The sequence below is a fragment of the Peromyscus leucopus genome, chromosome 4 (assembly GCF_004664715.2).
Source record: "Peromyscus leucopus breed LL Stock chromosome 4, UCI_PerLeu_2.1, whole genome shotgun sequence".
NCBI lineage: Eukaryota > Metazoa > Chordata > Mammalia > Rodentia > Cricetidae > Peromyscus > Peromyscus leucopus.
Genome location: NC_051066.1, coordinates 46,371,310 through 46,441,762, shown reverse-complemented (window position 1 = coordinate 46,441,762; position 70,453 = coordinate 46,371,310). Strand labels below are relative to the sequence as shown.

Below are 70,453 nucleotides of genomic sequence, written 5' to 3'. Positions count from 1 at the left end.
TGTTGCGAACGTACTTTCTAAACTATACAACTGTGTTCTCATGTGACCATAACTGATCTTCATCAAGAAGAATGTAGCCGGGCGGTGGTGGCGCAGGCCTTTAATCCCAGCACTGGGAGGCAGACCCAGACTGATATCTGTGAGTCCAAGGCCAGCCTGGTCTACAGAGCGAGTTCCAGGAAAGGCGCAAAGCTACACAGAGAAACCCTGTCTGGGGAGGGGGAGGGATGTGAACTTTGTGCAGGATATTCTTGTGAATTTACAGCATATTCTACAATACCTGTGGGGGGTTCTCCATGTACGAGAGCCAAGACAGTAATAGAACTGGTTTAGGAAGTCTTCTGACTTTTCCACCTAGGAATTTGTGCTAGCCAAAGCCACTGCTAGCAGAGTGAGGCAAATGGAAGTCAAAGAAGAAAACTCACAGTAGGAGGGAGATGGAGGATTCTGAACCACAAGGACCAGCAAGGTGCTCTGTGATTGATGACGATGCCTGTCCCTAAGCCTGGCAACCTGAGTTGGGTCCTTGAGCCCTAACTACATGGTGGAAGAAGAGAACCAATTTCCACAGGTTGTCTCTACACAGCACACACACACACACACACACACACACACACACACACACAAATTTAAAAAGAGAAAGAACATCATGCTAGGCAGTTCATGCTTGTAATCCCTACACTGGGAAGGTCTGAGGCAAGAGGATTTCTGAGTTCTAGGCCAACCTGAGCTACATAGTGAGTTCCAGGCTATCCAGGACAGCAGAGGAAGACCTTGTCTCAAAAAACAAATAACACAGACAATATCACCTCTTCCCCCAAATTCTCTTCAGAGCCCCCAGTTCCACTTTGTTATCCCAAAGGATCTTGACTTCTTAGTTGCTTTTTTTCCATGTTTATTTATTTGTTCTTCATTTTGTAGGGGTCATGGGAAGGGCGGAGCAAGCACTGGTCACTGGTTGTTTGTGGAGGTCAGAACAACTTTCAGCAGTTGTGTGGGATCGAACTCAGTTCAGTCATTGAGACATCTTGCTGGCCTGCAAAAGGATTGTTACTCCTTGCCAAAAATTAGGGGTTTTATTGTTTGTTTGTTTTTATAGAAATAAAATCCTATAGTATATATCCTTGTACTAGTTTTTTGTATTTAGTTTTCTCAATGTGTTTTGAGGTGTCTTCCATAATATGTTTCAGTAGTCACTTTTTCCCAGACAGGGTTTCTCTGTGTAGCTTTGCGCCTTTCCTGGAACTCACTCTGTAACCCAGGCTGGCCTCGAACTCACAAAGATCCACCTACTTCTGCTTCCCGAGTGCTGAGATTAAAGGTGTGCACCACCACTGCCCAGCTGTTTTTTTTTTTAATTTTTTTAAACAGGGTTTCTTTATATAGGCTGTCCCGGAACTTACTTTGTAAACCAGGATAGCCTTGAACTCCTAGAAATGCGCCTGCCCTTGCCTCCTGAGTGCTGGTATTTAAGGCATTCGCCACCACCATCCAGCTTGATGGTTCCTTCTTTTTATTGCTCTGTGGTATGTTGTTCTGTGACTGTGGGATTTACCCATGGTACTGGAAATTTTGGCTATTATGTGTTGTGCTATGAACTTCCTTATGTTTAAAATAGATTTTTTGTTTTACTTTTTAAAATTATGTGTATATGTGTGTGTGTATTGGGGGGGGATATGTGTACATGTGTGCAGGTGCCTGCAGAGGTCAGACAAGGGTGTTGAATCCCCTGGAGCTGGTATGATACCTAGTTGTGAGCCTCCTGATAGGAGGTTAGGCAGCCCCCTTGGGTTCTCTGGAAGAGCAGTATATACTCTTAACCACTGAGCCATCTGTCTAGCCCCAACCCTGATGCTTTTAATAAGCAAAACAAACAATAGCAACAAATTAAAACCTAGTTAGTGGGGACGTAATTCAGTGGTTGTGCTTGCCAAAGTATGTCCAAACCCTGGGGTTTGATCTCCAGAACTAACAAAAAAGAAAAGAGAGGGAAAAGACAGCATTGAAATGTCTTACAGTGCATCTTTGTCTTGTCAGTCACTTGAAGAAACAGGATCATTTTTCCTATCTAGAGATTTTTACTTATTTGCTAATATGCAAATGAGTCAATATTCCATGTTACCTTAAAAAGTTAATAGTGAAACTCAAATCATTTTGAGTGAGTCTCTTTTAAATCTTTCTGATGTACTGGACTTTAAAAGTCTGATCATTTGATACTTTTATAATAATAGTCAACTCACCTTGGAAAATTTGATGTTTTTTATTTTTATTTTTTGTTGTTTGTTTTTTCAAGACAGGGTTTCTCTGTGTAGCCCTGGCTGTCCTGGAACTTGCTCTGTAGACCAGACTGGCCTAGAACTCAGAGGTCCTGTGAGTTCTGCCTCTGCCTCCCAAGTGCTGGGATTAAAGGTGTGTGCCTGGTTTGAAATTACATTTTTTTTTTTTTTTTTATGTTGAGGATCAAACCCAAACCCAGGGCCTGGCACATGCTGGGCACACAACCAATCACTGACTTATTCACAGCCCTTGAAAAACCTTCACCTTGTATTAGTAATATATTAGTTTTTTGTTGCTTATTATTTTATGACTGCATTGTGTGTTCTAAATGATACTAATAATCTCCCTCGAATTTCTTTTAATAGGTTTGATACTAATGTGCTGTCAGTATTTTCCAATTGCCTGGCTGATCAACATTTGTATTTTAGCCCATTAATGGGAAAAATAGCTGATATTGTAAATAGGAACTTGGAAACCATACAGGACTTAAGGTACATTTATTTGGGCATGGTGGGTGTGTGAGGGTGCTGGGCTTTGGGTGCAGACGGAGATCTGTCAGTCATCACTATAACTGCATCTCTTGTGAGTTCATCATCCTCGTCCAATACAACAGTGATGGCAAAAGCTACTGGTATTCTTGGGATCTCTGAAGGAGCTAAGATTTTTAACTTACTGAGTTTGCCTGCCATGTCCCCAGCCAATCATCACATTTTTGCATGTGGCAGCAGAAAACATGGGACTCCCTGGTCAGAGCCAGAGGACTGTTTCTCACGATGCTAGAAAAAAGTAAAAATAAACGAAACAATTTATGGCATAAAGCAATATGCTTGCCAGTTTCTTTCCATATCTAGTCATTTAATTTAGAATCGGTCATTTTTGTTAGGAATATAAAAGTCTGTGTATTTGTTTTCTCCTTCAGGGCCTTGTCTGTCTTGATGGTCAGCATTTCTTCTTTAATATCCCACTGCTTTCAAGAACGACTTGTGAACAAAACAGAACTTCTTTTTGACGATGTAGACGCTTCCAAGGTCAACTCGGCAAGGAGGATATTACTGTTCCTTCGCAATGTCAAGTGTAGTTATTACCCACTCTTAGAGAGATGTAATAGAGTGTTTATAAGCAATATGAGCCATCTTGACTTGGAGTCCATCAGTAGGATTTTCAGTCTGTATCAGTCTCTGCAGTTCCACAGTTTTGAATTTATTGACGTGGCTCGAAGGAGGTTAGCTGAGATGATCCCCGGGTCGGCTGGTAACCCTGTAAGCTTCGTCAGACTGTTTGCCACGTTGGGACCGGTGGCAGAACCTGAGATAAGGAAACAGTAAGTTTACTTTTCATGTCGGAGTCTTCATGTTTAGCTCTCCTCGGAACCCCGAAACTCATCAAAATGACCCCATTCAACTGTTATACTCTGTTATGGCATAAAGCAATATGCTTGCCAGTTTCTTTCCATATCATGTCACTTGAAGAAACGGGATCATCTGTTATACTCTGTTCTTTGGTTCTTCTGACTTCCAACTTTTAGACTACTGGTGTGTCCTACACAGTGGACCAGACAGAAAATGAGGGCCCCACCTAAGTATTAGTCCTTCCTGGGTTCACCCAGAGGCATGAGACTCCTTACCCAGCAGAAGAGTGTAGGATTTAGTAGTCTAAACAGTGGGTCATTTTACACCCATTATCTTTATCACGTTCACCATCAAAATCCCCAGGTTGCTTCTGGTCATGGTGTTTTAGCACCAAAGTAGAAACCCTAACTAAGACAATGCTAATGATGAATATGTGTTACAAATATTTATTCCAATTCCAGAACAAATAGTTCTGTTATTAAGAATGATTTAAAAAAAAAAAAACAAACATTGGCAGTAATTAAGAAAATAAATAAATAAATAAGAAAGCACACTCTTGGTTGGATATTGTGGTACCAGGCTGTGATCCCAGTCCTTGGGAGGAATAGTGTGAGTTTGAGGCTACTCTGGGTTGCACATGGAGTCCCAGGCTGGCCTCAGCTGCAAAGCAGAACCCCATCTCAACCCCTCCCCTAAAAACAAAACCGAAACACTTAGGTGCACAGTAACAGGTGCCCCTACAGCTCGAGTGAGTTTGGTCTGGTTCATCTCCTTTTTTTAAGAAGTTCTGTTTTCATAGGCTATTGGTATAGATATAGATATTTGGAATATTTAGTTGGATTTTTTTGTTGTTGTGTTGGGAGTTAAATCTAGGGTCTTTCACATATTAGGCAATCACTCTTATCTATTTACTTTTTATTTTGAGACAATCTTACAAAGTATTGCAATTTTGTTTCAGCCTCTCAAATAGCTGGATTATAGACCAGTGCCTGACACTTGATTGGCTATGATATACATAGGAATATTTATAATGTTTTGGTTAGATCTTACTACATTTAAAACATTTAGATATTGCTAGAAGATAAGTAAATATTAAATTAATTACAAATACCATTCGCTTCTCCCTTCCTAGATTGAGGCTAGAATTATGCAATGCATATGATTCCCCTACTCAGTATAAGTATATGGAATATTTAGAATTATAGTTGTCTTTTAAAAATATTATGTGTGTGTGTGTGAGAGAGAGAGAGAAGGAGAGAGAGAGAGAGAGAGAGAGAGAGAGAGAGAGAGAGAGAGAGGGAGGGAGGGAGGGAGGGAGGGAGAAAATGCAGATGCCCTTGGAGTCCTATAGAGTGTTGGAGTCCTTGGAGCTGGAGTTACAGAGGGTTGTGAACCACCTGAAATGGATGCTGGGAACCAAACTCAGGTCTTCTGCAAAAGTAGTACACACTCTTACCTGCAGAGCCATTGCTTCTGCCCAGGAATTTCAGCAGTCTGTAGATGTAGATGTACGATGAGCAGTTTCCCTTAAGCAGGGCTTTCAAGGCGTCCATAGGAAGTAGAGGGATCTGTAGTTTTCTATTTGTTACCCCAAAACTGTGAATTAAAACAATTTGGAAGCCAGTTTTCTAACATTAAAAAAACGTGTTTTTGTTTCTAGGCTTAAATCAGCTCTACTGTTGATGTCAGAGGAGCTGACCAGCCAGCAAGCGCTGACAGTGTTGGGAGCACTGGGAGACATGGAAAACAGAAACGCGCACTTGATTAAAAAGTAGTCTTTCCTGAGTTCATGGTGCTCGGTTTAGTTGTCACTCAGAAGTATCTACTTTTTTACTGACAGAAATACTTGTGTCTGGGGGTTGGGGATTTAGCTCATTGGTAGAGAAGACCCTGGGTTTGATCGATCCTCAGCTCTGGAAAAAAAAAAAAAAAGACAAAATAACAGAAATACTTGTGTCTGATTGTTTTGAAGTAATAAGGAATGACCTAGGAAGGCATTGTTTATGTTCCCGGATGTTTGTGATTTCACGACAGTGAGAGTTGTTTACAGCGGTTTTCCTTTCCTTTCCCGATGCGGTTAGACTGAAGCAGAGCACCATAGTGTGTGCAGAGCCAGTGCCCTGCTTGCAGAAGGATGCTGTCTCCAGAACACTTGGCTTCCTGAGCGCTTGTCTCACGGTTGCCTGCAATACCGCCCAGTAGCTCAGTGATGTGAGATTTAAGAAGGAAAAGAAACCCAAATTACGTATACTTAATTCTTTTTTTTTTTGTATTACATGTTCCTTTAGTTCAGTGTCCTCTGTATCATTTCTCATCACAGTTCCCTCCTCCTCTTCCTCCTCTTTCTATTGCTTTTAGCTTACCCCCCCATCCTCTCCCCCAGCTCCCAGGGCCAGAAAAAAATGAGATCGGTGTTGCTAATTGCTAGTAATTCATGGTAAAAATATTCTTGGCAGTAGATGTGGAATTTGATGTCTGTTCTGTGAGCTTTTCTTTCTGTTTTTCCTCTTTGTAATTTGGGAAGTGAAGCTATGCCCTTTTTAGAAAAATATTCTGTAAAAAATATGTTCATGAGTGTTTGGCCTGCAGGTGTGTGTGTATTTGAACCACGTGCATGCCTGGTGCCTGCAGAGTCCGGCGGAGGGTGCTGGCTCCCCCGGAACTGGAGTTAGAGAGCACTGTGAGCCACCCTGTGGGTGCTGGGGACTAGACCCAGGCCCCTGGGGGAGCAGCCAGTGCTCTTTACTGTTGAGTGACCTTCCCAGCCCCGGAAGCTGTGCTTTTCCCCCTCTTCAAACTCACACTTCACGATTGCTCTTACTTGACTTTAGTTATTTGTGTTCCTGTCAACATCTTGACAGTTCTGTAAGAACTGAAGAGGGGACATTTGTACTGAAATTTAGCATAGAGCAGAATGTGTGGCATGAAGTCTGACTAGTGACTGTTCAATAAATAAGTGAATGACCTGCTTATAATACATGTTGTTTTTAGAATTGCTTCAGTTCTGTATAAACATTTGGATAACTATAAATCGATAGAGCTACTGAAGATAATACAAGCATTGAGTTGTCTACATTTCCAAAATAAGGAGCTTTTTGTGAAACTTAGAGAATTAATTCTCAGGTAAGACTTAAGTATTTAAAGAATAAAATATTCAATTAGTGCTGCATTTAGATATCTATCCATGTTTGCTTTATAGTGTATAAAATAGCTGGAATTTTCTAGACAGAACTGAGTGGCTTGTTATTGACGTTCTAAGATCTGTGCTATACCTACTGTACCGTACTAGCATGTGCCCCTCATGTGATCCCAGGACCACTAAACAACTAAGCAAACATATGTACAGTTTTCCCTTTACATCCATAACTGAAAATGACCATATTTTCTCTGGATATGTAACATTGTCTTCTCACTTTTCCATTGATTTGGTTGAGCTAAAATGAAGTATTACTAATTTTACTTTAAGTTTACTAATAGCAAACGACCAATGCACCATGGCTAACATGGAATATCATGATTATTTTATTTTCTAAGCAATCAGTGGGGTTATGTGTGTGTTTGTTCTTTCTATATAGGAGCTCAGAACTCCAAAAAACAACAAATAATAAAATCACAATGACTCAGTTTTGTATTTAATGTGGATTGAATAATTTCTTCCACACTTCTAAACCTAAAGGTTCCTTAAAGAGGCCAGTCCTGAATTTGTTGTTTAAGAATTGCTGTTCTCATGGTGGGATAGTTACTGTGCAGATTTAGCAAAGGAGGAGTAGAGAGTGAGGTCAGGTGTCTGGCTGTTGTGTTTTGAGACTGTGTTTCTGGTACACGTAACTAAGAAGGGAATTGGTGTTGTTGAGGATCTCCCTGTGCCAGTCTATTCAGGGTCGCAGCGGCTCGGATGGCCGTGCAGACACTGAGCTCTGAGTCTTCCGCAGCAGCAGTTGCACTGGGCACTCTTCTGATGCTGACCTTTTCTTTCCCATTGATGGTGGTTTTGTTTTTGCATGAAGTGTGGAGCATGGTTATGTTACCTTAGTCTTTCCTTAGTTACTCCTAATGACCCTGTGAATTAATCTTCAATGAACTGGCTTTCTAAGATTACCTCACCTTTGATGACAATTGTATAACAGTATTTTAATTCACATAGTTTGTGTGTTTTTTATCATTGCTGGTGTGCTGATTATGTCCTTTTCGTTTTCGCCCTTTTTCCTTTCCTAGTCGGTTGGAAGCTAGCGTCACACCAAGTGAGACCTCTGTCCTGGTCTCTGCACTGTCCATGCTTCCCTCTCCTCACCTCAGCGAAACGGCCGTGTCCCGCATTGAAGCGGTCTTACCACAGTGTGACTTAAAGGAGCTGAGTGATTTCGTAGTGTCTCTCATGAGGTGGATTCAGAATGACCCCATATGCTCGGCCAGCACTAGCAGAAAGCAACTGAATCTCCTTCAAAAATTAGATCACTGGGGCCACCATCGACTCCAGCAGTGCAGCAGCTTGGCTCTGCTGTGGGAGGAGCTGAAGTCTTTGAGAGGAGAATGGCTTCACGAGTCCTTTGTTGAGGAGTCAGTTGCTGCTCTACAGCGCCATGTGGATGAAATCGATGGCACCAACGTTGCAAAGATCGCGTCTTTTCTTTCCAAAACTAACTACCTCAGCACTCCGCTGCTCGATAGGATAGCTTCGGTGGTGGTTCAGCAGATCGAAAAGGTGAAATTTCAGTGTTAGACGTTACTTTTACACTGCTGTCAGCTTCCTGAAGCGTGCGTGCGTGCGTGCGTGCGTGTATTTAAATACTTAGATACTTTTCGAACTTAGATGAGAGGGTGAAGTTTGAAAATTGTAGCTTCTGGCTCACCAGGTTGTTCTTCTCCGCTTTCAAGCTCCTTTGGAGAGGGTGTGATGGCACACTTATAATCTCAGCATTTAACAGGCCAAGGCAAGGGGATCGCCAAGAGTTTAAGGTCAGAGTGGACACACAGATAGACCTTGTCTCAGACAAAAGAAAACAGCCTCCTTGTTCCTTTAGCCATAGATCTGGAGAGATTAGTGGTCATCCTTTGAATCGGTCAGGCCTTAAGAAGTCAGAGGCTTTTTTGTTTAATTTTTTGAGAAAGGGTCTCACTGTGTGGCTCACCAGGCTGGTCTCAAACTCACAGAAATCTTCCTGCCTCTGCCCCCCAAGTGCTGGGATTAGAGCATGCACCACTACGCCCAGCTAAGATCAGAAGTCAGAATTTTTTAATTGGAAGGTAATATTTAGAATATTAGGCTTATTTGCATGGTAGGGAATAACCAATTTTTAATATTCTCTTTTTCCCTATAATCCTGGGTATCACAATTAAACAATTGTAGGCCTGGCAAGATGGCTTCGTAAGTAAATGGACTTGCCTCCCAGCAATGCAAGTCTGATGGACCTGAGTTTGCTGCTCAGAGTCCTTGTGATAAACATGGAAAGGAGAACCAACTACACAAAGCTGTCCTCTGACTTACACTTGAGGATGCGGCACACACACTTAGACGCGCATCTCACACACACACACACACACACACACACACACACACACACACACAATGTGAGATAAGCGTGAAGACTGAGACAATACTAAGGTATTCACTGACACCACCATTCCTAAGTTGTCAGTGCATATTTGTTTCTGGAATTACGGTGGCAAAGCTCCTTTATGGATCAAAGGAGAAGATACTTACAAAATCACTGTTATCTGTATATTAGGATGGGGTCTTTGTTCAGAAGCTAGTATTTTTCACAAATGAAGGTAAAAATGTCTTACTTGCTTAGCTCTGTGCCCGACAGATGCTTAGATGACTGAGTGAGCACAGAGATGAAAAACGAAGTGGACACAGCTCAGTGGTAGAGTGCTCGTCTAGATGCGTGGCCTTGGGGCCAGCCCCCAGTACTGCCAGGCATCATTGCTCACGTCCACAGTCTCAGCAATTGACCTTGAGTTTGAAGCCAGCTGGGGCTGTAGAGTGAGACCCTGACTCAAAAATACCAAAGGACAGAAATGTACGGGAGAACAGTGCCGGTGGCTGTGAACTGAGGGACTTCTTTGGCTGTAGAGTGCTGTTATTCTGAATGCATTGATGACATGGAGCTAACGGGGCTGCTTCCTGTTCATTTTCAGTGAGTGGTGGATCCTGGGACACGAGGGATTTTCCCCTACCGGAATTAAGTTTAGGCTGGCTGATTTATTTTTCTGTACTAACATTTTTATAGTTACTAATAGGCACAAATTTAAATCAGTCATTGCAGGATGCAAAAGTTAATGAGTGATATGTTTATAATCTCATTATAGGCATGTTAGAAAGACTTCATCTAAAATGGTAGATTAAAATTAATTTTGCGGAAGCTTATACTAAATTTTTGTTTTGTTAATACAGATCCATCCTTTTTCAATCCATGCTATTATTCTTCCATTCAGCATTTTGAACTATGATCCACCTCAAAGGGATGAGTTTTTTGGAGCGTGTGTCCAGTGCCTTAATTCTTATGTAGGTAGGTAAAATGTTTGGCAATATAATGAATGAGTAGATTCTTGTAACTGTGAGCTAAAGCTGTTACAGTGGCCTTCAATAATTGGGTATTCATAATAACTGGAAATTCTGTACTACAAATGTTTAAAACTGGGTGTGGTGGTATATTTTTGTAAAACCAGCACTTGGTAAGGCAGGAAGGTTGCTTGTTTGAGACTAGCTTGGGCTATAGAGGTGAGTTCGAGGCTGCCTGGGATGGATATCTATCTGTCTGTCTGTCAATCTGTCTATCCGTCCATCCATCCACCTCCCTCCCCACCTATTGTGTCTTGAGAGACCCTGTCTCAAGAGAAGTATCCATTTCTCTGAAACTTTTTTGTATGAAAATATGAGACTTACGTAAGAATTGAACAAGGAACACCAATATAGCCACCGTGTGGACTTGATAATGTTACTGTTCTGTCCTACTTGCTTTATCTCTTGCTTGCTCCCCCACCCACAGCTATTTCAAAGCATATTGTGCTGTATTACTGAAGCATACATCCGCCCAGAGTGCTCAGACTCTTGTATCAGCACACACTGTTGGCACACTAAGAAACTTCAATAGTCCCTGAACACCTAAGAGTCTGTGTTTAAAGTCTTCCTAATGGTACCCCAAGTAACCACTCCAATGTTTCTTGTTGCTGTTAGTGGTTATCTGTTTCATCTCTCATAGTCTGTATGGAGTACTACCCCCCCATACACTTTTAACTTAGTGTTGACTTCTGCGGAGAAGCTTTTGATTTTTTCGTTTTTGTTTTAAGGTTTTCAGACACCTATTAAAATGGAAGGGACAAACATCTGTGTAGTTTAATCCCAAGTCTAGCTTGACCTCTAGCATTTGCCTGCATACGATGAACCTTTGAGTTATCCTCTGTATGTGCTTCATGGAAAGGGGACATTCTTGTGACCACTATGCCAGCACCATAACCAGGATAGTGAACACTGCCATCTAGACCGTTATCAAATTTCCCAATTTGTTACCAACTTATTTATTTATTTTCCCATACAGGAAGGTTATGTGTGCATGTGTGCACACAGAGGGTGTGTTTGTGTTTGTGTGTGTGTGTGTGTGTGTGTGTGTGTGTGTGTGTGTTCTAGTGTGTGAGTGACGGAAGACAATCTCGGGGGATTTTCAGGTGCTTGACTTTCCTCCTTGTGTCTTGTGACTGTGCTTTCCTAGGTAGTTGACCCATGAGCTTCCCAGCATGCTCTTGTTCTGCCTCCCATTTCCTCAGCTTTACGTGGGTTCTGAGGATCCACACTCAGGTTCTAAACCTTGCCAGGTGAGCCCCCCCCCCCAGACATCTCCCTCATTTTTTGAGGCGTGGTCAGAACCGACCCTAGAGTTCTCTGATGGGCTAGGTTGGAGGGCTGGATGAGCTGCTGGGATCCTTCTGTCTCCCCCGCCAGCACGGGGCTGCAGATGCACGCAGCCACGCCAACTTTGTACATGGGTTCTGGAGGCTGGAGCTCAGACCTTCACGCTTCTGTAGTGAGCACTGTCCTGAGCCAGCTGCTGGCCTGGAAGTCTTGATCCTGGTGCTCAGCCTCCTCAGTTGTCTTCTTTTTTTTTTTTTTTAAATGAGCTTTGTTTAATTTTGTCACCTCCTTCCTGTTTCTTCCTGATTTTCAAAAATAACAGAGATTGGCTGTATTATTGACGATATACCACATTCCAGATCGTCTGGTTGCTCTGTTTCAGCTGGCTCTTCCATCTCCTCTATTTATGTGTGCTGGTGGTGACTGTGTTACACGGTGTCCCCAAAGGTGCCTTGGGGTACACCCACTGTGTGATGGTTTGGACCCAGTTTTTAAGTTTTATGTGTATGAGTGATTTGTTTAATTTATGTCTATGCACCATTTATATGTCTGGTGCCCGTGGAGGCCAGAGGAGGACATTAGATCCTCTGGAACTGTGTTAATGGATGGTTGTGAGCTGCTATGTGGGTGCTGGAATCAAACCGGGATCCTCTAGAACAGTGGTTTCCAACCTTCTTAATGCTTTGACCCTTTCATACAGGTCCTCATGTTGTGGTGACTTTGTACTAATGTTGTATGAATCATGATGTAAGTGTCTGTGTTTTCCAGTGGTCTTAGGTACCCCATGAAAGGATCATCTGGCCCCCCACAGGGGTCATGACCCACAGGATGAGAAACACTCATCTAGAGGAACAGTCAGTACTCGTAACCTTTAACCCATTGCTCCAGCCCCCATTTTGGACCATTTTAATAGTTAATTTTTAATTTATTTAAAATTTTTATTCTCTGTGCATGGGTGTTTTGCCTGCTTGTGTGTCTATGCACCATGCCTGTACCTGGTGTCCACAGAGGCCAGAAGACAGTGTCGGATTCCTTGGGATTGGAGTTAGAAGGTTGTGAACTATCACTGTGTGTGCTGGGAATTGAACTTGGGTCACCCAGGAGAGTAGCCAGTGCTCTTACCTGCTGAGCCATATCTCCAGCCCCTACTGGCTTTTTTAAAGTAAACCTTTTTGTTGGTTTTTTTTGTTTGTTTGTTCGTTTTTTTGTTTTTCAAGACAGGGTTTCTCGGTGTAGTACTGGCTGTCCTGGAACTCACTCTGTAGACCTGGCCTTGAACTCAGAGATCCACCTGCCTCTGCCTCCTGAGTGCTGGGATTAAAGGCGTTGGCCACCACTGCCCAGCTAAAGTAAACATTTCTTAAGAGCTTGGTAGATGTTTATGAATTGTCTGAAAGGTTACTGCTCGGCTGGAGACAACTGTGTCTCTTATTAAAAGTTTCCAATAATGTTTTAGTACTGGAAAAAATAGTAGGCCTTTGTACTATTGGAAGCAGATAGCAGAGTTTGGGAGTTTCTTTCTTTTTTCCTTCTCTTTGCTTTTGGGGTCCTAATTACTTTGGGTTGGATTGACCCATCCCACTTGTCCATATGACTTGGCAGTTTTAGAGCTGATCTGTCTGGCTCATAGCTCTGTCTTTGTCGTCAGCAGTAGACATGAACTTGCTGCTTGTCAGGTACTGTCCCAGGCACTGGGATGCAGGAGAGTGGAAATGTTAGATTCCTGTTGTGTGAGGGGAACGGAAGTGGTAGACTCCTGTGTTGTGTGAGGGGCACTGACGTATGGATGTACGAATCTGTAAGGTCAAGTACTCTTGAGCGAATTAGTGCAGGCGTGGAGGATGGAGCATAGTGGAGTGGGCTGTCCTGGGGTGGAGTGAGTGCTGATGGACTAGTCAGGAACTCTGCCTGCAGATGATTTTGAGGAAATGACATGGCCAGTGGATAGGGGAGAGAGCCCCAGCGAGAGAGAACGGAACAGGAGCTGTGGTAAGAACATGTGTGCTTGCTTCAGTAGTCACAGATTCTGTGTCAGGAGTGGGGACAGGGAGGTTGGGTAGTAGAGTTCAGGCAGGAAAGGCAGCCAGGAACTAGTCTTAGGGCTGTTGGCTGTGCCCGGTGCCAAGTCATCCGCCCAACAGCCGTGCTCAGGGGGAGCTTCACATCCTGTGTAGATGCTAGACGCCATATTGGGTGTGTTTATATAGACCTGGAGACTCTGTGCTAATGGGCTATCTGTATTTTATGGGATTTATCAGCCAGAGAGTGTCTAATGGTGTCTTATACTACTGTGTCCATTAACTACACGTAAAAGAGGGCTGTGGTGTGAATGCATGAGGCCATGAATGCATGCATGGCAAATGCTGTGTTCTTTTCTAGTAGTAAAGCTGTATGTGGGGAGATCAGACCTAAAGCTGAGGTTTGATGTGTTGGCTCATTTAGTTATAAGTCAGCAACCAGAGAGAAATGAAACTTCATCTTTTCCACATGGTCTCAAACAGAGACATAGAAATTGGATTTTTTTTTTGTTTATTTGTTTTCTTTTTGTTTTTTCGAGACAGAAGGTTTCTCTGTGTAGCCCTGGCTATCCTGGAACTCACTCTGTAGACCAGGCTGGCCTCAAACTTGGAGATGCCCGGGTGCTGGGATTATAGCTGTGTACTCCCACCTGTAAAGACTTTGAATTTGTTGTTTCTGGCCTTCCTGAGAATTGTCTTGCCAGTGGGTCATGGTAGTCTGTCCCTTCTCCTACATAAGAAGTGTCTCTTAGTGAGGCAAGTCAGGTGAAGAACTTTCAAGCATCGTCCCCTGCTGTGATCTAGGTAGCAGGTAAAGGAGGGCAGGTGAGGTCTGAGCACAGGTGTATGGTTAGCCTGCTCTGGAGCCCTGCAGGAAGCCATGGGTCCCGGCACTGCCCCTTCCCAGTTAAACCCCTCCCTGCAGTTAGTTGCTAACTCGGTGGCCTTGGGCAGTTTCTCCCCTCAGTGCCTCCCTTTCCGATGCTCAGTTGTCAGGCGGAGCTGGGACCTGGTCCTGCTGTAGAGAGAGGTGAGGTTGAATGAGTTCATGTATATGAGATGCTCAGCCCAGGACTTAATCCGTTCTGAGAAAGACTCTAGTATCCAGGGACTGAGATTACTCTCACAGATCATTGTCTGTGTGTGTTGAATTCCTTCTCTTTTGAAGCAGTTTTTACAACCTTTAAAGTGTAACAAAGGTAACATTCCTGGTATAAGAGTTGAATTACACAGAGTGAATTGCCAAGGGAAAAGTACTGAGACATCAAGAAACACAAGTATTACCACAGTACCCCCCACACTATTTTATTTTGCTTTATTTTATTTATTTATTTTTTATAGATAGGGTTTCTCTGTGTGTAGCCCCAGCTATCCTGGAACTCACTCTGTAAACCAGGCTGGCCTCGAACTCACAGAGATCTGCTTGCCTCAGCCTCAGCCTCCTGGGTGCTGAGATTAAAGGCGTGGGCCACCACTGCCTGGCTTGCTTTAATTTTTTGAGACGGGGTCTTACAGTGTAACCCTGGCTGGTCTGGAACTCAGTATATAACCAGGCTGGCCTCAAACAGAGATCCCCCTGCCTTTGCCTCCTGAATGCTGGGATCAGAGGTATATGCCACTATTCCTGGGTCGACAGGACTTCTCTCTTGTCCATCTTTCTTACTCTGTCCCTACCCCAGAATTAATGTTGACTTGTAATCATATAAATTTTGTGAGTGCTGTGTTCATATGATTTATTTTCTTTTTTTAATGATTAAAAAAACTTTAGCTTTAGCTGAACAGCTTATCTATATGTATATGTGAAACAGCTGTACATTATGCTTTTTAAACTTATTTTTTAGGTACATTGGATCCTGTTACATTAGTGTTTCTTGGTTTTTCTTTGGCCACACTTCAATGTTTTCCAGAAGATCTACTAAAGAAAATGTTTAACATTGAGTTCTTAGCCAGATTAGATTCTCAACTTGAAAGTATGTATCTGCATTTTATTTTTAGAATTTATTAAATATATTTTATATGCAAGTGTCATTTGTGTCCATACTGAAGCATTTAAAGGCTAATAACATTATTTCCTGGGTTTTTTTGTTGTTGTTTGTTTTTGTTTTTTCCAAACAGTGTTTCTCTATGTAGTTGTGGTGCCTGTCCTGGATCTCGCTCTGTAGGCCAGGCTGGCCTCGAACTCACAGAGATCCTCCTGGCTCTGCCTCTCGAGTGCTGGGATTAAAGGTATGTGCCACCACCACCTGGCACATTATTTCCTGTTAATAAAAGCAGTTTATGATTGACCAAGGGGTAGTTTAATGATAGAATGCTTGCTTAGCATTTGTTAAGCCCTGGGTTTCATCTCCAGGGTGGAGATGTGTGTATACATATATATGCAAATATACTTGTAAATATATATAATATACAAATATACAATACATATATAACACACTATATATATATATATATTATCCTTGGTTTCAGCGTTTGGGAGGCTGAGGCAAGAGGATGATTGAAAGTTTGAAGCCGACCAAGCCAGCCACGACTTTATTGAGATCCTGTCTTAAAAAATAAAAATTATGCCGGGCGGCGGTGGTGGCTCACGCCTTTAATCCCAGCACTCGGGAGGCAGAGGCAGGCGGATCTCTGTGAGTTCGAGGCCAACCTAGTCTCCAAAGTGAGTTCCAGGAAAGGCACAAAGCTACACAGAGAAACCCTGTCTCGAAAAACCAAATAAATAAATAAATAAATAAAATAAAATAAAATTATGACTATTATAGAAACTTCAGAAAACACAGAAAATGCTATCAAAGTTAGATACTGTCACTAATTCTACCACCAAATAAAACTCCCTTTAATGGGGCGATGCTTTCTTTTTCTTCCTTTAATTCTTTTGTTTGGAAAGAGCTAACCACACACTCTACCACTAGGCTGCACCCTGAGTGCTTGAAGTATTTCTTTTGTGTCTTACTTTTGGTCTCATATAAATACTTATGTATCAAAGTATGTTTTTAAATGGATGGGGATCTTAAATTTTTTTGTTTTGGTTTGGTTTTTCCAGACAGAGCTTCTCTGTGTAGCTTTGCACCTGTCCTGGAACTCACTCTGTAGACCAGGCTGGCCTCGAACTCACAGAGATCTGCCTGGCTCTGCCTCGTGAGTGCTGGGATTAAAGGTGTGTGCCACCACCACCTGGCCTTTAAATTGTTTTTTTATGTTGCTGTTTTCATTGAACTATATTCTGAACAACTTTCCATATTATAAAATATTTTGATGTCATATTTTTACTAGATTCATCATGGCATACCATTATATAGCTGTAATAAAACTTTCATTATCTGAAACCAGGAACTCCTTTTTTAAAAAAAAGCAGCACTGTGGATTGATTTTAGGGCCTTGTGCGTGAACTTCAGGCATGCCACTTTAGTTATATCTTGGGATTCTTAGTTCTTATTTTATAGTTTTCCAATTCATTACAAATAATTCATGTTACACATGAACCATGGATTGTTTCCTCATGATAAATTCCAAAATATGGAAGAAAGTCAATGAAAAATATTGGTAGCATTTATTTAAAATGTAGTTTTAAAATTCACAAAATATAGAAATCGCCTTTTTTTTTTTTTTTTTTTTTTTACTTTTTTTGGTATTTTGAGACAGCGTTTCTCTGTGTAGCAGCTTTAGCTGTCCTGGAACTCACTTTATAGACCAGACTGGCCTCGAACTCGCAGAGATCTGCCTAGGATTAAAGTGCTGGGATTAAAGGACTGTGCCATTATCTCCTGGCAGAAATCAGTCTTAATCATGTTATCAAATGTATCAATTTAAAGATGTGACACAGCCGGTTGGTGGATTTAATCCCACCTTTAATCCCAGCACTCATGAGGCAGAGGCAGGCGGATCTCTGAGTTCGAGGCCAACCTGGGCTACAGAGTGAGTTCCAGGAAAGGCGCAAAGCTACACAGAGAAACCCTGTCTCGAAAAACCAAATTAAAAAAAAAAAAGATGTGACACATTCATAAATGAAGTTACTTTCCCACGGTACTGAATGTATCAACTTAAAGATGTGAGCATTCACAAATGAAGTGACTCTCTCATGTAAGAGTTAAAGTATCAACCAGCAGTGGGGGTCATGATATGAAGAAATGAAGTTTCTATTAGGTCTGGGCTATCCAAATCCATTAGTAATTTGTTTTTCATTTCAGTTTTACCTTCAACTCTAAGTGCAAGGGTCCAGTTTCGCCTTATGGAGTTAAATAGAGCAGTCTGCTTGGAATGCCCCGAGTATCAGATCCCGTGGTTTCATGATCGCTTTTGTCAAGGACATTATAACAAAGGTTTGTTTTCTTTTGGTAAGAGAGTATAGCTAATTCCAGAACAGATTATTAGATAAGACATTGTTATCACCATTAAATCTCAACATGGCCAGAGTTTCCAGGACGGATTGTGGCTTGTTAAATACCCTTGTAAGTGGGATTCATTATACAGTAATTTCTTACCTAGAACACTGACCGCTTGCAAGCAGGTAGTTATCTCCTATTGAATTTAGAGTTTTTCCACACAGATTGCATTACGCTCTTAATGTATTTAATCTGTGTGCGCCTGTGGTTGCACACACAGGCATGTGTGGAGGTCAGTTCCCTCCTTCCAAACAGCATCTTAGGCTTGGGGGGCCTGGGGGACCTTAGGCTGGGGGGGCATGGGGGACCTTAGGCTCGTGGGGAGCCCTTTACAAAACTGCTGAGCCACCTGGTCAGCCCTGAGGCTCTGGTAAAAAAAAAAAAATATTTTCCAGTTTGTAGAGTTAGGATGGCTTTTAATTTTCATAATTTTTCTAAAGATATTGGTGTCATGAATGGAGCACAGCAGCAGATCTATAAAATGCTGGCAGAAGTCCTTGGAGGACTCAGATGCGTAAAGGCTTCTGCTCTTTCAGCGTATTACCACATAGTGGGTAAGTCACCAGGACATGACCAGCTCCTTTTGGACCAATCTCACTTGAATAGTCTCCTAATTAACTGGAACTTTAGAAAGGTTTACACTTGTTTGTAAAGATTATTTTTATTTTACGTGTATAAGCATTTTGCCCACATTTGTGTAAGTGCACTAAGGGTAGCCTTAATACTTACATCGACCGTAAGAGGGAACCCTATCCCGTGGAACTGGAATTACCCATGGTGGTGAGTCACTTGTGGGTGCTGGAAACCCAACCCAGGTCCTCTTCAGTGCCCTTCTGTGCTCTTTATCACTGAGCTATCTCTCAAACCCCAGGTTTATAATTTCTTTTCAAATTTTTATTATGAAAATTTTCAAACATACAAAAGTAGAGACAAAAAAATAAAATGAATTCTCAAGTTCACTCCCATGGCCCACCTTTGATAACCTTCAATATTGCTGTTTTCAGAAAAAAAAAATAAAGTTAATCTACATCAGTGCTAAGTAAAATCCAGACTCAGATTCACTAAACATTTCTGGATCCTGAAAAGATTCTGTTCTTGCTGGGCAGTGGTGGCGCACATCTTTAATCCCAGCCTGATCTACAGAGTGAGTTCTAGCACAGCCAGGGCTACACAGAGAAACCCTGTCTTGAAAAACCAAACCAACCAAACAAAAAAAACCAAAAACAAGATTCTGTCCTGCCTGGACATGGACAGAGTGAGTTCTAGCACAGCCAGGGCTACACAGAGAAACCCTGTCTTGAAAAACCAAACCAACCAAACAAAAAAACCAAAAACAAGATTCTGTCCTGCCTGGACATGGTGGCACATTCCTATAACCCCAGCTTCTCTGGAGGTTTAGCAAAGCCTCGGCACAGAGCAAGCCCCTATCTCAAAACCAACCAAACAAAACCAAGCACACAGCAAGACCTTAGGGGAAGTGTGGCCTCTGCCGCTCTTCTCCTGCTGCTTTCCTGTTCAGAGAGGCTGCTGCATCTTCTAAGGCAATGAGGACTCTGCCCACACGAATGAATCACCTAAAGGCTTTCCTCCTAATACCATCACATTGGTGGTTAAAGAGACCATCTGTCGCCGGGTGGTGGTTGCGCACACCTTTAATCCCAGCACTTGGGAGACAGGGCCAGGCGGATCTCTCTGTGCACAGAGAAACCCTGTCTTGAAAACAAACAAACAAACAAAAAAAAGAAAAAGAAAAAGAGACCAGAGGCCATCTGTCCTAGTTAACTTTTTCTTTTATTTTTTAATAATTTATTTTTATTTTATGTGCATTGGTGTGTTCTGCCTGCATGTGTGTCTGTGTGAGGCTGTCAGGTCCTCTGGAACTGGAGTTACAGAGAGTTGTGAGCTGCTCTGTGGGTGCTGGGAATTGAACCCAGGTCCTATGGAAGAGCAACCCAGTGCTCTTAACCACCGAGCCATCTCTCCAGCCCCCTAGTCTGCTTTCTCTAGCTTTAATAAACACGACCCAAAGCAACTTGGGGAGAAAAGGTTTATTTCATCTTACAGCTAGTAGTAGTCTGTCATCCAGGGAAGTCACGGCAGGAACTTGAGGCAGGAACCGAAGCAGAGTCCATGGAGGATGGTGGGAGGCTTTGAATCCTCAAAGCCTGCCCCCAATGATGCACTCCCTCCAGCAGGGCCACACCTCCTAAGCCTCCCCAATGAGTGCAACTGGGGACCATGTATTCAATGCTTGAGAATATAGGGAACATGTCATTCAAACCACCACACAGAATAAGGCTGGGAGCTGTGGCATATACTGGTAGTCTAGTTATGGAAGAAGCTGAGGCAGGAGGATGACTTGAGCCTTGGGATTCTTAACTAGCTAAGCAACAGCAAGAGCCCATCTCAGTAATGAAAAGGCAGAATAATTTACATTTAAATATTATATAGCCTTCATGGTTGTTTCATATATATATATTTGTTCAAATTGGGATCCAAGCATTTTATTTGATTAATTTGTCTTTTTTTCTTTAGTTCTGTTTTTCTCCCTTTTTCCCCTCTTACAGTTTATTGGAAAATGTTTCGTCATCGAGAATCTTCTGATTGAACCCTTTGGCATCGTTTGACACGGTCATGTTGCTCTTACCTTTCTGGTAAAGCAGCAGTTAGAGGTGGATGCTTAATTGGATTCTAGCTTTAATTTGTCTTTGGCCAGACTGTCTCACAGATGGCTATTTCTTAGTGCATCGTATCAAAAATGATCACTCATCCATGGGTTTGTAATGTTCTTCAGGCTGATTCATCTGTGAGACAAATCCCTCGTGAGGGTGACTTCAGTAACCATTGCCAATCTCTCCTTGCCTAAATCTAGCATCCATAAGGGAGGCCAGAATGGCGAGTTTCTGTGTGTACATTCCTCCTACATTGATTGCTTCATTTTGTCTCCAAAAACCAGTCCATGATAACTTAGTTCCTGTCCATGCAGTCTATGTAGGAAGGCTTGTCCTGGTTTCCGGATGTGCTGTCTTAGCGTCCTCAGATGTGACCAAGAAACTTAAAGATGCTAAAATAAAACTTGTTTTTGAAACTTAAAATGTACTAATAAAACTTTTTTTGAGGCAGTCTGGCTCAGCTGGATCCTAACTTGTCATCCCTCTGCCTCATCCTCCCAAGTGCTGAGATTACAGGCGTGCATCACTTTGCCTGGCTTAAAGCAAAACTCTTTGATATGATTTGACCTAGATCAGTGCTAAGTGTAGCCAGCCACGTGCTGTAGTTCATTACTCCTTGCTTGGTATTTATTGATTTTCAAAGAAAAGTACCATTGAACAATACCTTACAAAATGAGTTGGTTAATCAGGGAGCTATATTGTTCTTTTTGCTCTTTTAAATACATGTGTGCATATACAAATATATATAAATATGTTTAAAATATACTTAAACTTTTGACTGCTAGAATTTACCTAATTTATACTATTGATTCTTCTTTTTTTAAATAAGATTTTGAATGCATTTTGGATAAACGGAAAAAACCTCTTCCTTATGGAAGCCATAGCATCACCCCAGGGAAATCATCGAGAATATACTGGGAATCAAATGCTTGGAGGGCTGAGTCAAGCCTTCCACCAGAATCTGAGAGGTAATTCACATTTTTGCTTTCGGGTAGTTTTTGAATGGTTGTATTCAGCATTGTACTGTAGCCTCTTTCATTAGGGCTGGTAGCTTTGGCACCTGCGATCCAAACATCCCACACCATGCCTCTCTATAGGTTTGTCCTTCTTGTACCTCCGCCAGTCAGTTTCCTTCACACGGGCCAGTCTGCGTGACCAAGCAGTGACCTGGTTATCCTTAGCCAGGGGCACAGGTTCCCTTCTTTGTAGTCCATGCCTCTGTGCTTGGGAGAGCACTTGGTCACTACTGCATTGCTGCTGTGCTCACACATCTGGTCAGACCCTAGCTCTGTTGCTTTGACTTTATGCATAAATTCTTTACGGACTAGTCTATCTCGTAAGTGCATAGTGGACAAACAAACTCATGAGCGTTAGGAGATGTTTTGCTATATAGTTTCTTTAAGTGGAAAGGTTTGACTTTCGTTACTAATTTCTTAAGTAGAAAATAATTTGGAGCTGGGTGTGGCGTGTGCCTGTCTTCCCAGCACTTGGGTGGTAGGTCAAGGCTAGCCTGTATTAGTCACATTTCTATGGCTGTGATAAACACCATGTGCAAGGCTCCTTAGACAAGGAGGCTTACGGTTCCAGAGGGACGAGAGTCCGTCACCATCAAGGCAGGAAGCACGTCAGCAGGCAGTATGGCCTCTGGAGCAGAGCAGCTCGGAGCTCACATCTCGAACCACAGGCAGAGACCGGGGGAGCAAACTGGGAATGGCGTGTGGCTCTTGAAGCCTCAAAGCTCCCCTTAGCGACATACTTCCTCCAGCAATGCCACACCTCCCCAAGCCTCTCCAAGTAGAGCCACCAGATGGGGACCAAGGATTCAAATTCGAGAGACAGGGGAACAGCCATTCAGACCACCACACTGGGCTGCTTGGGACTGTCTCAGAGAATGAACAAAATAAAAAGCCCCCTTTTGTACTGATTTATAGTCATTTAGCCTTGGTTAGTTTATACGAAAACGTTCTTTTTCCTGAAAGGCTTGTGGTTACTGGTTTTGGAAGTAAATATTTTTATTTTTTGTAGGATTGCTTTAGACTTTTTGGATGTAAGAGCCTTTTGTTCAAACATTCCTCACTTAAAAGGAAAATCTGCTATGAAAAAGCGACATTTGGAAATTTTGGGCTATCGTGTTATTCAGGTATGAAACAGTCATGTAATTCAGCCTCTAAAAAGGCATGGTGGGGTGAGTAGGGCCAGGCACGTCTATGATCCCAGTGCTGTGTGGGCAGAGATAGGTGCATCGCTGGAGCTTGCTCTACCAGCCTAGCTGCTGTCCCCTGAGAGACCTTGTCTCAAGGGAATAAGGCATAGAGTGATAGAGCAGGACACTGTTTGCTCTCCTGGCACACATGGGCATGTGTATCTGCATGCATGTGCGTAACACACCACATATACACAGACACACACGTTCTCTAAGGCATGGTGTACAGGCCTGTAATCCCAGAACTTAGAAGTCTGAGGCAGAAGAATCTCAAGTTTGAGGCTAGCCTGTGCTACATAGCAAGTTCAAGGCTAGGCTCGATTACATAGTGAGAACTTGTCTCAAACAAATGAAGAGCTGGCAGTAGTGGCTCATGCTTTCAATTCTAACACACACACATACATACACACATACATACACACACATACACACACACACATACACACACACACATACACACACACACATACACACACACATACACACACACACACACACACACACACACACACACACACACACAGCAGAGGCAGGTGGGTGAGGAGTCTGGTCTATATATTGCATTATAGGCCAGCCAGGGATACACAATGAGACATTGTCCCCCCAAAAAAAAGGTAATTTTACTGATTTGCATATTTATTTTTTGCATGCTAGACATATGGACAGGGTTTTAAAAGGAAAAGGCTAGTGAGCCACAGCTAGACTATGTAGGGGAAACGCCTGTTGTTGATGTGGGAATGGGAATGGAGGGAGCTGTGAGACAGAACATGTTTTCTAGACAGCGGCAGGAGGAAAGCTCCACGAGGCTCCACGAGGTCAGAGGCTGCGCTTCAGGCAGTATGTGATCTTAACTGCTGAGTCATCTCTCCAGCCCATGTATATATTATTGAACAGTATGTCAAATCTCATTTGATTTCAAATAAACATGCAATATAAAAATAAACCTTTTTGTTTGTTTTTTTCGAGACAAGGTTTCTCTGTGTAGTTTTGGAGCCTGTCCTGGATCTCACTCTGTAGACCAGGCTGGCCTGGAACTCACAAAGATCCGCCTGGCTCAGCCTCCTGAGTGCTGGGATTAAAGGTGTGAGCCACCACTGCCGGGCAAAAAAATATGTTTTTAAGCTAATTTTTTTTTTTTTTTTTTACATTATTGTGCCATTTAAATCCTTGACCACCTTATATGATTTCTTCAAAATCTGTTAGCAAGGGTATATAGAAAAGTTTTGGGTTTTTGTGTTTGTTTGATGCAGGGTTTCTCTTTTTAATTGTCCTGGCTGTCTTGGAACTAGCTTTGTAAACCAGCTGGACTTACAATCACAGAAGAAAAGCATTAATTAATTAATTAATTAATTAATTAATTTATGTTTGTTTATTTGGTTTTTCGAGACAGGGTTTCTCTGTAGTTTTGGTGCCTGTCCTGACTCTTGCTCTGTAGACCAGGCTGGCCTCGAACTCACAGAGATCCACCGGGCTCTGCCTCCCGAGCGCTAGGATTAAAGGCGTGCGCCACCACTGCCCAGCAAAGAAAAGCTCCCCCACCCCCCGCCCCTGGAGCTGAGGACCGCCTTTTTTTTTTTTAAGTGGGAGAAACAGTGGGGTTGAGACTTGGTCACATGCTGGTCTAGAAGTCACTATGGTTTTTGCCCAGTCTGGCCTTGAACGTGGCCTCGTACACTCCCTCTGGCTCAGCCTCTGGTGGGCTGGTATCACAGCCGTGAGCCGCCACACCTGGTTTCTTTCTTATTGGAGGGGTAGGGAGTCGGGGAGCTAATCAAATAACAGGCTTTTATTTATAACATTTCTGGAGGCTGAGAAGTCCCAGATCTAGGGCCTGTCAGAGGTGGTGTCTACGGAGAGCCTGTTTCTGTATCTAGATGGTGCCCACCTTAATTTTTTAGCACGTACACACACACACACACACACACACACACACACACACACACACACACACGCACACATCAGCAACCACAAATACTGGGTGACAAGTCAGTCATATACACACTCTTAGCTCATAACCTTAGAGACCAGTAGAATAATTTCTACATTTTATAACATTTTATAAATCTCTGAAGCTATTGTTAGAAAGCTTATATATCCCCTCATTAAAAAGAGTTGGCCCCGCACCTCATGGGAGAGCTGCCTCCCCCCAGTACTAGGGAGGGCTGGCCCCAATGGCACGGGTGTAGGAGAGCTGGCTCCACCCCTCGCCTTAGGGGGCCAGCCCTGGTGCTGCTGACTGACCAGCTCAGCTCTCACCCGGGCCCATATCCTGGGCCTTGCCTTGGCCCATCCTAACTTCCACCGCATCTATGACCTGGAGTGTATGAAGGGACTGGTCCTGCCAAGCGATAGCTATAGGACCTCCATGACTGGGCAACATCAGGATATCTGAGAGGAGTTTTGGTGAGGATGCAGTGATGATGGTGTGCCAGAGGCCCGAGGCCTTGAACCAGCCCAAGGACTCATTGCAGTGACCATTGGTGGGCCGGGCTGACTGGACAAAAGGGTGTACTGCGAGCGTGCGTGACACACCAAAGCTCCCGGTGCCACTAGGACGAATGAAGAGGTGTTGGAGAGGCAAGAAAGCTGGAGGAGTGAGGTGGTTTTTTTGTTTGTTTTGTTTTTAACTAATTTGTGTGTGTGGGGTTTCTTTTGTGGCGGACGCTGCAGGGTGAGGAGCAAATAGGAAGGGGCTGGGAGGTGAGCAGGATTGCGGTGCATGATTGAAATTCCCAAAGAATCAATAAAAAGTTATAAAAATAATTTCTACATTTTTTACATTTTATAAATCTCTGAAGCTATCATTAGTAAGCTTATATATCCCCTCATTAAACCAATAGGGAGCTCCATCTAATGGTGGGGAGATCAAATTAAAAACACTTGCCGTTGCTTTTATTCACATGAATGACTTACTTTGCAGGTCCCTTACTTTGAATGGAACTCTATGGCACTGTCAACAAAGGATGCAAGGATGGACTACCTGAGAGAACGGATATTTGGAGCAGACAAATCATGACTTCATTTCAAATGACTGTAGCACACTACATTTGTGTTTCCTTAAGTGGCCTAACTCAATTAAAAAATGCTAAGTGCAAATATTCTGAGTTGGGAACCTGCCTGATGTGTTTGGGAATAACAAGAGATTAGTTGTGGTTAGAGCAGATCAAACGGGAAGTGGGTTGGGAGTGTAGAGGAAGGTCGGAGCGAACAGTCAACAGTGTATGGCCGCATGGCTCCTCCAAAGGAGGGAAGCCATTGCAAAGTTTTAAGCAAGGAATGCTAAGAACATACATATTTTGTATTATTTAAGTATTTTGTTTTTATTTTTTATCTTAAGTAGTCCTGACTGGTCTTAACCTTGTAGCCATCCTCCTGTCTCTGCTTCTGGAGCGCTGGGATTACAGGTGTGTGCCATGATGTCCAGCTAAGAACTGTTGTAATAAGTGAGCGCATCCCAACACGCTGGAGGTGACATAGGAGGACCACTGTGAGATTGAGGCCAGCTTGTGGTACATGGTGAGTTCCAGGACAGCCTAGGCAATAATGTGAGACAGTCTCAAAACACCCACCCCACCTCCCAAAAAAGAAAAAAAAATTCTTAATGCACAATTTTAAATGGTCCTATTTTTTCCTTCATGCACGAATGTATTTTACTTTGATTAAATCCAAATCTGCCTTTCACCCCCCCCCACCTCCTCCTGTGTCCCTCTTCCCGTCCCTGTTCTAACTTCGTGTCCTTCCCCTTCTTTCTCTAAACGTTTGTATCTGTAACCTAGTGAGCGCATTTAGGGTTGCTGCATGCACATGGGTAGAGGCCTGGCCCTGAAGAAAGCCGACTTGCTCCCCTGCAACTGATGTGTCTTCTAAACTCGGACTGGGCCTGGTGGGCCCCATTGGTTGACCAGCTTGATCTTGTGCGGCCTGTCTTGTGTGGGGAACAGTAGCTGTTGAGAGTTGACAAGTGCATTTACCTGTTACTCCAGAAGACACTGTCTGGCTCTTACAGTCTTTCCTCCCCCTCATCTGGGACACTCCCTGAGTCTTCGGTGAGAGGGTGTGACACAGACCCATTCCTTTCACCGAGATGGGGGTCTATGGGAAGAAAAGGTGGGATGTGGGTTGGTGTTGGGACAATCCTGAATTTGTTCAGATGTGTTGAGTTTATGACACTTTATCAGCACCCAAGTGGAGATGACCACTCAGTGAGTTTGGAGGTCACAGAGAGGTCTAGGCTTCAAAAAGAAGTGTGAAGTTGTCTTTGGTATTTGGCACCATGAGACTACATGAAATCACTTTAAGCTGCTATTGGAGAAGAGTGTGAATGGAGGGGAGATGTGGGACTGTCCCCTCAGGCACTCCAGCATGAAGAGACCAGAAAGAAGAGCCAGCAAAAGAGGCCTGTGAAGGTCCATCCATACACAGAGGTGTGGTAGGACTCAGGCGGTGATCAGTTCGTGACTCACATTGTTGAATCTGAGGCTTACGGTAGGCTGAGGAGTCTCTAGACACAAGAAAAACAGTGAGCGTGGGACCTTAGGACCCTGCAGATGAGTCTCACTGTGTTTCCCAAGCCTCTGAAGATGCCAGGCTTTCAGACATGCCCACCACACTTGGCTCAGTTGCCTCTCCTACTGTTGGGGATCTAGCAAATATGTGGCCCTTCTATGGCATATAAAGCTAAAAATGAACCAGAGATGACCTGCCCTTCCTCACATCATCTGCCTTAGAATTTTTTTTTTTTTTTTTCGAGACAGGGTTTCTCTGTGTAGCTTTGCGCCTTTCCTGGAACTCACTTGGTAGCTCAGGCTGGCCTCGAACTCACAGAGATCCGCCTGGCTCTGCCTCCCAAGTGCTGGGATTAAAGGCGTGCGCCACCACCGCCCGGCTCTGCCTTAGAATTTTAAAGGTCACCTCCCCCCATTACAGCTGCTCTGCTTAATTTTATGAAGGCTACGATTTATTGGGTTTTTAATGTAAGCATTTTATATTTGGGGCTGGAGAGATGGATCAGCATGTAAACACGCTTGCCTCAAAAGCTGAGAACTAGAGTTCAACTCCCTAGAACCCACAAAGAAAGACTGGCGTGTAGCGTGCGTGCCCCTACAGGAAGATGGGATACAGACAGGAGTGTACCCAGAAACTTGCAGACCAGTCAGCCTGACGTCTGCAATGGAACAGCAGCAAAGAGACCACGGCTCTAGAACGGTGGGAAGTGAAGGCTGACACTTGAGCTTGCCCTCTGACCTTCACATGTGCACTGTGGCACGTGCAAGCACGCACACACTGTCTACAGATACACACACACAAACGTTACATTTTCATTTGGAAATAATATGCCAGTGTCACAAAAAGAAAGGGACTGGAGAGATGGCTCAGTAGTTGAGAGCACTTAATGTTCTTCCAGAGGACCTGGGATTGGTTCCCAGCACCCACATGGCAGCTCACAACCACCTCTAACTCTAGTTCCCAGGGATCCAAAGCCCTCTGGTCTCCTTGGGCACCAGACAGGCATGTGGTGGTGCGCAGACACACACAGAGGAAAACACCCATACACATAAATAAAACGTTTAAAAGGGGTGGTGGGAGGCCATTTAGATCTGATTAGACACTTTCCCCTACATGTGAGACTCATTTATTATACTTAAACAGCATTTCCAATCATCTTCATTATAATGCACAAGATTCCTATCAGACATGTGAAAGGTTTCTGTTATTCAAACATTTCTTTAGAATGTAGACATACGCATTTCATAGATAATAGAAAACAAGTGTAAATGTACCTTAAGAATACAAAGGATGAGTAAACAGCTCAGATTTAGAAAGCTCACTTCTTTTGAGTAAAGTTTAACAAAAGTACATTGTTCAACTGAATACTAAAGTTCTTAGCAAATGGTTTTATACTTTATACTCAGCACTGGAAAAAGCCGTGACTGAGATTCTGCTACATAGAGACTCTACATGAATCATTGTACAGGCTTAAAGAAAGACAATAAATTATAGCCCTCTTGTCCCAACAAGCCACCTCTCAAACCATTGTTTTTGTGACCTTGTTTATAGCTTAGAGAGTTTGAACAGATTTAAGCGTGTTGCTAGGCAACTAGCTCCGGAAGCATAACGTATTTCCTTCAACATCCCAGCCCATTCTTTTTTATCATCTTCATACCTGATGGAAGAAAAAAACAAGATACAATAAGCAGCCTTTAATGAGAGCCTTTTATGAGTTTCTTCGTGTTCAATATAAAAAATGGGGTGTCTGGGGGGATCCCCACTGCTTCCTGCTAGACAGGGTGCCTCGCCTGGTAAGTAGCAGTTGAATTCCTTTCAAAGTATGCCCACTGTGCATGAGCATATACCTGGACCCTGGCCATTGAATTGGAATTGGACTGTCCAGAAGAAGTAACGGACAGCTGAGCAGCTCATCATCCACCGAGGGACTGGTGAAGATTGCTGGTGAAGAGCCAGGAAGCAAACTCTTGTGAGGGAGAACAGGGGGCAGGACTTAGCCTGGATTGCGGTTTCAGTAGTTCCCACCTACTGGTGCGTCATATAGCACTCGATCCAGGGTTGACCCCTTCCCCTCTGCTGTTGAGGGCTGTTCTTAGACTATGCCCTTGCCTCTGATTAAGAACTGATGGTCTTCATCTCTGAGGATTCAAGGCTACAAGGATACAATTTGTATTGCCTTAAATGTGTGCTTGACATCGTACTGGAATTTGAGGGCAGCCTGGGTTATAGGATAAGATTCCCATCTCAAAATACAATGGAAATGTATTTCGCACATGACAACAGAAGGGTTGATAGGTTTAGAGTGTGGACTGCTGAGGTATGTTTTTGTTTTTGTTTTGTCCTTTTGTGTGGACACACAGGTTCCCTAGGAGGCAGTGCACAAGTGAACAGCCACCTGTCCCTAGGTCAATAGCACTCAGTTTATAGAGGACACTTGCCAATCACTCAGAGAGGGCTTGTTACAATTGTTGACTCCCACTGCCCAAAGGTCAGGCCTGAGAATCTGCGTTTTTAAGCCTTTATTTTTATTTTATGTGTATGAGCATTTTCCCTGCATGTATGTCTGTGTATCATGTGTGTGCAGTGCCTGCGGAGGCCAGATAAGGGAGTTGGATCTCCTGGGACTGGAGTTAAAGATGGTTGAGAGCTGCCGTGTGGGTGCTGGGAATCAAGCGTGGTCCTCTGGGAAGGGCAGCCTGTTCTCTTAACCTCTGAGCCACCTCTCCAGCTCTGAGAATCCATATGTCTAGCAAACCCAGCTGTTGTTGACATTACTTTGAGAACTGCTACAGTAATCACAAGTTCTTGAGTTTGGCTGCATGATGGAACCCCTGGAGATGCTAAAAAAAAAACACTCCTGTCTGGTCCCTCCCCAGAGACCGAGTTGGTCTGATGTGTGACCTAGGGTTTTTGAAAACTCAGAAAGTACTGCAACAAAACTTGAGACTAAAAAGTGACTGTCATTTGTTCTAGACCCAAACCAGCAGGTGCTCTATTCCCTGCTGGTGGGCTGCAGGGTGGATAGACTAAATGTAAGTGTACCAACCTATCAACTAGGAGTCTTGTTAAAATGCCACTTCTGATTCAGGAGGTCCCAGGTGGGGTCTGGGAGTCTGTGTCTCCAAGCAGCTCCAAGGGATGCTGCTATTGCTGCTGCTGCTGCTGCGGCTGTTCTACAAGCCCTACTCTGGTGAGCAGGACACTGATCCAGCCTTGGGAGTGGGGCTGGCCTTGAAGCTGATGGGAGAGCATGATCGTGGCTGATTCAAGGGGAGTATGCAGCCTGGACTCACTTGGGCTGTCCTTAGGCACCCAAGACCCCCTCTTGTAAGTCAGACATCAAGCACAGTGCCTGGGCTGGCTGCAGGAACCATTGAAGAATCCTGATGGTGGCCTGTCAATCACTAGACGCCCTGCACAAGACTGTGGGCTCCAAGTAGACTTATGCTCCTGTGACCTCTGGGATGTAGCTTGGTTTCCAGTTGATATTTACTGTACCTGACACTATGGTAAAAGTGTTCCTTGCCCTTTAAAAAACATTCTTTGACTAAAATAGTTCAGTTGAGTAACCACTGCATACTTGGGAGAATTGCCCAGCAGCTGTCTGGGTGGTAAAGTGGATTGCTACTTTCATTTTTTTTTTCTTTTTAAACAAGCATTTACTATCTGAATCATCAAATGGTTGGAAGAATAAATTAGACTTAATGAACTCGTGAACTCATTTCTTCAGTACTGTTTTCTTTCTTTTTAAAAAATAATTTAAAAATTATTATTTTTAATGTGTATTGGTGTTTTGGCTGCATGTATGTATGTCTGTGTGAGGATGTTAGATCCCCTGGCACCGGAGTTACAGATAGTTGTGAGCTGCTGTGTGGGTGTTGGGAATTGAACCTGGGTCATCTGGAAGAGCTGTCAGTGCTCTTAACCGCTGAGCCATCTCTCCAGCTTCAAGTGCTGTGTTTTCTTAGGAGATGAACTACTCTGAAGGAAAGTAAACCACTCTGCCCTACTGAGTCACTGGACCATTACACTCTTACAGCTAGGATCGGGCAGAAAAGCTCAGCTGTCCTAACTCACTTTACAATTGAAGAAACCTGCCTAGGGCTGGAGAGATGGCTCAGCAGTAAAGAGCACTGGCTGTTCTTCCAGAGGGACCCAGGTTTGACTCCCAGCACCCACATGGTGGCTCACAGTTGTCTGTAACTCCAGCTCCAGGGGATCCAATGCCCTCTTCTGACCTCCAAATGCATCAGATATGCATACAGGCAAAACACCCATATACATAAAATAACATTTTTTAAAATTAAAACAACCACAAACCAAGAATCCATTCTACATGAGTTCTTTCCTTAATCTCACAGTGAACCAAATCACAAGCTGTACTTGATCAATACGTGGCATATTCAAAAGTTCAGCAATGCTTGAAGTCTATAGTTTACCACTGAGAAGTAACTTGCATGATGGGAAAAATCTGGCTTATTTACTGCAAACTTGCTTATCAGTGATCTGATTTAATACTTGGGTCAAAGAAGAAGACTGAGGAAGACTTACTTCCATATGTCATTGACTTCAGTGGGCGCAAACTCTTTGGATTCCAGTTGAACCATCGCGAAACCGCCGATGGCATACAGGGATCCGGCCAGGCTCACCAGACTGATGGAGCTTCTTTCTTGAGGAAATTCCGTCATCACTTCCCATCTAGGTATTTTATTGAAAATACAGTCAACATAAAATGTACAGACATACACCATTTTGGTGTAATTTTGTTATTTTTAAAGGGTGTGTGTGCATGCATGTACACACATCCACAAATAGGTATAAAACTTGTTGGAGCCCACTAGGTTTCCTAGTGGCTGTACCCAGCAGGAGTGTGTAAGAGGTAGATTGGAACTTGGGCCTGGGTACCAGGTGACTGTAACTAGCAGGGGGAGGTCTTTTGTTCCACCCCTTGGCATTGTTATAAATAGACCTTTGGAATAAGTTCTGGGCCGGTGGATAAGGATCCAGGCCCACTCGAGTCTATCCTGTGTTTCTATCTGTTCTCTCTCCATTCTCTATTTTTTATTCCTCATTCCTCAAGAGTTCCTGGGGTAAGTAAGTGTGGGGGTTGGTCAGCTACAAAACTAAAACACAGAGGGTTTATAGTTTCGTGTGCACGTTTACACTTTTTTTTTATTTTAGACAGGGTTTCACTATGTAGCTCAAGAGATTTGTCTGCCTCTGCCTCCCTAGCACTGCCAATCAAAGGCGTGCCCCACATCGTCCAGCAGAGTTAAGCATTTTGTACTGGAGCATTTACCCCTATTATCCAGTCTTCAGGAACATCATTTTTATTTATTACTTAAGTTTAGTTCCTTGAAAATTCTTTGTGATTTGCAGATATCAAAATCATTTTGAAATCATATGTATTTGGTTTCTCAAAAAGGTTATAACACTGCTCTACTTTTTTCAACACTAATGCAGGAATACAAAACATATATACTCACCCAACTTGTGTAAGCTCAAAAATTTAGAAAGGCTAGTTTTATATAAAAATATCAGTCAAGTATCTTTTCACATTAATCCAAAAACTTAAAAGTAAAAAAAATTAAGAAATTCATAAAGCACTCATCATTTATGAGTGTTAATTGTTAACAAGTGAAAATATTTTAAATTTTTATTTGACTTTTCGAGGCAGGGTTTCTCTGTGTAGCCCTGGCTGTCCTGGTTCTTACTCTGTAGACCAGGCTGGCCTCGAACTCCAGAGATCCACCTGGCTCTGCCTCCTGAGTGCTGGGATTAAAGGCATGCGCCACCATTGCCCAGCCAAAAATACCTTTTAATTTTTAAACTACATGTTCCCCATCAATTCTCTTAAGACATGTATACTCATCTTTGTTCATACAGCTTTTCAGAGATAATAATGCTTTTGCTAAGTGACTAAATGTATAAAGTTAGTGGAGAGTCAGGCAAACTGTCAGCATTAACTCATGAGTCATACATTCCAAATGACAAATACATGGTGTGGGGAGCTGGAAACACTTCCTCTTTCACCTGAGGCTCTCTGGCTTTCCTTTCCCATGCCTTAGAAGGAGTAATTGCCACCAAACACAACAACTAAATGTACAAGACTCACACACTGTAGCAAAGCAACTCACTTATTGGTCTTGAGGTCGAACGCTTCAACCGATGCTGAAAGACCATCCTCGGTGACCCCTCCTGCGATTACAATTTTGCCTTTATGGATCGCCACTCCAAACATGGAACGAGGGGTCTTCATCGGAGCCAGATCTTTCCAGTCTCCCTTTTTTGGGTTGTAGATAAACACCCTGTTTGTACACTTTCTGTGAACATAAAAAGACAACAAATGTTCCTTTTAGAATCTTCTTTTTGTGAAAGCAACTTTAATAATCTGGTTTTGTTTCTATGGAATACATAGTACTTCATTTAAAGGATTCTGGGACTGTCTGGGGCACGGGATGTTGTTTAGAGGCAGAATACTAATGAAGGATGTGTGAAGCACCGAATTCAAACCCTGAAAAAAATTTTTTCCACTGTGTTCAATCTTGTCTACATAAGATCCTATATTTACAAACCACTGTGACTATAGAGTATATAAGTAATCATGTAAGGTGATGAATTATGAAAACAGCTTTATATGCTAAATACCATAAAACATTTAGCACTTGGACTCATCCAAATTATTCTCAGGATTGATCTTAGGGTTTCTTTTTCCTTTCTTTCCTTCTTTCTTCCTTCCTTCCTTTCTTCCTTCCTTCCTTCCTTCCTTCCTTCCTTTCTTTCTTTCTTTCTTTTTTTTCTTTCTCTTTTCTTTTTTTTTTTGTCAGGGTTCTGTGTGGTCCTGACTGTCCTGGAACTCACTCTATAAACCAGGCTGGCCTCAAACTAGAGATTCTCCTGCCTCTGCCTCCTAAGTGTTGGCATTAAAGGTGTGCGCCACCACCTGGCTTGGACCTTAGGGTCTCTTAAAGTTGTTCATAACTGGTCAACAGTTCTGGATTCCCAGTAGTAATCAGTTTGGTAAGGCCAAGAAACAAAAAAAAACCCTATTGTGAGAATAATTTTTCTTAATCTGAAAAAATACTAGACATAAGCATTTCCTTTAAGACTTGACTGTGGCAAGGCTGGAGAGATGGCTCAGTGGTAAGAGCACTGCTGCTCTTCCAGAGGACCCAGGTTCAATTCCCAGCACCACATGGTGAATCACAATCATCTGTAACTCTGGTTCTAGGGGACGCAATGCCCTTCTGGCCCCCAAAAGGGACCAGGCACATACATGGTACACAGACATACATGACACAAAAATACCCCCACACATGAAATAAATATAAAAAAAAAAAAAAACAAGACTCGACTATGGCAAGGTCTTGGAAAGATCAGAATAGAGAATCATATTCACTAGGGCCATTCAGAGCTTCCCCACCCCGTCCTTGGGATTGGCTTCAAGCCTTCCGTGTTCTAAGTGCTATGGAGCCACAACCCCAGCCTCAGCCCCTACTTTTAGCTAATAATTCATTTCAAAGTTCTTGACTTTGACATTTACTAAGCAATGCTGTCTAGGTAATGAGATTCTCAAGATTAATACATTATTAGTGGCAGACCTGAATGCTTCTTATTGACATATTGATTTTCTGATTACTAATATTATCTGAAGGAAATAATTTAAATCATTGTGGCAGAATTCCAATGTTTCTAAAGTCATAACACACTGAATAGAGATTGTTCATTCCTTTACTTAGAGAAAAAGTCCAAATTAAGAGTGCGTTTACTATATATTTCTTATATATATTCTTAATTATTCACTTGATGGAAATAGCAAAGATTATGGAAGAGATTTAATTTCAGGATATACTATCTGTGAATATGGAAAGATAGAATAAAAATCATTGCATGTTAGGTCACATCTCCTGTGTTGTATTTTGTCATTTTAATTGGATAAAACTAATTCTAGAATACAGAGCTCTTTACTTGACACAGAAGTTCATATATGACTTTCTTCCTACTATGCCTATATATCTTTTGTTTTTTGTTACTGTCTGTTTGTTTGTTTGTTTGTTTGTTTTGAGACGGGGTCTTGCTCTGTTACCTAGATGGTCTGGAAATCCTGGGCTCACGGGGTTCTCTGGCCTCAGCCTGGGACTACAGGTCATGCCACTGTGCCTCACGGTACCTTAGAATTCAGAATTTTGGTTACTTTTCCATGGTTGGACAGCTCTATTAATAATTAGCCGGGACAAATGATAAACCAAGTAAGGAAGGGTACGTTTTCTAGGATGGGAGATGTCACGCTGTAGGCAAAAGATGATCATTTTATTAGATGGGTTTCTGACTTAACTGACCTTGGGAGAGCACTCTCTGAGATATAAGATCGTTTTTTTCCTAACTAATGACCATCTGTCTAGAAGCCAAGATAAGTTAATACATGAAATGTAGCCTGGTTTTCTCACAAGGGACTAGACAGAAGCAGTGAGTGGGAGACCTGGGAGGGAGTAAGTCACCAACATGTTGCTGGGGAAATAAACTGCCCTCTTTTTAATTACTGTGCTTTTCCGTTTCAAACTGATATAAATTCTCTCCTATGCACATAAAGTACAAATCCACATTTTCTGTTTAGTATTTGGCTAATGGCTAAAAAATATGTTGAAGCTGGGTGGTGGTGGTGGTGGTGGTGGTGGCTGCAGCGGCGGCAGTAGTGGTGGCGCACGCCTTTAATCCCAGCACTCGGGAGGCAGAGGCAGGTGGATCTCTGTGAGTTCCAGGCCAGCCTGATCTACAGAGTGAGTTCCAGGGCAGCCAGGGCTATACAGAGAAACCCTGGATGAGCACGTTGAAAATTTTTAGCCACTGGGGCTGGAGAGATGGCTCAGCAGGTAAAGGCACCTGCCCCTTCAGCCTGATGACCTGAGTTCAGTCCCCAGATCCCTCTTGGTGGAAGGAGAACCAGCTCCTCAAAGTTGTCCTCTGACCTCCACATGTGTGCTGTGGGAAGTGGACCCCCACATTATATATACATGAACACCAAAAATAACAAAATAAAAAAAATTAAATGTTTTCTACTTATAGTTAGAATAAGAAAGCCTACTGGTCTTAACGTAGTAAAAATGTGGTTATAAAGTAGCTAAATAAAAGACTGACTGTACTCCTAGATGCTGCTAGTCTCCTATTAGGATGCTCATGGTTAAGGTATTGTGCTCATCTGGCAGTGTGTGACATTCCTATCTATTTGGTCTAGTGACTTGAAAACATCCTTTTTTTTTTTTTTTCAAAAACCATTACGATGTCCCCTAATAACCTCAAAAATATATTTGCAGTTTTTAATCTGCAAAATGTGATGTGAGAGCCAAGTCCCATTTCAGTATGTAGTCTGAAAAAAAAAAAGGGCAGAAACTCTTGCAATATTCACATTGCATATAAATCAAAAGGCACCTTTAGGGCACTTACTTGTCGTCTGTCTTCCCGCCTAGACAGTATATCATCCCATTATGTGAGATCACATTATGGCCATAAACTTTAATAGGAAGATTTTTCACTTCACTCCATTTTGCAGCCCTGAAATTAGATGATAATAGAATTCATGTTCCAGCTTGTGCAAATACGAATTTGTTGTCAGCATGCTTAGGGAACAGGAATGTTATAGGAATATTATGTTAACTTACACAGGATCATAGCATAAGACGGAGTCTAGGGAAGCCTCTGTCTGAAGGTCTTTGCCGGCAACCACATAGATTTTGTCATCCACCTCTCCCAGACCAAAGAGACACCTGGCTGATGGTAGAGGCGGAAGTCCGACCCACTCAGATGTTATGCTATCAAGCTGCAAAAAAAAAGAGTTATGAAAATGGTAGAAAAATGTTACCAGGTGTAACTAAAAAGCACACAATATTTCATGTATTGTTTAAATTTTACAGAGACGGTCTAAGATCTTGTAAAACTACAATCCTAAAGCATCATATTTTAGCTCAGAATTACTAAAAAGAATGAGAAAATCTCCTTGGCCTATGAAAAATACAGCCCCCCCCCAAAAAAAACCCAAGACATCAAGAAAGGAAAGAGAATAAAATAGAATTGTTAGCTTCGTTAGAACTGTGCAGTCTCTTGTTAAATTTTCTTCTGAAATTGCCTTGTTCAGTTTTGAAGCAAGGAATCTTAATACTTTTGGGACACTGGGAAAGACACGTCTGTGGCAGGGGTCACAGTCCATGGATGGCCCCTGGATGCTATATTTAACACACCCCCAAAGCCAGCACTCGGGACAGCTGGACTTGTCGCTCAGTCCACAGACAACTGAGAGTCTGGACAGTATCACTTTTCTGTTTTTTAAACATGGCTAGGTTCCCTGTGTTTTATTGTTTTTGATACAGGAAAATACTCATTTCAATACCCTCATTTTGAGTAGAGTCACCTTAAATATCCTGCTTCTGGTTTATGCTAAGAAGTAACCCGGCTTGCAGCCAGCCCTGCGACAGCCCTGCTAGTGCCACACTCTGGTGATTCTAGCCTGGCTGGCTTTACTTTCTAAAATCTGAATGCAACTCCTTTTTGAATTTTAGGGCAACACTGTCAAGGAAACTCCTGAGTGGTGTGGCTGCAGCTCCCAGGCAGCAGAAGAGAAAAGCATCAAACTGAGATTCACGCAAACCTAGTGTAGCCAGGAATGGGAAAGACTGGGGTAGCGGTGGTAGTGACATGGAGGGACATCTGTGGAAGCCTTTCTGTTTCTGGTCTAGTAGTGCCGGTCAAAGGAAGTACTGAGACCAAACGACATGCCATGACATGGGTCAATCGTTGTGTGCGCAGTGTTGGCTTTGCAGACACTCATTTCAGCATCTAGATTGTGACTATATAATGTTTACACTCTTGGGAAAAAAAAAAAAAACTTTAGTCAAGAAGGTATCACAGGGCTCAGTGGGGGGGGATTCCATGTGCAAGACCCGAGGTTTGATTCCTAGCACAGCCACAGGTGGGGTGGGGAAAGTACTGTGTAAAAGAGTTGAGACCACAACAAACATCGATGGGAAGCTGACTGTGAAGGGTTTTGCACAAAATGCTCCGACAGGAAATCTCATTTGGTCTTCTGGGTTAGGCGCTTCATCATCTGTATTACAGATGAGAGGAAACTAAGGAAACTAAGTCACAGAGATTAAATCACTTGCCCAACTTCACGGGGCTTTTCAGGTGGTTTTGAATACCACGTTGTCTAAAACTATAGTGTTTTGTTGTTTGTTTGAGACTGGGTTATGCAGCTTGGGTACTTTTTTTTTTTTTTTTTTTTTTTTTTTTTTTTTTTTTTTTTTTTTTTTTTTTTTTTTAATGGACCAACAGCTACCACAGTCCCAAACCTGAGGGCCCAGTTCCCATAGAGACTGCAGTCCCTACCTTGGTCTCTTAGCATGGAAGCACTTTCAACAGCAGATAGATGATCAGTAGGTTGCCAGTCAGCCCCTTTAGCGGATGAGTTCTCTAGATATTTAACCCTTCCAGATCCCACTTTCCTCATTGTTAAAATTAGGGTTTATACCTAGAATATCTCAAAGCTTAGTGCGGTCTAAAACTTGATGACTCTATTAATTCCATGGAGGGGGAAACAAATCTTAATAAGGCCCCAAATTCCCATAGTCTATTTGCAGCATATAACAAATATCAATATTTGATCATTTATAATATCAGAGTTAAGTTCACTTAACACATGCAACCAAGCAGAAAAACACAAAACCTGAGATTCTCATACAAAGCTCTTGTCTATGGCTTTAATTCAGGCCTCTTGTTCTAGGTTTGTGCCTTTTAGAAGTGACAAGGGAGTTGTGCCCTTCCAACTCTGTGTACTGTTTTGGTGGCTCATGCTTAGACTGGTAATCTCACTTGGAAACTACAATAAAGGTAAAAGGAAGTAATAGGATGGACAGAATAAAGGTTACAATGAGTACTTAAAAATAAGGAGAGTGTGGGCTCTGGATATATTTTTAAAAGGTGTGTGTGTGTCTGTGTGTGTGTGTGTGTGTGTGTGTGTGTGTGTGTGTGCAAACTCTAATAATGAGCTAGGTCCTTACCCTGATAGTCAATATACTAATATTAAATGGAATAAAGCCTGCAGGAGTATTAGAGAATTATTCTATCTGTAACTGTTCCTTGAATCTCTGATTATATATCTGTCTGTCTACTTCGTGCCTACCTATCCATTTGTGTTTTTGATAGTTTTCACTTTCTAGATATATTTACAATTGTTTTCATTGGATTTGCCCTTTCTAAAGCTAATCTGAATTTGAAATTAGGGCTTAGGGAAATTTCTGGGCCACATTCAAATGCTTTTGCTAGAACTGGAACTTAGAAAATGAAGAAACATAATTAGTATATATTATTGCTCTGTTTTGTTGAGATTAGAAGAGTTGGCGAAAGGTAGTAGTCTGTGAATGTATGGTATGCTGTGTACTTTGAGAGCATGCAGTGACTGTGGTATGATATTCTACACTTGCTTATCTCTGCCCTTTCCAATTTAAGTGCCCCCAAACCCCAGGCTACGATTAGCTATGACCTAAACAAATTCTTACTGAGCTAACCACAAGCTATGAAGTATTGATATCGGCAACACTGGAGGTGCCCGTTAAGTCACCCAGTGAGTCATAAGCGGCTAGGTACAGCCTATTGATGAAACAAATTCTCCTCAAATAAACTAGAAAGAGTCGCTTAGTGAAGGATGATTTGCTTTCCTGGAAGTTTTATGGTTACATCAAACAGATAATTAAGTTATAGTAATATCTACCTCCAACTCTGATCAAATAAATGTAATATCATAAGCAACACCTTCTAAATGAAATATAAATAGTGATGCTGGTGGAGGTTTTTTCCCCTCAGGTAATCTAAAGTGTACAGAATATGTCCAAGAGTCCTTTCTTTTTCATTAAAATCTTTTATACAGTAACAAAAAATAAGAAACGAATGCTACTTCCCCAAACCTCCTATTAGAAGGAAGAAGGTAGAAAAACAGACCAATCCCTACTTCCTGGCAGTGTATAAGGCACTTTGGTAAAGGCAAATAACTCTGTTTAGGAAAAGATCCTAACCTATTTGAAGAACTAGAGTTACCGGCAGCTGTACAGCATTTAGGGTCAAAGACTGAAGAGAAAATCTCGAGTGTGAGTTAGATATCAAGACTTCCTTCACTATACCTTTTACTAAATATTAAGTCAAACTGAGTATTTCTGCCCAAACTCTTTTAAGTCTCCAAGTGTAAGAAAGCACTACGTAGGCAGCCCCCCCACAAATTCACAACGGGCTAACAGCTTTCTTACCTGGAAGAAGTATGACTGCAAGGGCTGATCTTTATTTTCTTCATCCACATACAGTCCTCCCACCACGTAGACCTGATTTTGTTGGGTAACAATACTGGAATGATTTCTGGGGATCTGCTCTGCCAGGGCAGTAAGGTAGCATTCGTTTTCCGTGGGGTCATAAGCCACAGCTGCTGTGTCATTGACCAGGAGGATGAGATCTTTAACGAACATGCCATGTCTGGGAATATCATTCAGGTAACCAGGAAGTAAGTCTTCGTCACCAACATCACCATTCACCTCGCCTGTCCCTGCCTTCTCTGCATTTTTGTTAGGTTCCGGGAGCTTGCCTGCGAAAGCATCTTTTAGAACTTTGATTTTTTTCTGGACTTCTGGGTTGCTTTTAATTATGTCATCCTTCTCGACATGATCTTTGAAGTATTTTTCCGTCATCAGGCGAAAACGAATACAATCAAACACTTCACTGAGATTTTTCGCCCTGTTCTCTTTGTCTGTCCGCACCCATTTCATCACTGCCTCAAACACTACTTCCTCCTTTTCGACATTGAGACTGTCATTTGAAATGACCGAGATCAGTTCCTGCGGAGACAGCTGCATGAAGTCTTCCTCCTTACAAATCTGCACAAAGCGATCTGACACAAACTCCCGGGCAGAAATGGCGAGTCTCGGGCAGTCAAGAAGAAGCCCCAATCTTAGGATGGCCAGACAGTTACCGGGAGCCAGTCTTTTCTGAAGGTAAGACACACAGACGGTGAAGACTGAGGGGATCTGGAAGCGGCTGGACAGGGCAAAGATGTCTTGCACATTTCCGTCATTGAGATCGATACTGGCAGAGTACAGATATTTGATGATCAAATCCAGGATAGCAGGATCCACGTTATCTAGCACTACCTCCTTTTTTTTCTCCTCCTCAATTTCAGACAAAAAATACTCACGGAAGTAAGGACTACAAGCAGACAGTATCAGTCTGTGGCAAGGAAGACTTTTGTCACCTGCTTTTAAGGTGCAATCGATGAATTTTTTCTCTTCCAGGAGATCTTTTAGACCATCCTGAAGAAGGGTGGATTGGTAAAGCCGGAGTTCCTCTGCAAGCTCCCGCTGGGAATCCATTCTGTGAGGAACCTGGGTAAGGAAGGGGACACTGAGGGTCTTCGCTCCTTGCTGCACACAGGTCTAGCTGTAAAAAGGCGGATCGGTGTGCTCTGCGCGGCCTGAAGCCTCTGCAATTTAATCCCACCGGCTAAATATAGACTCCAGCTCTAAGGACGGGAATTTAGGAGAGCTGGTTTGGAAAGGAGACTTGTTCAGCTGTCTGAGATTGAAAGTAACAACTGGGACTTCTGGTCACTAAGGAAACTGCTAAGAAACAAGGCATTCAGGTGAAGTGGAAGGCTTTGAAATATAGAAAGCCTTGGAATATATGTTAATAAAGGGCATCCACAAGAAAGTGCTTACTGAAATAACAGAAAAATGGATCATAAAAATGAGTCACTCCTCTAAAAATGGCCTAGTGGCAAGCTACTTGGCTGTCTGAATTAATGATGCCAAGGTCAAGAATATGAGGTGAGTTCATTTCAATTCTCATAAGCTATGAGTCCAATGATTTAAAATGTTAAAGCGCATAATGTTATTTTCTACTCAGAATTTTCTTTTTCAAGGAGGAAACATAAAGATTTTTATGTACTTAACAGTTTTATATAACCTTTTAAATGATACCTCCATCATAACTGAAATAACAAATGCAGAGAAACTTAATTTTCTAAAATATTCTAAATTATCTTTATTTTTAGGTAGGAAAACTATAATTACCACTGAATTATCAAATTCATTCATACTCTGTCTTGCCATATAAGGGATATGAACGGACAAACAATAATACAAAAAAGTAAAATAATAATAGTTAAGTCTTTGGGGAAAGAAAAGACCTATGTACCTATGACTACTGGGAATATTTTGTAACTTTAAGGGCCAAAAAGGTCCTTTCATGAAATAAAAAGTTAAAAAATAGAACAGATGCAACCCTCTGAGAAAAATGTTATCCCCAGAGAGAGTAAAATCAGCCTGTGCTGCTGCATCATCTAATATATATATGTACATATATATTATATATATTTATATATAATTTAGAAAGCAGGCCTTGTTTAAGAAAACATGATATTGGAGTCTACTTTATGGTGCTGGTAACAATGGAATACCATACGGAATGAAGATGCGATTTAAAGAACTCAGCCAGGCATTGTGGCACACACCTGTAATCCCAGCACCTGTGAGGTGGAGTAGGAAAATGACCAACTGCATAGTGAACTCAAGGCCAGCCTGGGCTATGTGAGACCCCGTCACCTCTCCCAAGGGTCCCTTCGCTTCTATCTAGATGGTATTGTAGACTTCTTCCATGAAGTCCTTTACTCCACAATCATGATCACATTCTGAACTCAGTAGAGCTACAGAGATGCTAGAGTTCCAAGGGCTGGTGTTCTTAAATGTGCCCCGCAACGTAAGCTCAGTGAAGACCCGGCTTTGGTGTTGTAGGTCTGTGTAGTCAGTCTATACAGTCCCCAGGCCTCATGGATGCTCCATGAGTATTTGTCGAAGGAGCAAACACTCCCAAATCAGGGACTTGCGTATTTCAAGCTTTACGGTGTCTCTCTGTAAAGGGCTTCTTCTTTTCGTTTACCCCACAGTGGGTGGGTGACACTGCCAGCTGCTACAGTGACGACAGCTGACAGGGAGAGAGCTCAGAGGTTCTTGTTCCATTTATAGATGTCATTAAAGGTGTGACCACTCTGGACAGGGCTGACAGCTGCTCCCCTTGTTTCAACAACAAATGATTCATTTCTCTCCACATGTAACACCTAACATTTGAAAAGATCAGTGAGTCAGCTGCAAACACCAGGGTGTGACGTTTGAGGTGATTCCTTGCTTGTGAACCAGTTTATAGTCTCGCTTGCTTGAACGGCAGTGAATGATGTTTATGGAAGCATTTTATTGTGATCTCTAAATACTGGTTATTATGACTCCATCCCTTAAGCATGGAGAAATCTTTTTCCATTTACATGAACAAACCCATACGTAGTATTTTTTTCAGCAATTTTTAATGAATCAGGGCAGCACTAGGTTGTACTGTGTATTTGTCTATGGTTGTACATATTATTACGTCTTATTTTAAATGGATTTGTGTTCATTCCTTTCTCACTAATGACAAAGGGTGCCTTTGGCTAAGTACAATTATTTGTTGAAAGATTCCATAAATTTTCTTTAGACTGCCACTGTAGCCAAAACAACTGAATGATGTCAGTGAGGTCCAAAAAACATTATCTGAGAAATCTTCAAAGGAGCCTCAATGAATACAAATAAGGAGATAGTCAATGAGTGGACAACATGATTTCCTTATAAAGCAAATGCATTCTTGTCAAAACCACCGTAATACTATTTACAGACTAGCATTCTGTAGCTAAAATTATTAGTTTTTACAAAAATAAGCCCCTAAAAATGATGTGTTTAAGAATTGCAATTTGGGATGCCTCAGGCAGATCTTTGTGAGTTCAAGGCCAGCCTGGTCTACATAGTGAGTTCTGGGACAGCCAGAGCTGCAGAGTGAGACCCAAAAGCAAACAAACAGAACTGTAATTTGTATTAGAGTCTTACATTTACAGTCCTGTGATAATATATTTAAACAAGACTTGTAGTTAAGAAGTATTTGGTTATTTCTTGAGCTGGGCAGTGGTGGCGCACACCTTTAATCCCAGTGCTCCAGAGGCAGAGGCAGGCGAATCTCTGTGAGTTCAAGGCTAGCTTGGTCTACAGAGTGAGTTCCAGGACAGCCAGGACTATACAGAGAAACCCTGTCTCAAAAAAATATAAAATATAAAATAAAATAAAATAATAAAAGAAGTATTTAGTTATTTCTTAAGAATGATTTTTTAAAAATAATACTTTCAAAACATTAAGTGGTGCTGAATAAAATCTTTATTAAATCCAACATGATATAGTCACTTAATATCTGTAAAGTGCTATTTTACAAGTATTAGGTACAATATAAACATTTACAAACCAGATACATTTCAGTTACAATTTTGAATATAATTTTTAGAAAACTGCCAGTTTTCTAAAATTAAGAAATTTTTCCTTAGTTATTAAAAGCTTTTCTTAAAATATAAAATATAAAAGCTATACTGTAAAAACTATTCCATGCCTAGAGTAGGCAAGTGGTGTCTTTTAATCTTGAGATATATTTAAATAGAACTCCAGCTCAACTCATGACTTCCCAAAGTCCCTGCAGTGTGAAGCCATCCTTCAGTTTCTCTATTGCAAGCCCCAGCTCTTCTGAAAACACAGGTTCTCGGTCTTGTTGCTTTGGGGAAGGCAAGAAGATGAGGTGGGAATGGAAGATGGGCAAGGAAGAGGAAAAACAAGAAATGTTTCGCTAAGTTAGTGACTGCTAGATGCTGCAATATTGAAACTCAAAAAAACAAAACAGTAACAACAACAAAAACTGTAGGTAAAATGTCCTTACCTTATTTCCATCAGCAAAATAAGCCTGTAAGATAGAGAAAATGATATTTCACAAGCTTCATACAAACTAAATCAGGGTCTAAGGAACAGGTAGTTAATTTTCAGAATGATTTGGTAACTAAGTCTAGTTCACATTTGGTTACTGTGCATCTAATAGTTCCTCTACCTACATCGATGCCATCAACACTTATTTCTTACGGTGGTACAGGCCCTTAATCCCGGCACTCGGGGAGGCAGAGGCAGGTTAGAACTGTGTCTGAGTGAGAAGCCAGACCGTGAGACCCTGTCTTTAAAACAGAACAACAACACATTTTACACTTCTTGTGCCAGTATTAATGTCTGTAAGAGTTGTGCTTCACGCGTTAAGCAAACAGGCTTTATAACTGATGTACCGCACTGTTCGCTTGAAAGGAAACAATGTTTTTGGAGCTTTAAGATGACTTCTCTGCTTCTGCTTTAGCAGATGGTGGCAGAGGGGCTGGAGAGATGGCTCAGCGGTTAGGAGCACAGGCTGCTCTTCCAGAGGACCCGGGTTCAATTCCCAACACCCACATGGCAGCTCACAACTCTCTCTAACTCCAGTTCCAGAGGACCTGACACTCACAGCAAAACATGAATGCACATAAAAACAAACAAACAAAAACCCCAAAACAATTCCCAGCCTCCACATGGCACCTTTGTAATCCAGCTCCAAGTGATCTGACACGCTCACACAGACATACATGCAGACAGAACACCAATGCACATAAAAATAAAAAGAAATAAATCATTAAAAAAAAAAAAAAAAACCAAGGTAATCACCTAGAACTGGGCATGGTGGCACATGCCTTTAATCCCACCCAGCACTCTGGAGGCAGAGGCAGGCAGATCTGAGTTCAAGGCCAGCCTGGTCTACAGAGTGAGTTCCAGGACAATCAGGGCTACCCAGAGAAACCCTGACTCAAAAAATAAAAAAACAAAGAAACAACAATAACAAAATCAACCAAACAACCAAACAAAAAAGTGTGGTGTCTGAAATCCCAGCACATGAATTTGGAGATTTGGAGGCAGGAGGGTCAAGAGTTCAAGGCCAGGGGCTGGAGAAATGGCTCAGCAGCGAAGAACATGTAGTTTAATTCCCAACTCACAGCAGCCGGCTCACGACCATCTCTAACTCCAGCTGCGGTGGATGTGAGGCCTCTGGCCTCCATGGGTACCTGCACTTATGTGCACATACTAATACACAAACAATTCAATGTAAAATAAATCACAACAACAACAACAAAAAAAAAAAACCACAACAAAACAAAAAGAGACAACCAACCCACCAACCCACCCGGAAAGAAACCAAACCAAAGGAGCACTTCAGTGTATCAGTATACAGTTCAAGGGTGGTTCATGCCAATTTCACATCTTTATTTGAAACCATTCGTTGCTGGAAGGAAGGTATGTGTTATGGTCAGATTCCTAAGACTGTAGGATATGAAAACATTAGAAAGCATTACTTTATTTATTTATTTTTTTTCAGACAGGGTCTCTCACTAAGTGGCCTTGAACTCAAAGAGATCCACCTGCCTCCACCTCCTGAGTGCTGGGGTTAAAAGCTTGTACTAACACACCCAGCTCATTGGCTAATTAAGAAATGCCTATTTGGAAACAGGGAAGCATACTGCTCAAATACATATCTTTCTAAAATAATGTAAATTAAAGAAAAAAATCATTTTATAAAGATGAATTCTGTAAAGACTTTAAATTATCATAAATCAAATCCTCTAAATAACTGTTCTCAAATTATTTCCTAGGTTGGGAATTTAAAAGTATTCTCACAAAAGAAATTCTCTCACTTTAAAAAAATTTCCCTCAAACTCACATTGTCTCAAGTTTTACAACAGTTTACACAGCTACACCATTATTAGTGAGACATGACTCAGACACACATCACAGAAACTCTACTAGTTCTTTCTGGCGCTCACCACAAAAGCATCCGTGTGATCATCGGAGTCTATTTCCACATCATCTGGAACCTGTTCAACCGTCAGAGCTTCAAGGGGCTGTGGCTGAAAATTAAGGTGTCAGAGTCAATATGGAACAAGTTCTTCTAGAAAAATCTACGGTGAGAACTGCAGATACTTGCAAAGTCACTCTGGAATTCATATTCTATATTAAAACTAATGAGTTGTAAAAGTTAAACGTAAGGTTTTAAATCAAGTCAACATCATCAAAATAATTAAAACAGAAAGGTATATGTATTTAGTGTATTTAGAGAATTTGAGCCAGAGTTTCTCTGTGTAACAGTCCTGGCTGTCCTAGAATCTACTTTGAAGACCAGGCTGGCCTTGAACTCACAGAGATCCTCCTCTGCCTCCTCAGTGCTGGGGTTAAAGGCGTGCGCCACCACCGCCCCACTTTTAATTTTTGAGATATTCTTAAAAGAAAAACCTTATCTTAATTACTTCTCTTTCAGACAGAAAAGGGCTGGTTAGAAAAGGCCACCCTGAAGAACTCAGAAGGCATCTGAGAAGTCAGAGTGGGTGACCATGGCTAGTTACCGATGAGAGCTAGGGTCAAAGAAGATGAGAGAAGAAACGAAAGCTAGAGAGGACAAGTGGAACGCTACCAAAATCTTCTGTGTGCCCTGCATGTGAGAAGGGTCTGTACACGCAGCTGTGAGGAGGATGTATGTACACGCAGCTGTGAGAAGGGTCTGTACACGCAGCTGTGAGGAGGATGTATGTACACGCAGCTGTGAGGAGGGTTATGTACATGCAGCTGTGAGCAGGGTCTGTACATGGAGCTGTGAGGAGGGTTATGCACATGCAGCTGTGAGGAGGGTTATGCACATGCAGCTGTGAGGAGGGTTATGCACATGCAGCTGTGAGGAGGGTCTGTACACGCAGCTGTGAGGAGGGTGTATGTACATGCAGCTGTGAGCAGGGTATGGACAAGTAACTGTGAGAAAAGTGAAGCTAGGTGCCTGGGACCGAAAGTCAGGTTCCAGACTTGCTGACTTTACACCATTCCTCACGCAGGAGCAGCGATCACAATCTGAATGGAAAGGGGGGGATAGGAGTAGGGAAGACTGGGAGAATCAAATTAATATGCAAGATAATGGAGAACATGAAGGAAAGCCCCAAGATTTTGAGCACAGCTACCATTGGCAATACTAGAAATAAGAAACATGCCAAGGCTACGCTCATTTAGCAATGTCCTGTTTGAGGTCTGATACATCTTACTGACTTGGATAATGAAATTATGAAATAACTTATGAAATAAGGAATTCAGTTCTGGGGGGCTGGGGAGACGGCTCAGTGGTTGAGAACCACTGCTGCTCTTTCCGAGGCCTGAGTCTAGTCCTCACTCCAGTGGGCTCACAACCACCGCTAACTCCAGCTCCAGGGGGTCCAACGCTCTCTTTTGGGCTCTGAAGGCACCTGCACACACAAGCATATACCCACACATAAATAATTCATTTGGATTGCCTTATGTAGATCAGCTGCCCTGGAAGTTGCTACGTAAACTATGCTGGCCTCTGACACACAGTTTCAGTCTCCTCAGTGCGGGGGTTAAAGGTATACACCCTGCATATAATAAAATAATTTTTAAAAATGAAAAGAAATTCAGTATCAGGCCAGCAATCTCTCTCCATGGCTTGTTACCAAGCCTGATGTCCTGAGTTTGATCCCAGATCCCCAGATCCTTTGTACGAGAACCAACTCCCAAAAGTTGTCCTCGGACTTCTACACACATATACATACATGCACATACACAAATAATGCGAAACATTCCAATAATTAAAATGTATATTTCTATTATTTGAGATGCTTATCTATGTGACAATATTCAAGAGTATTTAGAAATGAGATAAGTTGACAGTGTTAGGATTAGAAAAGTAGATGTATAAGGCATCCAGAAACATCTAAGTTAAAGAATCTGGAGGGGCTGGAGATGGCTCAGCAGGTAGACATGGGCTGACAAGCATGATGAACTGTCCCTAAACCCTCGTGATAGGAGAGAACTCACTCCTGAAAGTTGTCCTCTGACCTCCACACACGTGCCATAGAACACATCCACGAAATAAATAAAAACCAAAGATGCCAGCCGCTGGAGTAGCCAATGGTATTCCTGAGGAATATGCAGAGAAGGGAGGGTGAAAGGCGGAACGCCTCAGTAAAGTCAGAGGACATGAATAATCCCCACTGCCCAGCCTGCTTCCTGGTCCTCTCTGGCTCCACTCCGTAGTCGAGCTGCAGAAGCAGATGGAAGAGGTAGTGGTTGGGGTATGGTTCAGCAGTCTGAATGCCAGCAAGGGAACTGAGGAGAGTGGATAGGGCTAGACATGGACATTAGGGTGCACACTGGGGCCCCAGCAAGGGTCAGAGAGCAAGGGAACCTGTGATGGAGTGGTCAGTGATGGGACTGCAACGGGGAGCCAGAGGTAGAGCCTGGGGCAAGGGGACCAGTGTAGACAGGATGCTAGTGACAGATCAGATGATGAGGGACAGATGATCAGACCACAAGAAAGCTGATGCGCCAGGAGAGCAGGGATTGGAACCAAACCAGAACAGACGAGGAAGACACGACACTCAAAACATCTCAAAACTAGCTGGGCACAGTTGTGTGTGTCTGAGGTAGCAGCAGTCGAGATGCTGAGTCTAAGGTAAGGCAGGAGCTCCAAGACCAGCGTGGCCAAAACCCCCTAGCTCAAAACCAAGTCGACGGCCAGATAGCAAACACACAGACACCCGTAACATTTCTCCAACCTAGCATGGCAGAGGCACTGACCAACAGGAATGGAGATGGGCCACACTGATGGAGCAGATTCTGGATTTGCTGCATGGGGGGACAGTGGGGAACAGGATGGTGTCCATGAGGCCTTTATTGTCCAAGCTAATGCGGCTGTGGGAGGCCAAACCTAAAGCAGATAGAATGACCAACTCAAATCTGCCTGCATCAGAGGAGGCGTGTGCATGGACGCTTTCCTGAATAGGCTGCTCACCTAGGCTGGGGAAGAGGAATGACCAGAGAAGCAATCGGTCAGAAGGCAGTACTAGTCACCAATTACAGATGGCCAGTCTGAGGCCATGCTCACTTGACCCAGGTCTACATATATGTTTAAAGTCTGTACACAGCGAGTTTATTTTTGGATTTCATAGGTAGTAGGGAAGCAATTCAGCAAACTCTATATCCATGATATTGAACAAATTACCTTTTCTTCCATTTCATAATTCACTCCAAATATCGGGCTGGCAGAATAGACTTTGTGAAGTGAGTTGATCTCCTTAACTGATTCCTGTAGTTTTTCCACAGGGTCTATTTTAAAGCCAAGAACATATCCTCCACTCTGTAAGAAAAAATAATGAAAACAAAAGCCAAGTCTGAGGGCAATACCTACAGGATGAGATGAATGCAGGCTAACTGTCCTTGTTCTGGAGGATCCCAGCTAAGCTGCTCTAAAGAAAGTAAACTCGGGGCTGGAGAGATGGCTCAGAGGTTAAGAGCACTGGCTTTTCTTCCAGAGGTCCTGAGTTCAATTCCCAGTACCCACATGGTGGCTCACAACCATCTATAATGAGATCTGAAGCTTTCTTCTGGCCTGCAGACATACATGCAGGCAGACGACTGTATACATAATGAATAAATAAATTTAAAAAAATCTATTTAAAAAAAAAAAAGAAATTAAACTCTGTGCTCTGAAAATTGCAAACACAAGAACAGAAGAGTACAGGAGCCTCCAGGGAGTCAGGGAAGAGCTGCCAGCGGCAGTAACCCATGAGGTCTTCTGACTTCCCTCCCTGAACCCCTGCCTCCCTCATGCTCCCTGGACATATTCAGGTTGCACATAATTTCATCTTTAAACTCAAGCTCATCTTCCTGGATGAAAAATATGCACAGTGGAGTGTGATGGCCAAAGGAACTAAGGTGTTTGTTTGTTTGTTTGTTTGGACTAGGTCTTGAGAAGGAATAGACTATCCATTAAAAAACGGTCCATTTGAAGTTATCTCCTTGAAGGGTTTGCAAAGCATCTGGACTATGATTGACTGCAGGCTGGTGGAAAGAGTATGTTTTTAAAGTAGCATACTATAAAAGGTAAGAGCATATTTGTGTTAAAAGCACATACTTTTGGGTTCAGTTCTGGATCAACAATTAATATTGGACAATATTCTTTCCTTACTCTTTCTAAGTTCCATTTTTAGCAAACCATGAAATGGTTCTCAAGTGGTTGTTAATTAACAGGATAAAGTATGTCCTGTTGGTACAGTTCCTGGGATGCAGTACTTAGTAAAAGGCAGTAACAGGCCACAGGAAAGAGAGAGTGGGCATTCATTTTTAAATCTAGGAGTCATTTTGTAACTCCCCCCTTGTTTAGAAGGAAGAACAGTTGTTGAGTACGCTTCGAGAGAGCGGGGCCTGGGGGTACCTCGGATAACTCACTTAAAAAAAACTTATTTGGATGGGGCTGGAGAGATGGCTCAGAGGTTAAGAGCACTGCTTGTTCTTCCAGAGATCCTGAGTTCAATTCCCAGCAACCACATGGTGGCTCACAACCATCTGTAATGAGATCTGGTGCCCTCTTCTGGCTTGCAGGGAATATGTGCAGACAGAACACTGTATACATAATTAATAAATAAATCCTTTAAAAAAAAACTGATCTGGAGGCATGGTTGCACATGCCTGCTGCCTCAGCACCCGGGAGGCAGAGGCAAGTGGATCACAAGCTCAGGGCCAGCCTGGTCTACACAGAGTTCAAGACCATAAGTAAAGTACTTTAAAAGTCCCAAAGGGAGCCGGGCGTTGGTGGTGCACGCCTTTAATCCCAGCACTCGGGAGGCAAAGCCAGGCGGATCTCTGTGAGTTCGAGGCCAGCCTGGGCTACCAAGTGAGCTCCAAGAAAGGCGCAAAACTACACAAGAGAAACCCTGTCTCGAAAAACCAAAAAAAAAAAAAAAAAAAAAAAAAGTCCCAAAGGGACTTCTGTAAAAACACAACATAATGGGCACACAGCAGTTTATAATTAGATACTGCTCAGTCTGTGAGAACATAAAGTCTCAGAGGATATGTGCTTCTCTACATATCCAGAGCAAGTATGAGTCAGATAACCTGGGATGAAAATACAGTCCCATCCCTACCAGCTCAAGATTCGGGGGAATGTGCCTAACCCCTCCAGGCCCCAGTATCCTGGTCTGTAAGAGGGGGAAAAAGACATTTCATGGAGTTATTAGATTGAGATAAAGTATGAACTATGTTGACCTAGTACAGTGATTTCCCTCACAATTTTATTAATACAATGATGATAATGATTTTATCTGTCTAACGAGCAAACCGGCACAGGTAACACGGTGCCCACACCTACAATCCTAGCTAGCACTTAGGAGGCTGAGGCAGGAGGCTCCTGAGTTTCTGGTCACAAACACATAGGAAGGATTTTTTCCTATGGAGACAGGTACTATAAGACTTCAAACACTTCATAGATCTTCATGTTATTGCTGAAACTCTTGCACGTCAACTGGTTACTATAAAATAACAGCTAAAAACCTAGACACAATGTTAAAAATTTACCAGTTTAATAAAAATATAAAACATCTTACCTGTTGAGAGCTTTCTATGACAAGAGCCAAACCAAATTTTGAATCTCTGATCTTTATTGAACGCTATATAAAGTGAAGAAGAAAAAAACACACATTTTTATTATCTGATGGTAGTAACTCTTCAATACACATTTTAATTATGTAATGTGCTGTAGCCCTGACTTTTGAAGAACAGTCTCATATCTCAGGCAGGCCTGAAACTAACCATGAAGCCGAGCCTGGCCTTGAACTCTGGGAAATCCTCCTGTCTTAGCCTCTTGAGTGTTAGGACTATAGGCATGAGCCACCACATCCACTTTTGCCGAAGAACTACTTTTCATAGTCTGAACGGCAGAAGTTCCTCCTCTCTACCCTCTTCCCGCAGGAATCAGTAAACGACAAGACTCGGACTGAAGAGAGATGGCAAATGACAAAGCCACACACAGAAGACAAATACCTAGAGCCATCCGATTCAGCTATCCCTGACTCGCGTGATCAATGGGTCTTCTGAAGATTTTACACAAAAGGCCGATGATTTTCAGTTTTGAGGAGCCAGTGTCTTTCGGGGCTCCTGAATCAAGATTATGATATGTACACCATTCTGTTTTCACACCTTGCCCTGGTTAGCTTTTTGTCAAATTGACAAAAGTTAGGGTCATCTGGGAGGAGATCACCTGAACTGGGAAAATGCTCCCAGCAGACTGGCCTGCTGGCAAGCCTGTAATCCATGATTGGTATGAGGGGGCCCTGTTCACCTGGGTGGTGCTACCTCAGGGCAGGTGGTCCCGGGTTCTACAAGCAATCAGGCTGAGCAAGCCACGAGGGTGCTAGCCAGTAAGCAGCATCCCCCCTGGCCTTTGTATCAGCTCCGGGTTCCTGTCTTGTTTGAGTTCCTGCCCTTGCTTCCCCCAGTGATGGACTGTGCTGTAGAATCATAAGCGGAAACAAGCCTTTCCTCCCAAAGCTGGTTTTGGCCAGGGTGTTTATCACAGCAACAGAAACACTCACTTGGAATTTGTGCGAGCCCATGTGTTTTTGGGAGGATTGTGATGGCATTTGAACTTCGGGCTAGAAAAGCCAGTAAGTGCTCAAAGCCTAATGAGTTGTTTCCTGGGGAGCAAGTGAAGTGTAGCCAAAATAAATCCTTTGCTCCCTACGTTGCTTTGGTCATAGTGTTTCAACACAGTAATAGAAAACTAAAACAAACATCGATCTCCACCTGTCTAACTAGGTGACACAGGCTGGTCAGACCGGGCACTCATGCGCTCTCTTCTCTCTCTCTCTCTCTCTCTCTCTCTCTCTCTCTCTCTCTCTCTCTCTCTCTCACACACACACACACACACACACACACACACACACACACACAGCTTGGCCCTGTGGAGTAGAGTAATGGCTGAAGCTGGAGCTGAAGTTGGAGTATGACTACCACGGTGACAAGCTGTGATATATCATATTGCAAGCTGTTTGGGTCAGGCTGAATTCATTCCAGAGGCCACATTTGGCAACTCTATTCTTAAATAACAAAAAGTATTCTATTTGAAGAACAGAAAGCACAAGGTTGTTTACTACTCAGTAAGTATTCAGCATAACAGGGGTCAGGCTAGGTTAGCCACATAAATGAACACAGAGGGAGCAGCAACAGACACTGTGCATGGTGGCATCCTACTGTAACCCCAACTCCTGGGTGGGCACAGCAGGAGGAGTGCTGTGAATTTGAGGCCCAGCCTGGGCTGCATGGTGAGTTCATCAGTCAGCACTTTAGAGACTCTGCCTCAAAAAAAATCTCAAACTAAACAAAACCAAGCGATAGACAATATACAAACATCAATTTATCAAACACCCATGTAGACTACCATACCTTCCCAGCCTTGATGACAAATTATTTCTGGGGGAGTCCTTGCCTAGTTTGTACAAGGCCCTAGGTTTGATCTCCAGTACACAGACAAAAAAAATGATCATATTTCTTTAGACTTCCTTCCTATCAAACTATGTATGATTATCCATTTAATGTGTTGCTTCCTCCGCCAGAAGGACGGCTCTGCACCAGCAGGGGCCGTGCGTTGGTTCAACGTCTTGACTGTTGATCATGGAGCACAAAGTGATACTGTTTTCGTAGGGCTTCTACTGCGGTGATAAAACACCATGACCGAAAAGCAACCTTGGGAGGAAAGGGTTGATTTCGGCTTATGTGTCCTAACCACAGTCCATCGTGAAGGGAAGTCATGGCAGGAGCTCAAGGCAGGACTGAAGCAAGGCCAAGGTGGATTGCTGCTTACTGGCTTACTCCTTTTTACTAATGTTTATTTACACGTATGATCATGTATCTGTGTGTATGCCACGCATGTGTCTCTGGAGGGTGGCGGATCCCCTGGTGTTGGAGTAACAGGAGGTTGTGAGCTATCTGATATCGGGGCTAGGAATTGAACTGGGGTCCCCTGAAAGTGCAGCAACCACTCTTCACTATTGAGCCACCTCTCAGCCTCTTGGGGAGCTGTTTCTTTCTTTCAGTGTTGGGGACTGAACCCAGGGTTTTGAACATAACAGCAAAACGCTCTATCATTGAGTTACATCCCTAGTCCTTCAGTCCTTTTTCTTATCTATTTTTGAAACATGGTCTTACCATGCCACCTTGGCTGGTCTGGAACTTGCTATGTAGACCATGTTGGCCTCGAACTTACAGAGATCCAAGTGCCTCTACCTCCTAGAGCTTGGAGACGAGAGAGACAGAGAGAGAGAGACAGAGAGACAGAGACAGAGAGAGACAAAGACAGAGGTGGGAGAGAGAAAGAGCCCACCACACCTTGTGCATATTACTCTCTTAATAGCAAGTTGAGTGGCAGAATCCTTGCCTAGCATATGCAAGGGTCAATTCCTAGTTCCACAAAAACAAAACAAAACAAAACAAAAACCCCCAGCAAGTTGATAACTACTATTAATTTTTTAAAAGACAAACAGTCTGGCTATGTAGCCAAGGCTGGCTGGACTAGAACTTGCTATGTATACTAGGCCTGAACTTGTGGAAATCCTGTCTTTGTTGCTCTAGTATTTGATTTAAAAGTATCTACTATGCCTAACTTATAAATACACTGTCTTTTCTCTGTTAAAATAATAAAATCAATATTTTGAAGCTATGCTTTTATTTACTTACTTTTAAGTGTATTTTAAAAATTATATTTATTTACTTTATTTATTTGGGAGGGACACATATGTATGCCAAAGTGTGTATGTATGGAGGTCAGAGAACAACCTTTGGAGTCGGTTGGCCTTCCGCCATGTGGGTCACAGGGATTGAACTCAGGTTTGGTGGCCCCAAAAGTATTCTTTTAGTTCGTGGAATATAAAAAGGAAAAAACCCAGAACGCATATACACCCAAACATGCAGTGATTAACCGTGGGACTGTTCTAGATCGAAAGGAGGTCACTGAATGCACAGACTTACGATTTGCAGATACGGGATGCTGACATTAAAACTGTCATTCATATTCGCATGCCACACAATCCTCACATTGGTAATAAAAAAAGTTCCTAAATTTCCCTGCAGAAGAGAGAGAGAGAGGTCAGTCCATGATTGCTTGCTTGTGTTCCCAATCTGTTTATGAGACCCAGAATAATTCTGATTATCACAGCAGTAGATTAACACAAGAACTGAGTATTATGGAGTACCACTGACTCTGCTGTTTACAGGCTAGCACAATCAGAGGACTGAACGCCTGGACCCGACGGAGTCATTAAGCAATAGGACACCAGTACAGTTAAAACATTCAAGTTAGCATATTTGTCTGAGGACAAAGTTCTTTCTAAATTTTTAAAAATTTAGTGTGTGTGTATGTGCGCGCGTGCGTGCGTGTGTGCGTGCGTGTGCGCGCATACAGGTGCATATGAGTGGAATTCACAGGACAACTCTCTGGAGTGAGTTTTCTCTGGCCACCTTATGGGATCTAGGAACCAGACTCAGGCTGTCAAGGCTGCATGCAAGCATCTCTACCCACTGAACCATTTCACCGACCTACAAAATTCTACCTGGTGTATTTTGTCAAATGTAAAATGGGGGTTTGAATAAATAACCCATTTTTTTTTTTGGCTTTTTTTTTTTTTTTTTAAAATACCTTAGCTAAGTGGCGGTGGCACATGCCTTTAATCCTAGTACTTGGGAGGCAGAGGCAGGCAGATCTCTGAGTTCGAGGCCAGCCTGGTCTACAGAGTGATAAGTCAGGGCTACATAGAGAAACTCTGTCTTGAAAAAAATCAATCAAACAAACAAAACAAAACAAAAACCCAACTCCCCTCCCCAACAAAAAGGCTTTTAATATAGTTCTTGATACATAGCATTTTTTAAGTATTAGATCTTTCTATACTTATTATTCAAAACTTGAGATATGCCTAAGCAAAGGAGTTATGGTAACTGAGAATAAAACCACACTATAACCCCTATCAACCTATCAGAGACATCTGACGACTCTTTAATACTGACTACATCAAAACTACAGCCAGTCAGGCAGTGGTGGCAGTGGCGGTGACGCACACCTTTAATCTCAGCACTCAAGGGGAAGAGGCAAGCAGATCTCAGTGAGTTCGAGGCCAGCCTGGTCTATAAAGAGAGTTTCAGGACAGCCAAGACTGTTACATGGAAAAACCCTGTCTTGATAAACCAAACCAAACCAAACCTATCTCAAAAAAACAAAACCAAAACCAAAAATAAAAACAAAACAAAACAAAAAAAACACCCCCCCCAAAAAAAAAAACAAAAGCAAAACCAAAAAACCAAAAACTACAGCCAGATATGGTAATTCACCCCATAATCTCAGGACTTGGGATGCTAAGGCAGGAAGACCAGGAGTTTAGGGCCAACCTGGGCTACACGGTGAGACCTTGTCTCAAAAGACAAAACTTGGGGCTACAGAGATGGCTCAGTGGGTAAGAGCTCGAGTTGCTCTTTCAGTGGACCCAGGTTCAATTCCAGTATCCACAAGGCAGCTCACAACAGTCTGTAACTCCAGTACCAGACATCCAGTAACCTCTATCTTCTGGCCTCTATAGGCACCAGGCACACATGTTGTATAAAGATATAAACTCAGGCAAGATACCTATACACACAAGATAAAATAAACAGCACCACCAACAAAAACAATGAAACATTTTTAGAAATTACATTTACCTATTTTGAGGCAGGCTCTTATTTTGTAGCTCTGGCTGGCCTGGAACTCATGGGTAGATAAGGTTGGTTTTAAACCCACCGAGAACTGCTGCATCTGCCTCCTGAGTGCTGGAGGCAGGCTGTGGCCACCATGCCACACCCATTTTTAACTATGTCTGTGTGGATATGTACATGTGGGTGATAGCATCCACGGAGGCCAGAGGCATTACATCTCCCTGGGGCTAGTGGCTGTGAGTTAGTGGGTTCTGAAGCCCAGTACTCAGCTGAAGAAGTTGAGTTCCAGGGCAGACTGGGTTATATAACAAGGCCCTGTCCCAAAGCTAAGCACACACACAGGATAAAAGGTCTCAGTGGAGCTGCATGCATGCTTGTTAAGCCTGCAACCCAGAAAGCAGAACTAGGAAGGTTCTCCACAAATCCTCGACCAGCCTGCTCTACATGGTGAGTGCCAGGCCAGCCAGGGCGACATAACAAGACCCCGACTCAGGGGGATACTTCTATCTGTCCTCTTCACATCATGGTTCGCCTCTACCAGTGTGGTATGAAGAACAGTGTGTCGTGGTGCCTGGGCAAGTGCGGCTCCCTGTTTCTCACCTATGGAAAAGTGGAGTGAACTAGAGGCCCACTACACTTCTTGGTTCTGTATAGAACAGAAGTTGATGTAAAGGGCACAAGGCCATGAAAATCAGGATATAACTTCATATCTAAAGCTGTAACTTATCCAGATCTCTAATGCTAGTTTTAACAATTACACAAACCCAATGATGAGTGGGAAATGCTGTGGAAACAGTCCCAAAAGACTCATTACTTTCCACGGTACCTGGTCGCTAGATAAATTCCATACACCGTTGATCTTATCATACACATGCTCTTGTGGTAATAACCTCAGCTGCTTGTTTTGAATGACTGCACTTCTCAGTTTGAAATCACGGTACATTTTAGAAGTTTCATATGCTCTATGGAAAAGAATAAAACAAAGACCAATCAATCCAAACAGAAACTGTGCGTCAGGCTATGTTTACTCATCTACTGCTACATAGCTGTTAAAGCTTATGGACATCACTCAGCTGTGGTGAACTCAAACACTCTTCAGCGGTTGTGGGAGCACAAGCCTATAATCTCATCACCTGGGAGGCTGAGGCAGGAGAATTGCTGACAGTTTGAGGCCATCCTGGACAACATAATGAGTTCTAGGCCAGCCTGAGCTATAGAGTGAGACCACTTCAAAAAACAAACCAAAACCCCAAAGAACAAAAAAAAAAAATAGTTTTCAGTAAGGATGGGTAACTCTAGTTTTCCGTCATGGCAGCAGAACGCTGACATATTTACTGTGACATCCGTTCCTTCATTCCCACTGCTAGTCCCTGTTAGCAGTACTTTGACACAGGTCCGTTACTCTGTTCACTACAGTCTAAAAACATTATGCTTGCATCCATCCATGCATAGAAAACTGTGTCGATGCTAAAGAGATCTAGGGCAGAGAGGGAGAGGGAGGAAAAACAAAACCCAGGTTTCCCTTTCGCTAGGATTCTGTTACGTTGGTAAGCAGTAGGGTTTGCCTTCTGTCTGTAAATCTTAATTTCCTTTCGTCCATTATCTTCAAGACATAACCAGTAGGAGAATGGAACTGCTCTGTGCTCTATTCATTTAGGCAGGAACATAGTGTTTTTCTGTTTTGTTTTTTATGTTTGTGTATGTATGTGCATACATGTGCAGAGGCCAGAAAACAACTTGTGGTAGTCAGCTCTCTCTTGCCACGTCAGTTTTGGGGACAGAGTTTGGGTCGTCAGGCTTGGCAGGGAGCATCTTTACCTGCTGAGCCGTCCTGCAGGCTCAGAACACAATATACATATACATACGTTGTGTGTGTGTGTGTGTGTGTGTGTGTGCGTGTGTGCGTGTGTTTTGCTTTTGTTTTTCGAGACAGGGTTTCTCTCTGTGTAGCTTTGTGCCTTTCCTGGAACTCGCTTTGGAGACTAGGCTGGCCTCGAACTTACAGAGATCCGCCTGCTTCTGCCTCCCGAGTGCTGGGATTAAAGGCGTGCGCCACCACTGCCTGGCTTGATCAATCACTTCTTAAGTCAAATCAAGATCTATAGTTTAAGTGTCTGACCATGAAAGCTGAAAAATATATATGTGTTGCTATAGAGCTTGGGATAGGACCCAAGACCTTGAGCATGCCAGGCAAGTGCTCAGCCATCAAGCTACACCTCATATATCCTGAGACAAACACTTGTACACAGATGTTTGGAAAAGCATTATTAATAATCTGAATAATTATAAATTATTTAGGGAAAACTTCTGAATGTCTATTTCTGCTATAAAAATCTTTTAAACTCATTACTTGAAATTTTTTACCTTGGAGCTAATTTAGTAGAATCTTTCCTGTCGTCTTTCATTTCCCAAAGGGTGGTGATATGTAGCCCAGGGTGGCCCAGACCCCCTCATCTTCCTGCTTTACCCTCTGGAGTGGTGGGATTACAAATGGGCACCACTACACTTGGCATCTTATTCGCTTTATTAATTCTTTCAATAAGGAAGTGTATTATTCTAAATGCCTGGGATGTTTGCAGCGAAGATACTGTCGTACATCTGAACTTCATCCTTTACACCAGTACACCACTACTCGGCATAGTCAACGGTCTGAGAGGTGCGTCTGTACCTGTGCACTGCAATCACAGAAGTGAAAAGTCTGGGGCTCCCGGGAACCAGATTTGTGAAAATAAACTCAAACCGGGTGGTGTTGCATTTTGTTAATATATAAAGCGCTTCAGTTTGGCCTCGTAGTTTCTGGAAGGACAAATTGATTACAGAGTTCAGAGTTGCAGAGCAAGTTCCCATGGAAGGTGGCAGCAAGTCTCGACTTTAAATCTCCAATGTTTCCTCACTGTACATCTACCTCATTAGACTTTTTCAGACTTACGGAGTTCGCAGTTCTTGTTGTAATACTCAATATGCAGTTGTAACCAATAGCTAAAATTTAAAAAAAGACAAAGAATGTAAGGAGTATGATATTGTAAAGTGAGAAACATAATATTGTAAAAAACAATTAAAAACCTAGAACTTTAAAGTTTTGAAAACTAAACATGAGCGTAAGTACAACTTGTAAAATTTGTATGAAAACTGTGCAAATTGAGGTTGGGGATGTAGCTCAGTGGGTAGAGCTCTCTCAGCAACATGAACCCTGGGCTTGATCCTCAGCACCGGATAAACAGAGTGAGGCGGCCCACACTTGTGAGTCCAGCGCTCAGAAGGCGGAGGCAGCAAACTCAGAAGTTCAAGTCATTTTCAGTGACACAGCAGGTAAGAGGCGAGCCTGGGATACACGGGACCCCACCTCAAAAAAATAATGAAAGAATGAAGGATATTATTACAAGAACTTGAGGGTCAGCTGTGCTTTGAACAAACAAAAATATTCCTAACATGGGAAAAAAAATGTCTAAAACCCATATGATACCATTTACTAAACAATAAAAACAAAAACAAAAAACCTTACCACCGCTACGTCAAAAGAAAGTCTGGCTACATCTGCCATAAACAATAGAAACTGTATGGCATGTTTTCAAAGACAATCAAAACCAGACAAGGGGCAGGGATGGCTGAGCAGGAAAAGGCACCTGCTGCACCAGCCCAGAGACCTCAATTTGATGGCCAGAGCCCACAGAAACGGAAATGGTGGAAAGAGAGAACTGACACATAAAGCTGTCCCTCGGCACGCACAGCCCCACCCCACACACACATCGTGCACATACACAGTGTGCAAAAAATGTAAAGAGCCGGGTGGTGGTGGTGGTGGTGGTGGTGGTGGTGGTGGTGGTGGTGCACGCCTTTAATCCCAGCACTCAGGAAGCAGAGGCAAGTGGGTCTCTGTGAGTTCAAGGCCAGCTTGGTCTACAGAGTGAGATCCAGGACGGCTAGGGCTACATAGAGAAACCCTGTCTTGAAAAACCAAAAAAAAAAAAAAAGTAAAGACAAAAACTATCCCCTACGAAAGCACTAATCCCATATACGCCTTACAACACGAACAGACTGAAAGATATGAGCAGATCGTTTCTTTTGCATTAGGATATAGTATGTGATCAGTCTTTGATTTCGGATTGTTTTCTCAAACAATAATTTTATATTTCCACATACTTCATGGTATAAGCTTAAAAGAAAATCGCTCCTGTGTTTTTACAGCACTGGGGATTGAACCTAGGGCCTTAAGCACATTAGGCAAGTGCCTACCACTGAGCCTTGTCCACAGCACTTTAGATGTTTTGCTTGTTTGTTTTAAATTCAAAATCTACCATCCAACTTTCCTGAAAGAGGAATCTTTCCCCTCCCCCCTTAGCATCTTATCTAAGAAGAATACTTACAGAGATTGACTCTGGGTAACGCCAAGGAATGCCAGATGATTCTTAAGTTTGTTACTAAGAGTCTACCTGAAGACAAAGTGAGAACAGGTTAGCTGACGGCCCTTTCCGAAGCACAGGGATGAGGTGGGAATGGAAGCTGTGGCTAACAGCTTGCTGGTCCGATGGCCAGCACTTGTGGAAGCTGCATCCTGTGATCCATGTGCTCAGAATGAGCATGGTACTGCATGCCTGTGATCCAAGTGCCTGGGGTGTGCAGTCACAAGGACCAGATCATCCAGGTGCCTGAGGTGTGCAGTCACAAGGAATAGATGTTCAAACATGATACCAAGTTTGAGGCCAGTCTGGTTTATATGATTAAAAAGGAAAAAGGAACGAGTATGAGCTGGACAAGGCAGCCCCTGCGGTCATGAACTGCCTGCTATGATGAACTCCACCCTGGAACCGAGACACAAAATAGACACTTCCCTCCTTAAGTTTCTTTTGTCAGGTACGTTGTCACAGACGTGAGAAAAGTCACTGAAACGTAAGTGCCATGAGTGTCTCTCAGCAGTTCTCACTTTGGGTGCCTGTGTGGATGCGCTTGTGGATGCACGAGGTGCAGAAAACATGGGAGAGCATCAGCTGGCCTCCTCTACCGCTCTCCACCTTATTTCTTCCAGGCAGCAAGCCCCGGGGATCCTCCTGCCCCAGCCTGCCTCAGTGCTGGTGGTCCAGGTGTGCACAGCACCACGCTGGTCCTTCTAAGTGCGGAGGCGGAGCTCCTGAGTGCTGAGCCGTCTGTCTCTCCAGTCCGACAGCTCTCCCTCACACGAACCACGTGCTTAGAGGGCTAACTCTGTTAGCGGCACAGGCAAGAGAGGCTGACTGCGCTCAAAGCAGAAGTTCCTCAATGCTAGACCAAGAGGTTCAGAGGCAATCCTACTAGTAATAAAATTGAGTTGGAGTTTAGGCTTAAAATTGGGGCAGACGGAACAATTTTAAGGAGAGCGCTGTGGTGGTGAACGCCTTTAATTAATCCAGCACTGGGAAGGCAGGGGCTGAGGCCGAGGCAAGGCAGGTGGACCTTTATGAGTTCCAGGCTACCAGCCATGGCTACATAGTGACAGCCTGTCTCAAAGGGAGAGAGGGCCTGGCGTGGTGCTGCCTGCCTTTAATCCCAGCACTTGGGAAGCAGGTAGATCTCTGAGTCTGAGGTTAGCCTCGTCTACAAGAGCTCCAGGGCAGCCAGGTCTATTTAGAGAGACCTTTCTCAAAAATAAAAAACATAAACAAAAGCAAAGCAAAGAGAGGACATGGTGGTTTGAAGCGGTATGGCCCCCATAGACTCAAGTGTTTGAATGCTTGACCTACACAGAGTGGCATTATTAGGAGGTGTGGCCTTGTTGGAGGAGTGTGTCACTGGGGAGGTGGGCTTTGAGGTTCCTATGCTCAAGTTATGCTCAGTGTGGGACACAGTTCACTTCCTGTTGCCCGGGGAATCAAGATGCAGAACTATCAGTTCCTTCTCCAGCACCATGTCTGCCTTACATACTGCCGTATTTCCTGCCATGATGATAACGGACTAAATCTCTGAAACTGTAAGCCAAATGCAATGAAATGTTTTCCTTCTGAGAGTTGCCGTGGTCACTGGTGGACCAAGACTGACTGATGAAGCAAGACTTTGCTGATACACTCTTTCTAGACAAAGGGGTGGAGACAGCAGCCCTCATCGGAGAAACCACAGGGCTGACTATACTATCCAAAATTTCCAGCACTCTCTTTGCTACTTTTCTGAAATTAATTTAAACATCTATTGAGGAGAAGTGGGCATGCTTACTCAATGCTGTAAAATATAAAGGAGAGAGAGAGAGAGAGAGAGAGAGAGTTGTCATGGTCATGGTGTTTCTTTCTTCACAGCAATAGAAACCCTAACTAAGACAGATGACATGATGTAGTTTGGCTCATCATTTACTTATGTAATACTAGAAAAGCCGAGCAGCTTCTCAGTTACCACCTATGAAAAAAGGGGAAGGGTGTCTGCTTTGAATTAATGCTACTAAGTGAAATTACATATACAGATATAAAAAATAGCTGTTGGCAAATAATAGACATTAAAAAACTGTTAAGAGAGTGTGAGGGAACTTGGGAGGGTTGGAGGGAGGACAGGAAATGATGAAATTATATTTTAATTAAAATCTGTTAATAAAATGTTAATAGTGGTTCTATTTTTTTTCCTTTTTTCGTTGAAAGGGGGAACAATGATGATTGAATCCAGGACCTGAGACTTGACAGACAAGTGCTCTACCAGAGAGCTCCAGCTCCAGCCCTCCTTCCCTCCTTCTCTCCCCCACACCCTTCTTTCCTCTCTGCCTACCCTGCTCTTTCAGATTCACCAGCTTTGTTATACTAGGTCCCATAAAGCCACCCTTGTTTAGACAATGTCACTTTATCACACAGGCTGTTCTCAAGTTCACAGTTTCCACTGACGCTCCTGCCTCGGCTACCTAAGTGGCTGGGACTAGAGGTGTGTACTTCTATTTTGGCTTAATATTTTAATGCTTTACAAACTAATTTTTACGACTTAAAAATTACAGGGGTGCTGATTGCCTTGAATCATTTCGCTTAGGTAACAGTTTGTCTTTTATACTTTTTTATTAGCATATCCAGAAAAAAAAAGTTATGGAATGCTGACAGTTTGCCTTACAAAACTCCCAGCCAACTCTCTTCACCATTTTTCTGCTCACTGTTTATCTCCTACAAGTTACAGGAGTCTTGTGAGGCCTCTCCTCTCCTGAAGGAGCCCTCCCTGCAGCTCCATGTCCATTCTTCCAGGCCTGGGCTTCTTTCTCTGTCCTTGTTTCTTCTAATCTCCCCAGTATGAAATCTCTGTGCTCACATCACTCTCCACGGCTCCAGTGCACAGCGCTAATCTGATAATTTCATGACAGAGTACTTAGGAGTGGATTAAATCTGCTGGTCTTCTGAGGTACTCACAGCTTTAAAACAGGGGTCCTGCCTTGACCTTGATATCCTCCCTATGCTAATTCCCTGCCAGGTTCCATCCTCCTGAATGCTTAAGGGAAGTTCCTTGTCTGTGTATCCTGCATAATGGGCATTAACAGCTTAGATGCAAGATTGTAAAACATCGGTAGCGAATTTCTGCCCTCCAGGGTTCTCCCATTGTGCTGTAAGCCTGTATTGAAGACCTCCTCCCTCCTTCAATAAACGGCATTCAGCATTAAAAATTAATTAATTAATTAATTAAAAACAAAAACAAAAACAAACAGGGGTCCTGAATGGCATAGCTTTAAGTTGGTCACCTGGAAACTGCCCGACAGGAGCAGATGCAGAGGGTTGGAGGGCAGAACTCCCCATCCCCTCTCTACCTCCACATAAACCACACACTCTGCACATTCCTGTAAACCTTCATTTAAACAAAGCTTCCCGAGTTCTAATAGGATTCTAGTACCGTGAGGGGATTATGTGTAGCCAGGCTTCCCCATCCCCTTAGTTTTGAGCAAAAGAAAAACCCTGGGTGACTTCAAACTTGTGATCTTCCTATGACCACTTCCTGAGTGCTACCAACGAGCTACGTTCCCCAAGCCCAGAAAGCCTCTCTGCTCTCTGTCATAGTTTGATTCCTGTTGGCTGTGATAAAACACTAACCAAAAGCAACCTGGAAGGGAAGGGATTATTTGGCTTATACTTCCAGGTCACAAGCGATCATTGAGGGAAGTCAGGGAAGGAACCTGGAGTAGAAACCATGGAGAAACACTGTCTACTGGCTTCCTAATTCACGGGCTCACAGTTAGCTGAGCTTTCCTGTGGGGCCCAGGATCACTTGCCTAGGGATTGTGATACCTCGGGATGGTGCTGCCCTCCTACATCAGTTAATAGACAAAGCCCCACAGACACGCCCACAGGCGAAATCTGATCTAGGCAATTCCTCAGTTGAGGTTTCTCCCTTCAGACAACTCTAGGCAGCGCCAAGCTGACAATTAAAGCTAACTAGGACACTCTCTATACACCAAAGTACTGATACAGGATGCTTCACTCAGTGAATGCTTGATGAATCAAAAAAAAATGTTTTATTATCCACGGTCTCTGTTTATTATGGAGGATGGAGTGTCACAAAAGCCTTCTAGTCAGTCGATATAGGAACAACCAAAGGTTCCCTTGACTTCCTCAAGGCAACTCACTTTTCACTAAAATTTAGCCTTACAACAGCAAAACTTTTATTCTGTCCCACAAAGCACAAACCAAGACTTCACTCTCCCCACGGCCCAACTGACACCTGGATCATTGAGAAATGTAAGCATGCACGCCTTTAATCCTAGCACTTGGGTGAGGCAGAGGCAGGCGGATCTCTGTGAGTTCGAGGCCAGCCTGGTCTACAGAGCAAGTTCCGGGAAAGGCGCAAAGCTACACAGAGAAACCCTGTCTCGAAAAACAAAAAACATAAATAAATAAATAAATAAATAAATAAATAAAGAGAGAGAGAGAGAGAGAGAGAGAGAGAGAGATATGTAAGCATGCCTATAAGCACAGGCCCTAGACCTGGCAGGATGTACATGCAGCTATCGTAACACCAGCTTCTTCACAAAAAACCGGCTTAGTAGGACAATTCAGAACGAAGTCCTGGAGAACACATAGCCACCCAAAAGCTGCATTAAGCCTGTTCTGCAGTGAGGTTACTGTCCCTTCCCCAGGACACATTGATCCCTTTATCTGAATGAGGTGGGTTCCTGGCCCCTGATTCTTCCTTAAGTTCTCCTCCAGAAACCCCACCCCGCCCTCTGAGGAATACTAGTGAGCTTCAGGCCCTGTTGATTGCACACTGATGCTGGCTCCAGGGACAGCTGCTTAAAGTTTTGCTTAAAGTTTTTAGCTTCAGGCAATTCGATTCAGAAAGGAAGTTAGAGTCTAGCTGTTTTTCAGTAGCAGTAAAAAAAAAAAAAAAAAGAAAAACAAAAAAAAAAACCAAAAATCTCCCACAGGGCTTTCTGCTACTTGACTGACAGACTTCTCAGTGCAGCACTAAATTTTGTCCTTGCACATGTCCACCTCTAGGGGCCATTCTGAGGGGACTGTGCAGTACTTCAGGATTAAGGTGAAGTGTGACCACAGATACCACAACCATGAATATTCAATGTTTACCATTCTGTATTCTTTTAGCAGGAGGTAGATCCAAGGGTAAGAACTATTCTATGATGCTTACAAACAGGGCTCCTGGAGTTTTAACCATTACACTAGAAAATCTCATGCCTTGAATCAAGACTCACTACCGATGGGCTAAAGCCGAGAGAGAACCTGTGTTTCCTATCTGTAGGATTAATACGTACCAGTTTTTCTATTTGAGAAAAATCTGTGGACTTAACTTTGTTCTTCTCACAATTACATTTACATGTGATGCTTTTTCTCCAGCTAGTGTGAATAACCATTTAAAAATTAAACCACAGATACAAAACTCAAGTCTACTCACCTCTATCCCCATTATTTCCTTTTGTATCTTCAATTGAATCTAAACAATCAATAAGGATTTCTCCAGGTCTTGTTTTCATCTGTCTAAAATAAACACAAAACGGTGAGGGTTATAACTTCACCTCTATCTGCTCCCAATCTACTTAGGGAAGAGACACAGGCACAGGACACACAACAGTGTAAGCACACAGCACTGAGTGCTCACGCAGTTGGAAATAACTTCCAGACAATGCGGTCAGTGAGCCCTGGGTTGACCAGGGCCACTTGGGAGTCAGCTAGATCCAGAAGTAGAGTCTTGGATAATAAAAGGAAGAGAGTAGAGAGTGCATGACTGAAAAACAGGAACAAGAAAGGTAACAGAGGCGGCCGGGAAGAAAGGGGACTGAGCAGTGAGAGAAGTATAGTTGGGTGACTGGGGAGAAACACCTGTCGAAGAATCTGGAACTCCACGATGACAGGCCTTATTCTGTGGGCAACAGACAAGCCCCGAGAGGTTTCAGAGTAGAGGAAGGCCAGGAGGCAGTTATGGAAGGGATGATTTTAAAAAGAGTTGTATGAGAGGTATCCTTAGGGGGCCAGTGGCATGGCTCAGCAAGTGAAGGTAGCTGCCGCCAAGACTGATGACCTGAGTTTGATCCCTGGAGCCCTAACAAAGGTCTGACTTCTGCATGTTAACTTCTGACCTACCCTCCTGCATCGTGCACACTGAAAGCACTCTTACTGAGCTGTCTGCCCAGGCCCTTTTGCTCACTAGTGTTTACACAGCCATTGGTGTGTAAATCTCCTGCACTAGAATGAGGAAGGATGCATGATTAGCATCCCCTCTTATTTCTTGTCTCTATCAGCAAAGTAAAAAGTATGTGTGTGATAACTGTCTGCTAAACTCAGAATGTTCATGAAAACTGGAGTTTTGTTTGGATTAAGATACCCCGCCCCCCAGAACTATAGAAAAGCCATAAAAGGTGTGCAGTGAGTTACGGTAGTTTGTAATTTTACAAATATCCCTTCTTTTGACTTCATAAAGGAACTAAAACCGTGTTAGGCGTCCAATTACCACAAAAACTGAGGAATATACCAATATTTCATTTTTCCAATTAAGGAGGTGCTGTTCATGATAAAGCACTATTAGGAAGTTGCTGGGAGCTCCATATTTATTGATCCAAGAACTTCAACTTTGATGTTTTCCAACACTATCTCAGTGCCCCCGACCCTCGACATCTGGGCAGGAAGGTTTTTTTTAACCATCTTCTCTTTAAAGCATACTCCTCACAAACAGGGCTTCCGTTTGATAAGCTCGGAAAGCTTTCGAGTCAAGCTTGGTCCCGACACAGGACTTGCGTGGTCGGGAGTTTTGGAGAATTCTCCCTCCCAGCGCCCTCATTTTACAGTCACGCTAAGCGTTCAGAGGCAATGCTATTCCGGATTTTGTTCTGGAGCCCTGCTCTCCGGAATCCCTGCCCTCCGTCCCCTCCAGCGCTGGACGCGGAGGGTCGCAGCCTGGATGGGCTCCCACTCCGGGGAGCAGCCGGCCAGGGCAAGGCCGGGGACCGCGGGGGAGCGCAATCGCGGGGTCCCAGCGCGTCGCAGAGACTCACTGCGAGGACACGTCGAAGCGCACGTCGCGGTCTTCCCACAACACGTCCAGCACAGACATGGCGCCTGAGGCTGCCCGCCGACGCGGTCCACTGTGGCGGTCCTGCGGCGTCTTGTGGGCTCCAGGGCAACGCGCCGGCCTCGTCACGATCTCTACGGCGGGCGCCGAGGCCCAAGCTTCCACCTGGTAGTGCACGCTCTTTCCCCTGCCCTTTTGCGTCACTGGATCGGTTTGAGGCGGGAGTCGGGGAGGGCCCTTGACTTCGGAGCCACCACCTCTCTGGTCTCCGTGCACATTTTTGGCCATTTCAGCCTTCCTGCTGATTTTTTTTTTTTTCCTTCTACACCATCCAGAAATCTCAACTTCACCAAACTACGTTCCTGTTTTGGTGAGGCTCTCGCCCTGCCCACCTCGCAGACCCTGGAGGTTCTGACTCTCGGGCTGCATTCCAGCCCTAGGCTCAGAACCTGCTGAGGTCCTACTCTGGTCTGGACCACTGCTAACCCAGATGTGTGCACCGCCAGCCCTTATTTCACAAGTCAGCTCTGGGGCCCCTCTATTGTGAGCCAACAAAAGACGAGCGCTTTAAACAATGCGCGGTACAGAGTGAGCACGGGATAAATACTTATTCTTGTCGGTTTTTGTTTTGTTTTTGAGGCAGGGTATCACTTTGTGGCCCAGGCTGGCCTGGAAATCGAACAGCTTCAGCTTCCCTAATGCTGGGATTACAAACATGCATCTTGCCCAGTTTATAAATACTAGTGCACACTTTAATCACAGGAGCAGAGCAGGCGGATTTTGTGAGTGAGTCAGCTGGCTACAAGTGAGTAGAAAGCACAAACTACACAAGAAACTGTCTAAAAAAAAAAAAAAAACAAAAAAAAAACTAAAAGAAAGAAAATAAAAGAAAAGGAGGTTGAAGAGATGGCTCAGCGGTTAAGAGCACTCTTAACCTGCTCTTCCAGAGGACCTGGGTTCAAGACCCAGCACCCATATGGCAGCTCACAGCTATCTGTAACTCCAGTTCCCAACACCAATGCACATAAAAGAAATGAATCAAAGTGCTTCCTTTCAGCGCGTGACAGTTACAAATAAACAAATATTAAATAAACTGCTGATTCACGAAGAGTGGTCTGGGGTTTCCTGGGCATACTCAAGATTCATTATATATCTATATTGTGGATTATGTATTATTATATATATATAATGTGAAAACATTTGCTTTTTCAACACTAATCGTGTCACGCATGCGCATTATGTATAATTGCGTATCGAAGCAGATAGAAGA

At 43.1% G+C, this 70,453-nt stretch overlaps 3 protein-coding genes, 1 long non-coding RNA gene and 1 other non-coding gene across 7 annotated transcripts in view; 3 read left to right on the top strand and 2 right to left on the bottom strand.

Moving 5' to 3' along the window:
- Nucleotides 1-26,564, top strand: part of Fastkd1 (FAST kinase domains 1) — a 30,347-nt gene extending 3,783 nt beyond the window's left edge. The window contains exons 3-14 of one of the 2 annotated variants that reach the window (XM_028881992.2): nucleotides 2,643-2,768; nucleotides 3,197-3,598; nucleotides 5,287-5,397; nucleotides 6,618-6,749; nucleotides 7,842-8,328; nucleotides 10,021-10,135; nucleotides 15,335-15,463; nucleotides 17,681-17,812; nucleotides 18,316-18,429; nucleotides 21,377-21,515; nucleotides 22,573-22,687; nucleotides 25,671-26,564. In XM_028881992.2, the coding sequence (XP_028737825.1) occupies nucleotides 2,643-2,768; nucleotides 3,197-3,598; nucleotides 5,287-5,397; nucleotides 6,618-6,749; nucleotides 7,842-8,328; nucleotides 10,021-10,135; nucleotides 15,335-15,463; nucleotides 17,681-17,812; nucleotides 18,316-18,429; nucleotides 21,377-21,515; nucleotides 22,573-22,687; nucleotides 25,671-25,766 (2,098 nt within the window). In that variant the 3' untranslated portion in view covers nucleotides 25,767-26,564. Of the gene's footprint in view, nucleotides 1-2,642; nucleotides 2,769-3,196; nucleotides 3,599-5,286; nucleotides 5,398-6,617; nucleotides 6,750-7,841; nucleotides 8,329-10,020; nucleotides 10,136-15,334; nucleotides 15,464-17,680; nucleotides 17,813-18,315; nucleotides 18,430-21,376; nucleotides 21,516-22,572; nucleotides 22,688-23,528; nucleotides 23,694-25,670 lie in introns of those variants that run through there. The other variant, XM_037204857.1, reaches the window with a different exon arrangement.
- Nucleotides 26,565-28,359: 1,795 nt separating this feature from the next.
- Klhl41 (kelch like family member 41) lies at nucleotides 28,360-41,748 on the bottom strand. Its single transcript, XM_028882003.2, has 6 exons — nucleotides 40,543-41,748; nucleotides 36,913-37,070; nucleotides 36,698-36,805; nucleotides 33,394-33,579; nucleotides 31,808-31,954; nucleotides 28,360-28,913 (listed from the first exon to the last, which is right to left on the bottom strand). Exons 1-6 carry the CDS (start codon nucleotides 41,650-41,652, stop codon nucleotides 28,802-28,804), a joined length of 1,821 nt encoding a protein of 606 aa, XP_028737836.1. The 5' UTR covers nucleotides 41,653-41,748; the 3' UTR covers nucleotides 28,360-28,801.
- Nucleotides 41,749-41,896: 148 nt separating this feature from the next.
- Nucleotides 41,897-55,505, top strand: LOC119087846. The gene is made up of 4 exons (XR_005091336.1): nucleotides 41,897-42,105; nucleotides 47,498-47,683; nucleotides 50,982-51,120; nucleotides 52,984-55,505. It is a non-coding gene; the product is annotated as an uncharacterized LOC119087846 (long non-coding RNA).
- Nucleotides 44,486-69,669, bottom strand: Bbs5 (Bardet-Biedl syndrome 5). 2 transcript variants are annotated; one of them, XM_028882004.2, is made up of 12 exons: nucleotides 69,167-69,669; nucleotides 67,573-67,655; nucleotides 62,112-62,177; nucleotides 60,677-60,726; nucleotides 60,416-60,543; nucleotides 58,574-58,709; nucleotides 56,038-56,133; nucleotides 52,620-52,682; nucleotides 50,240-50,374; nucleotides 47,007-47,090; nucleotides 45,056-45,079; nucleotides 44,486-44,893 (listed from the first exon to the last, which is right to left on the bottom strand). In XM_028882004.2, exons 1-12 carry the CDS (start codon nucleotides 69,469-69,471, stop codon nucleotides 44,792-44,794), a joined length of 1,272 nt encoding a protein of 423 aa, XP_028737837.2. In that variant the 5' UTR covers nucleotides 69,472-69,669; the 3' UTR covers nucleotides 44,486-44,791. The 2 variants fall into 2 exon arrangements, with proteins under 2 accessions (XP_028737837.2, XP_037060751.1); XM_037204856.1 differs by lacking the exon at nucleotides 69,167-69,669 and having other exon boundaries at nucleotides 62,112-62,173.
- Nucleotides 63,737-63,858, top strand: LOC114701827. The gene has a single exon (XR_003735880.1).
- Nucleotides 69,670-70,453: the final 784 nt, after the last annotated feature.

Bases quoted from the DNA above. Each gene is read 5' to 3' on its own strand.
- Klhl41 (XM_028882003.2), bottom strand. From the start codon at position 41,652: ATGGATTCCCAGCGGGAGCTTGCAGAGGAACTCCGGCTTTACCAATCC. The intron at 36,806-36,912 runs GTAAGTTAACAT...ATCTAATTTCAG, and splicing joins GTCTTATGCTATGATCCTGT to GGCTGCAAAATGGAGTGAAG. The intron at 33,580-36,697 runs GTAAGTGCCCTA...TTATGTTCACAG, and splicing joins GGCGGGAAGACAGACGACAA to AAAGTGTACAAACAGGGTGT.
- Bbs5 (XM_028882004.2), bottom strand. From the start codon at position 69,471: ATGGCCAAAAATGTGCACGGAGACCAGAGAGGTGGTGGCTCCGAAGTC. The intron at 58,710-60,415 runs GTACAGACGCAC...TCTTTTCCATAG, and splicing joins TCTGTGATTGCAGTGCACAG to AGCATATGAAACTTCTAAAA. The intron at 50,375-52,619 runs GTAAGATGTTTT...TTTTTCTTACAG, and splicing joins TCATAGAAAGCTCTCAACAG to AGTGGAGGATATGTTCTTGG.